This window comes from Nannobrachium achirus, assembly GCF_963921795.1.
Source record: "Nannobrachium achirus genome assembly, chromosome: 9".
NCBI classification, from domain to species: Eukaryota; Metazoa; Chordata; class Actinopteri; order Myctophiformes; family Myctophidae; genus Nannobrachium; species Nannobrachium achirus.
Window position 1 is genome coordinate 14,523,058 of NC_137818.1, and position 72,089 is coordinate 14,595,146.

Consider the following 72,089-nt stretch of genomic DNA (forward strand, 5'->3'; position numbering starts at 1 on the left):
TATGCTTCCTGTTTGGAGTGTTCTTTTGGAGAGGAGGATGCATTGCATGCCAACGGTTTCATGGTGGCACATCAAAGGGAATAATGGTAGTGTGGGATGGATGTAGGGGCTCTGGACTGCTGTGTGCTTCAGTCTGTCAGCTCCCCCAGCACCCACCAACAGGGGCGTCACAAGGGGGGGTACTGAGTTACTAGGGCCCAAGGTAGAGGGGCCTTAATTATTTTATACTTTAGATATTGAAAAATAACAGATATACAAGCTCACAGATATACAAGCTTGTAGATCTGCTATTTTTGAAAAGTCGTGAAAATGTGTGCAAATCTTTGAATAAGCGAACATTTGTAACTAAAATTTTGCTTCTGGGGAGGGATGGGGGTCCGTGGCCAAATACATATCATTTTGGGGGTCCTTCACATGAAAAGGTTTGAGCACCACTGACATAGAAACATAAAAAAAAACTTTAAAGGATTTGAAATATTGAAAGACTTGCACACATTTTCACGATTTTTTTCACGATTTTCAAAAATAGCAGATCTACAAGCTCGCAGCGCAGCACTCTGTGCTGCGCTGCGAGCTTGTAGATGTGAGTGGGTGCTGGGGGAGCTGACAGACTGAAGCACACAGCAGTCCAGAGCCCCTACATCCATTTTTCAATAGTTAAAGCACAAAATGTGAGTGAATCCTTGTACCCCCAGGGCCCAGAATTTGGTGCGACACCCCTGCCCACCCACCCCCCCAGGCCAACAGACAGACAATGCCTACTCTCTCTGCTGCTGCTACGGAAACGGAGAACCCTTAGACGTCTATGCATGCATTGGCCTGATGTGTGCTGCTAAATACGCTACAGTATACACTAGTAAGACGCCTCAGGGTGACAAGGGCGAGGTGGGTTGTGCCATTTATTGGCCATCTGGCCAGTGATGTATACCAGCAGCTTCCAGCCAGCAAATTGGTACTGTGGGAGCCAACACATGGGCACCGGTCGCGAGGACGTCCCACAAGAACATACGTGGACATACTCAAGGAAGACGTAGGGACACAGAACACCAATGAGCTGGCCAGATGTATGGAGAACCGAGATGACTGGAAACAACGATGGAGGGCTCGTCTGAGGACGACCTAGATAGATATACCGGACCAGTTATGGATTCTGCTAATAGCCATTCTGTTAGAGTGGTTCCCCTGACATCACAGTGACGTCAGAGCATGATGTTATTTTTTCATGAACACAACATACTTTTCAAAGGTATTTTGTAAGTCATTTCATGAACAAATTGCTAATAAATAAAATAAAAAATGTTTGAGAAGCAGTGAAAATCGACAAAGATCCATGCACAAGCTCATAACGCGTCTTGAAGCGACGCGTTGTGTGAGCCTGTCATCCTATCACACAAAGATCTGGCTGCATGGCGGGCCCCGCCCCCTGTAACTCTGAGGCCCCCTATAGGGGTCTCGGACCCCCTGTTGAAGACCCCTGATCTGGAGTGTACGCGTTCTGAGTTGATCTAACACTGAGACTGTTGCTGTGTACCCTTCCATCCTGCCTTCCTTATTCTCTTGACACGGAACACACAGAGAGTCATTCATTCCTTCACCATCTCTCCTGGAGACCCCACATACACCAAGCCATGCTCACAAAGCTTGGGAAAAGAGACGTGTGTGTGTGTGTGTGTGTGTGTGTGTGTGTGTGTGTGTGTGTGTACACCCTGTACACCATGTAAATATAACGTTGCAATGTGACTTTGCTCTGTTTAACTCAATGCTGTACCCCCTCCAACTGTACATAATTATACTTTCCCCATTTTCTTTTTTAAATTATGTTTTTGACACATTGCTTTGGCAGTGTAGGCCCAAACGTATTTCCTCATGCCAATTTGTGTCTGTTTGACTGTGTGTAGGCTATGTTTGTGCGTCTGTGTGTGTGTGTGTGTGTGTGTGTGTGTGTGTGTGTGTGTGTGTGTGAGAGAGAGAGAGAGAGAGAGAGAGATAGAGAGAGAGAGAGAGAGAGAGAGAGAGAGAGAGAGAGAGAGAGAGAGAGAGAGAGGGTGCTAATCAGGGTACTAGATATGTACTTGAAATAGGAAATGAATATTTTCATGGTCATTAACATTTACATGCATTGCTAATGATTCTTTTGTGAATAATGTGGTGGTTGACCTTGAGCCCCTCGTCCATGGTCCAGCTCTGCACATGAATAATCATACAAATCGGAAAAGATTATATACAAAATATCTAGGCTTTCTTTTAATCTTTTAAGCCGCTAGTGTAATAATGTCTACGGGCTACGGCATCATTGCCACTAACGAGTTGCTCAATTTGGCAAGCATTATGAGTATGGCTATTAAAAAAAGAAAAAGGAAAAAAGGAGATTTGGCTGAAATGAGGAAATTATCATTGAAATGATCACAGCCAGAGATGTAAAACAGTCCCTTGCTATTAACATGGGAGCTCAGCTGAGTGAATTCAGATCTGTCGGGTGGTTTGTGCCTATCATGCAGGGACGTGCAGAGAATGTTAGAGAGGCAGGGGCTGACATTTCTAAAAGGCCCTTTTGGTGGAAATATCGAAAATAGCAGACCTCCAAGCTCACAACGCGTCGCACAGCGTGATCCCACACTGGTCTAAGCATAATCAAGTCAATGCTGGAGATGTGGCGTAACGGCATGAATTTCTACACATGAGAGGGCAATTCTGTCAACATACGGTAAGATACTTTGTTCAAGAGAGTTTGGACGAGGCAGTTCTCTTGAATGCTGCCTTCAGTTATGACATGGAAAAGAGGCATTTGCATTTCTTTTACCATATCTTTGTTGTCGGGTGGAAACCTTGTATATCCAAAACCGTTCGTTTTGTATTTATCATTTTAAAAATGAACTTAACTAGCGAAAACAGCCGATCTACAAGCACACAGATCAGCTGTTTTCACTAGTTTTGTGCGACGGCCTTGTGTGATGAAGCAGTGCTTCACTTTGCAAAAGAATGTACAAATCTGAAACTTGGAGATACAAGGTTTCTGCCCGACAGTAAAAACTGCATTCATGGTCTGTAGAGGGCACTTTTTACAGACGGATAAAAGGGCAGGGGCTCAAGCCCCCTGTGATGTCTATGTGTGCACGTGCCTGCTCATGTATAAAATATCCCTTTGGCTGCAGAGAGAGAAAGAGAGCCATACATTCTCTAATGTGTCTGACAGATCATTTTCATCACAGCATCTTCTTCCATCCCAGGAGTGAAATAATGTCTGTTCGTTCCCCCTGCGGGCATCGCTAAATTAGGAGAAATGAAAAGGGCCCTGCCTGCCCCATCATCTCGCCCTGGCGTCAGCGGTGCACACGAGGGTGAGGTTAAACCTGATTGAAACTAATTGATGTATGGGTGGGTGGGCGCGATCCTCATCCCTGAGATGAAACCCAGAAATGTCATATTAGAATGTAATTACATTCATTAGCCACACTCTCTCCCCTGTCTCGCGTTTGAATGTGAAATGTCCGAAATGAACTCGTTTAATATATCTATATCTGGGACGGCTATTGCTCTTAACGAACAGTCTCTATGCTAGGCATATAAACCCGAGACGGGTTCATATTCATACGAATGTAATATTTTTTACCCAATTTAGACATGTGTGTTGTCACTGTTGTTGTATCCTACTGACTCACCTGCCAGTGAGGAGCCCCCAAGGGGAGGACGAATCCACCTGTTTCCGCGAGAAGTTACTGTAGCATTATGTGTGCGACACATAACAGCTGACATACAAGCTCACGTCGCAGATGCAACCTTTGTGAGCTTGTAGATCACACCGGAACTGCTGCAAACCTTCTGCGCAATGCACGATGGGACATTGGAAACTTGTGGATAGGGCCTTCGTTGTAACCTCGCCTCACCAGGCTTTCTGGGAGAAAGCCTATTTGTTTACTAAACAGGTTGGTTGATCCGGTCTAGACCGGATGACATCTTATGTCATTTTGTATTAAAAACGGACTAGACATTGGCCGGAACTACCGACAGGAATCAGTTTTAAGCCAGTTAGCGCATGCGCAAAACGGGGTTAAAACTGATTCCGGTTGGTTGTTCCGGCCAAAGTGTAGTCCGTTTTGAATACAGAATGACGTAGGATGTCATCCGCTCCCGACCGGATCAAAAGCCCGAAATTGGATGCGATCCCAGGCTACCTTCGTTGTAGCCTACTCCTCCCGCCCCAACACTCCCTGCTGACAGGTGCCAGCCTGGCCCGTAGGATTGCGTGCAATGACAATTATCATGACAAATTGTGTTGATGTAGATGCCCAACAAAGCCGGTTGCACCACAGTGGATTAGAACCCACAACCTCTGTCTGTGGTGGTGGGCAGCGACCCTACCACTGCAACACCCGAGCGCCACCACTTAAAGGGGGACACCACTCCCCTTTTCACCTTTGACCTATATGTCATTAATATACCTTGGAGATGAAGATGTATTTGGCTTGCAGAGTACAGCTTAATCATGTCACTGATCACATGACCCCACAATCAATCCTCCAGTTCTAGGCAACACAGAAGGGTTTTTCAGAAGGGACCCAAACTAAACAGCTGATCTACAAGCTTGCAACGCGTCGCGCCGCGTTGTGAGCTTGTAGATCAGCTATTTTCACTATTTAGACATTTATTTTCTTCAGAATTTCTTAGATTTTTCTTTTTCTTTTTATTACTGAAATTCCTTAGGGAAATCATTTCATTTATTTTTCTAATTCACTAAAATCTTCACTCTAAGAAAGAATTCTGTGACCGAGTAAATAGCACTATTAGAAAAAGTTATATTTACTCAATAAAATCACTGAATATCATGTATGTGATTGTTTGAGTAGGTCACACCAAACAAAATGAGTAAAAATCCAACTGTTCTTTTTGAGTTAGATGTACATATATTATTTGAGTTAATTTCATGAGAATAAATTAGTATTTGACCAACTGATTTTATTCATGAATTATACTCAATTTGTTTTGGTAATTTTCCTTCATAATATTTGAGTATGGAGTACTTATATGGATCAATTTAAAAAGACCCTTAATTATTATTCATTCCAACTTAATAATCTTTCATCTCTCACAACAACTTAAACAATTGAGTAGATATGCCTAAGATTCAAAATTGTACACAAGGGTTCATGGGAAAGTTCTACTGGAACATTCTGTCAACAAACAGCAGCAGCACACATCTTCTTCAACAAGAAACCTGGAGAGTGTTTGCAAATATTGGTAAGTAGATTTACTGTATCTTTGTGCATATAGGCTACACAAATGTATTGGGTATAACTTATGTTCTTTACAAAGGTTTGCAGCTAGTTAAGGTTACAGTGAGAGGAATGTGCAAGCCCTCTAGTCATTGTGACTTTTTGCATTTATTACAAGCTATGCACAGCTGCATACAATGGTGTGTACAATGAAGATAAAATGCACAGGTATAGGCCTACATTATTATCTACATGTCTTCTTTTTTACTCTCTTCCCCTCATCTCTGTCTTCCAGGTTAGTGCAAAGTTCAGGATGATCACCACACTGAATCTTGAGCCAAAATGTATGGCAATGTTGGACTTCTATACCCCCAAACTACTGTCCATGTTCCAGTCCAAGAAGGGCAGTTTGGGCACAAATGAGTATTGTACTTCAGGTATGAAACTTTCATTTACTCTAACTGCTTTAATTATATTTCACCTGGCTAATGACAATAATTACTATATTAATTTATGCTAAACTCATCTTTATCCCCTGCAACTCTCTCTCTCCTGATTATTCATTTCTAAATGTATGTCTTAATAGCTACTAAGGACAGTCTCCCAGCTTCCGTTGCTAAAACTGGGTTGTGGAAACAATTGTATTGCCAAAGTTTATGTTAGTTATGAAAGTGCAGTCATACTTTTTCTTTATTGTTCAAATAATTATTTTTCTATTCTGCAGAGAGGAATCCCCAATCAACGAACACGAGAGGTCATCATCCGATGTCTCATCGACCATCTGGAAGAAGATAGTGTCAAGATCAAGGACTTTCAAGTTAGTAAAATAAATGTTTTGACGTTTTAATGTCATCGTGGATGAGACCATCACATGCAAAGGAACAGCATAGTGATGTCCAGAGAATGAGGTTGTGACATTGGCTGAATGGCTGTTGCATCCGTTGCATGTCTGGTCCAACTGATTCAAGATTATGCCCAGGGCTGCATGTGTGGAGACAGCTAGGATTGCTCAATGTGTGTCTGTGTGTCTTGTAACATTTAGCCTGAAAGTGAGCTCTAAACAATTATCTTCACAATGTGTGCAGGAAGGAAGCTGCTGGTGCACCTGTCAGAGTAGAAGAGAAGTTGACAGAGGAGGTGATGATGAAGATGAAGATCTACCTGCTGCAGAACCAAGAGGACTCAATGAATGAACCTACTGATGTAGGTATTGTGATTAAGGGCATCACTGCCCTCAACAATCTTGGGGGTCTGCTGCTATCTGTTGGGACTGTTCTATGCCTTTAATCTGAGATACCCCAAGAACCTCAGATATGGTCTTGAGATGTTCCAAAAAGTACTAGTTGAGTTGGATCCTGGACACCTTTCAGCCAAAGTTCAGAGACTGAAAAAATGTCTGCTTGCCGACTACTGTTCAGCAAGATGCTCTCAGAAAGTGGGTATAACCTACTGAAAGTGGATTTATTGTCAAAACAGCATTTTTGCAATGGTATTTGTTGCTGATAGTAATTATTAGTTAATGTAAAGTGTTTGTTTCTGGTGCATTCGAGTCATAATGCAAACAGGTCAGTTTAGCATATAGACATTACACGTGTGCATAGTCAATATGTTTAAATGTTGAGTTACTGTAAATGCTTATTTATTATTTCATATTCCAAGTTGTGATTTTCTTTCATGCCAAATGGCCTCTGACTGTCTTTAATGTATTTTGTGGTTATGACTTACTGTTCATTTGATGGGCTCATTGTTCTTATGGTGCATAATGTTTGACAGACTGCTTACTTACAGTATGCACAGTTCAATTAGAGGTACTTATATACAGTATTGTGAACACACACTGCTCTTTAGTAAACATAATTTTAAAAGTGTCAGGGATACCCCTTTCCTGATCATTATCTTTAAACATATTGTTTTTGCAGGCATTGTTGCATGTCATTTACATACTAAAGTATGTTGAATGTTCATACTTGATGTGGTGTTACACTGGTCAAAATTAGTTGATTAAAAACATAATTATCTGCATAATTATTTCATGTGTATTCATTTGACATCATGTACTCCTGGAGTAAAAGGTAAAGTAAATGAAAGGGGTAAATGGTACTATATGAATTAAATCAATAAAAGTAAATGAATAAAGTAAATGTGACATATTTGTTTTGTTAAATCATACTCTAATATTCAATTAGATCTACTTAATATTTCAATGTATTTACTTGTAGTCTTTTGTGGCATTGACTGAATAATTTAATTATATCTACTCAATTTCTTTAGGTCATTGTACTCAATTTTAGTTGTTAATAAGTACGTAAAAGTTTTGGTTACTTTTACTCAAATTAATTGAGTATCATCTACCTGATTTCATAACAGTAATATTTACTCAATATTTTTGAGTGTAAAAATGTTTCACCAATAAAATTGAGTAGAGCCTAGTTTTTGTTTTTAGAGTGTTTTTGGGGGAATTTTTGAAAACATTTTGAAATAATAATAATTAAAAACAAAAGTAAGGGACCCATAAAAATGTGTCAGTGACCCACAAATGGGTCCCGACCCAGTGTTTGGGAACCAGTGCTCTAAGGTATGTTGAAAATGATTGGTGTTCCCCTTTAAGCAACTCATAAAGATGCCTCAAAGTCTCAAACTATTGGACCTCTTGGTTGTATTGCAAATATGCAGTGTAAAAAGTATATCCCTTGCAAATGATGTGAGGCATTTCAATGGCCTGAAATATGAAGAGGAGGAACTTTCATTAAAATGCAGTGGCAAGCTTTGGAATATGATTATGACTTTATAATGGGGGGAAGAAAATGCAAACCTTTTGAATTAGATGTCCTTAAATTCCTGTGGTGCTGGATATGAGATAGCTGTACATTTGAAATGCATGGGAAATTAGATGCACTGAAATGCCCTATTATCTTTGCTTAATTATGTCATTGAATGCAAATTTGCCATGCTTCTTTTTCAACGTGTCTACGAGCAATTAGTTTATGGTAATCTGGCGCCCTCGCGTGGTTACTGTGAAAGAAATTTGAATGGAAGATTGTAAATATGATTTTTGTTTAGAATAATTCTAATAAAACAGTTAATAGTAACAGTTCAGTCAACTCTTTACTGTACTGTCCTCATGGGGTACATGTTTGAAAATGAAAATGTATCTGTGGAAAAAAGGGTAAAATTTAAAAACTATTTTTGGAAATCATATTTAGCATAATAATCAGTTTAAATATCAAATAAAATACACAGGTACTTCATTTGAAATTACATTTAAATCCAGGAATTAGAATAAGTGTAATAGGGTACAGTATGTTTCAGTACTGTTCAGTTCTAGTTTAAAAACCAATAGAATCTTGATAGAGAATTGATTTAAGTTGATTTTGAAGAGGTACAAAATAGGGGTAGAACCAGATAAGCATATTCCTACTCCTTTTCGAACGGTTAATTTATTGCAATTATGATGATTATTATTGTGCAATAGTATTGTGAATTATTTTGCGCGTTGCTATTCGAAATGTTTTTTCATTGTTTTTTCTTTGTTTTATGTTCATTCATAGTGTAGTGCAATGACCAGCCTTTGGTGTCGCTGTTTGCAGAATCACGGACCCTTTTCTGCAAGACTACCTGGCTGCAGACACTAGGGTCCTGTTGATGTCCACGGGAGACAGGAACATCAACAAGTGGCAGGAAGTGACCTCACACCTCTTTCTTGCTCTACCTCATGGAGGTTCTGTTTAGGGTTAGGGGGTAGAGTTGGGTTGTCTAAAAGATAAAAGATAACATGTACACATAGCGACAATGCGGCTCAAAGGGACTGTAGTGCCTTGGACTGCAAGGCAGAGACGTCACATGACCTCCACAAGCGGCATGAAGTCACTTGACACTGTGAGGTCACTTCCTGCCACTTGTTGATGTTCCTGTCTCCCGTGGACATCAACAGGACCCTAGTGTCTGCAGCCAGGTGCTGCTCCTTTTCTGGTCCCTTGAAAGTAAGCGTGCCGTGTATCTATTCTGCATCTAGCTTGAGTCAGAGTGAAGATTTTTAACTCAAATCTTTGCTTCTGTTCTGAGGGTCCCTGGAACGGAAAATATCTTGAGATGGGGTCTGCGCCGCGGCCCGCGTGCCGTGCTGCGAGCTTGTAGATTTGCTATTTTTTGAAAAAATCGTGAATATTTGTGCAAATCTTTGTATATTTTTGACCCGAAATCCTTCGAAGGTTTCTGAAAAACTGTTTCTGTGACAGTGGTTCTCTCAAACTTTGTCATGTCAAGGACCCCAAAAATGACATGTATTTGTCCGCGCGGACCCCCATCTCAAAACATTCCAGGGACCCCCAGAAGCAAAATTTTAGTAAAAATACTTATATTCAAAAGATCTGCACGTACATGCACAGTGCACACGTATTTTCAGGAAATAGCAGATCTACAAGCTCACAGCGCGGCACTCGGTGCCACGCTGAGAGCTTGTATATCTGCTATTTTTCAAAAAAAGTTAAACATTATTCCAGGCCTAAATGTGTTAAATCCAGCTGCAAATGTATTAGCCGCGGACGGCGGACCCCATCTCAAAATATCTTGTTCCAGCCAGGGACCCCCATAGTTTGGGTACCACTTGCCTCAAGCTAGATGCAGAATAGACACACGCAGGAAAGAAAGAAGGGGGTCATATTAGTGTAACGGAACGGAAAGCGACACTGTGTTGTTCATCCGGTATTAAAAATGGTTGGAGTAACGAACATGTCCAACGGTCCGGGACAGAGCCGGGGCTCGAAGATCGTCTCCAGGTCGGCGGGGGGCCGCGGCGGCGGGGACCCCGCTCCTCCGGGACCCCCCGTGCTGCCGCTGGCCTCGCCGCTCATGGGGAAGAAGAAGAAGCCGTTCCTGGGCATGCCCGCCCCGCTGGGCTACGTTCCAGGACTGGGCAGAGGGTGAGAGATGCTATGCTAATCGTGCTGCAAAATAGCAGATCTACAAGCTCACAACGCGCAGCTGCGCGAAGCGTTGTGAGCTTGTAGATCTGCTATTTTCCGGTGTTTATGTGCTCAACATGATAACTAACGTGTTAGCTGAAGTGTCTGAATGAATGGAAACTTCCAAGAAGTACCATGTGCCAACAACTACTGAACTACAAGTGTTGTTTTATTGTGACTTTTGTGAATGCTAGAACAGGGGTCTTCAACGTTTTCAGGCCAAGGACCCCTTAGTTGAGAGAGAGATGAAGCAGGGACCCCCACAACCTGTTCATAGATTCCATATAGTTTCATTGTTTGACAGCACAATCATCAGTGTATTTTGGATTCATGTCGTTTTGTGTTTTCAGATATTTAACCACTTGAACCGTTAATACTTAATACATTTGACCTTTCAATCTGTACTTAGTCTGCTCTTAGTCCCCTCTATTTTTGCCGAAAATAGCAGATCTACAAGCTCACAGTGAGCTTGTAGATCTGGTATTTTTGGCTACATTTCTCAGAACATGGACACTGACTAGGGTTCAAGTGGTTAATATAAAAAAGGAGGGAAAAAAGTTTCTATCACACAAAGATTTGGAGGACCCCCTAGGGGTCCCGGACCCCCTGTTGAGGATATAACAATACCAAACATAAATAACCAAGAGTCAGGAATCACTTTATTTGTCACTTTCACATCAAGCCTGTCTAAGAAACAAAAGGTTCTAAAACTAAAAACAGCAAAAACAACATTTAAAAATCCCCAATACAGTATGTATGTGACTACAATTCATCTAAAACGTTATTCATCAAAAAGTTACACACACACACACACACACACACACACACACACACACACACACACACACTGTAAGTAAAATGCCATGGTCCAATCCTTTAAAAAAACGTTAGCAGCACTGTCCAGCAAGTTTAGATCAGCTATTATAACGCATATTGTATTAATTGTAATTATAAATATGTAATAAGCATCATTATGCCAACTTGCTATCTTCTTACTTGTTAGCTGAAGTAGTTGCATACACATGAGAAGCTTCCAACAAGTACAGTGTTTTGTGCAAGAATAAAGTGAATGTAAGTCAAAGGTGATGTGGGATATGTTTTTTAATGTTTTAAATCAGTGGTTCTCAAAGTGGGGTCCATTGTTCCTTGAGGGAGTTCCAGGGGGTCCCCAGCTAAATGATAGTTAGGAACCAAATGGACCCTTATGGGTCTGTAAATTAACATTGATTTTACATTGTAAATTGGAGTCCCAGAGATAGAAATGCCATTACATGGGGGTCTGTAGCCTAATGCATGACAAACTGGGGGTCCTTGAAATTACAATGTTTGAAAATCACTGCTAGAGCCTTAAAACGTTCTCTGTGGGGGTCCCTGGCATATCTTTTCAAATGGGGCTCCATGGGCTGATAAGTGCCAAATTGGTGGTCCTTGACATGAAATAGTTTGAGAACCACTGTATTAAAAAAATAGCTGTATTGCTTTTGCATGCGTTCAGTAACGGGTATCTCTCTCCATCTCTTTAGTAAACAGAAAATACAGAAAAGTCAAGATACCAATTTTATTCAACCATGAGAGAGAACTGTAGATACAGGATACAGCAGGATAAACAAGTGAAATTGGAAGTGATAAAACAAAAACTAAAATCTGAAAGTGTTCCAATTTCAGAAAATTTAAATGTAAGCTGATACACGTGTTCTCTCTCTTGATTGGATAAAACTGATGTCCCACCTGAAAATGTTTACTACTGAACAAACACAATTATTACTATGGGAATATAGAGCTTTACAAAGCACTGTTATAACAAAAAATAAAAACAATTGTAATATGATGTAATATTAGCTGAATGGATGCATTAGGTTTATAAGCGCCTATAGTCCAGGCGTTTCGGGCAGTATTTTGATGGAATCGTGCACTTTATGAAAGAAGCATGAAATTTGGCACACAGTTAGAACATTCCACATGGAACATTTTTGGCTATAGGGGCATCGCAGATTTGTCTTGGGAAACTTGTGGGAGCCAATTAAAGTTGGGCTCTCATAGACTTTACTATAGAGTAAAATAATACAAAAAATAAATATGCTTTAAGTAGCATGTGAGGGGTCAAACTAGGTGTTTTTCGGGATTCTGAATCCAATGCAAACATTTGTTTTGCAGGAAAAACATTCCTTGGGCTAAAAAAGGACCCCATAAAACTATGGTTTAGTGATGAGTCATCACTTTTCAAAGTTTTGTGGCGGCCGTTTCTCGGAAAGGAATGTTTTTCGTGCAAAACAAATGCTTGCATTGGATTCAGAATCCTGAAAAACACCTAGTTTGACCCCTCACATGCTACTTAAAGCATTTATTTTTTGTATTATTTTACTCTATAGTAAAGTCTATGAGAGCAACTTTGATTGGCTCCCACAAGTTTCCCAAGACAAATCTGCGATGCCCCTATAGCCAAAAATGTTCCATATGGCATGTTCTAACTGTGTGCCAAATTTCATGCTTCTTTCATAAAGTGCACGATTTTTGCCTGAAACGCTACTAGCCTTGCTTGGATTTACCAAAGGTAACTCAAACTCACTCACATGACAAGTTCACACCAGGTAAAACGGTGTCCAACAGTGCGTGACTCGTGCAAGCTTCCCACCGACTACAGTTACATCTTTAGATAAAGAATTAGAGTGAAAGTAAATGCAAGATCAAGTATCAAAACATATCAAATGTGTAAAGCTGGTAATTCAGTAAGTAGTTTAGTCAGGCAAATGCAAGCTTTCCACCTCTTGCTTTCAGTAAGCCTGGAAACTGAGACACTGCCGGATGTACTGAAAAGATAAACTATGTTGGACTGTATTGAAGTAGACATACTAAGGTTTTGTCAGTCAAACGAATAATTGTTTATATTAATATATCAAAGAATCAACGTGAAACAAACCAAATAGATTTCTTTATAATCTACTAAATCGATACTAAATCGATGCGTCCTATTTTATACTCTGTCGTACAATGTTGTCGCACAAAAATACTGAAAGAAAATTCCGCTCTACAAAATAACTGTTCATAGCATGTTGCATCGCTATCTGCACATTTTTTAGATAATTTTGTTTAAGTCAGGGGCGCCCGCTGGCCTGGTGGTCAAGGCGCATACCACATACTAGGCTGTGATGCCTGCTGGCGTCGCCGGTTCGATTCCCGATCCGGTCGACCTTTGCCACATGTCATTCCCCATCTCTCTCCCCATTTCCTGTCAGTCTACTGTCCTGTCAAATAAAGGCATAAAAAGCCCAAAAACAAATCTTTAAAAAAAAAAAATTGTTTAAGGCGGCATTCACACAGGCACGTTTTATTACGATTAAAACGAATCCTATAACGTATTGTTGGAAAATACACAACGGTTGGGCATGTGTGAAGACGCATCCGTATTCTTTTTCGAATAAAAGAAACGAATGCAAATCCACAAAAAAACGGTGGTTTCGATGCGCTACCGCAAACGCTTCCCTGTTGGTGTGAATCCATCCGTCTCAAATACAGGCAATATATAGAGCCATGTGCGGGTTAAATCCATAGTTATTTATAAAAGGTTAAATCCCCCTCCAGACCGTCCGTTCTCATTAGATTTCTGACCATTCTGGCCGCCTCCTCCCCTCATTGATTCAATTTCTGATCACCGCTCCCTCGATCGCACATGGTGTATTATTTGAGAGGAGTTGCTCACAGTTAGATAAAAGGAAAGTGCCACAGGAGTCACTTGTATATCATATATAGGCTATAGGCCTAATATAATATAGGCCGATGTGTGGGTCTCTCGCCCTTGCTCGCGCGCGCGGCTCTCCGTTGATGTACGTTGATGTCCTCCTCTTCGTAGATATTCATATCTGGCTATTAAAAGTATTTGCTGTCTGGTTTATTGCTGGTAGATTTTGCGAGTCCCTCCGGCCGCCGCTGGTTTTGATTTTTGATCGCCCGTTTACGATCGTCGAACGCAGATAAATAGGCTGACGCCTGCGCCTCAATTTTGCGGCGGTCCTGCGGTTACATTGTGAGTTGAACTTGAAGAATTAATAAACACAGGGAGATGGAGGGGGCATTATTATGCAGCTTGGATACATACATGTCACATGGACAGACGTGGACGATTCCTTGTTTCGGATGACAATGTGCAGTGTGAGGGCAAACGTATCAATTAAATATGCAAGAATGTAGCAACTTCACCCCTCCCATTCGCACGACTAAACCGAATTATATTATGAGAATGTGGCCTAAGTGAATTATTTTAGATATCGTATCTGTCGGGTCGAAACGGTTACCTTATGTGTCCAAAACAGGATTCAAATTCAAAAACAGCCGTAGCGGATCTACAAGCTCAAAACTAGTCTCTTTGCACTTCGTTTCGAGCTTGCGGATCTGCTACTTTGGATACTTTTGTGTGGTATGATCAAATATTAATTTATGAAAAAACAAAGACAAACACAAAAAGTTAGAATATGTAGATGCCCCGACAGCAACGACAATATTGAATTAAATCGATTAGTTTTATGAAAGTGTTTTTTAATAATTAGTGATATGTCATGGATATTGTGTCAGTGTTGAGTTGTCTCATCATCGTCACCATGTCATTCCCTGGCCCTCTGCAGTGCCACTGGCTTCACCACGCGCTCAGATATCGGTCCCGCTCGCGATGCCAACGACCCGGTGGACGACCGCCACGCTCCCCCGGGGAAGAGGACCGTCGGGGACCAGATGAAGAAGAACGAGGAAGATGAGGAAGATCTGAACGACACCAACTATGACGAGGTGTGTCTTCAAACCATTTAGACGCGTAAAGCCTATACATTGTAATCTGTGTTTTTAGATATTTTAGTATTTCAATTCAGCATGCTACAACTGGTCATATGATGCTTTGTAGCATGATATTGCATCATCTAATGCTTTGTAGCATGCTGAAATACTAAAATATCTAAAAACACAGATTGAACAAAAAAAATAACTCAGGATTGTGTTGATCGTGTCCCAAACAACAATAAAATAAGATCTGGTTGTCCCAGAGGTGAACCGGTCCTTTAATCGTGACAGCCCTGTTCTAGACACAATTTCCACGTGGCTTGATATTCAGACGGTCTTTTCTTGCAGTTCAACGGCTACGCGGGCAGCCTGTTCTCCAGCGGGCCATATGAGAAGGACGACGAAGAGGCAGACGCCATCTACGCTGCCCTGGACAAGAGGATGGACGAGAGGCGCAAGGAGAGGAGGTGAAAGAGAAACTGGTTGCACTGAAGAATGTTCTGTGATGATTGCACTCTCTTATTGCCCAGAGACCACAGTGTAAAAGTATTAATAATAAATAATAATAATGGATTTGATTTATGATGCACTTTACAATTGTATAAATCTCAAAATGCTACAATAAGCATTTGCATAAATTAAAAAAAGAAAAAAAAGAATCATCACACCACTATCCACAAGTTTCATCGTGCATTGCGCAGAAGGTGAGCGGCACTTCCGGCGTCGCAGCCGAGAGTGATCTACAAGCTCACAACGGTTGCATCTGCGACGCGACGTGAGCTTGTATGTCAGCTGTTCTCCGGATGTGTTCCTCACATAATGCTACAGTAAATTCTCCCGGAAACAGGTGGATACAATATCTAAGAAATTGAAACAGAATATTTAAAACACGAGGGCATAAATCCTAGAAGTAAACCAGTGTAACTGTGTGTGTGTTGTATTTCCACTAGTGTTTATGTTATATTATATGTTATTCATCAGTGTTGTGTGGTGTATTTCAGGGAGCTGAGAGAGAAGGATGAGATAGAGAAGTACCGTATGGAGCGACCAAAGATCCAGCAGCAGTTCTCTGATCTAAAGGTAAAAACGCTGCATTCTGAACAAACAATCTCATCATGGATGGATTTTCTTTTTTCATGAATTAAGAACAAAATTCAAAGATTTCTTCAGTAATTTCACAAAGAAATCAAAGGGGAAAAAAATCTAAAGACATTCCATAAATTAGAACACAAATGTCTAATTTCTCTTGGTTTGGGAACCACTGCTCTATAGAATACAGTACATGTTTCAGACACTTCTTCCATAAAACCCAAAATGGTCTTGGATATATTTCATTAAAGCAAAAAAGGTTAAAGCCTCAGTCTGTGATTGCTTCAACCGTTTGGCAAGCAAGAACATACAGTAAGTAAGAATCATAATACTTAAAAATAGGGGTGGGCGATATGGACAATTACAATATCACAATATCTTTCCAAGCTGTATCACAATACACAATCTTATCACGATTCTTCTTTCATGTTGGGTTTTTATGGTTATTTTTCAAGTCACTTTCAGGTCCAGGGATTCTCTGGTCTAGTCTAAATTTGACCCTTACAAGTATCTAACTCTGACAGTATACAAATGAAACCAAATAGACCCTTACGGGTCCATTTGGTTTCATTTGCATACAGTCAGAGTTAGGGGGAGACCTTGAGATTTTTAAGTTTTGAGAACTACTGATTTACACCAAAATGCAGGTCTAATGAATCTCTGTATTAACACTTCAACAGGATATTTTTTTATAAGGCGCCCTCATTGTATCACAATATATATACGCTTTCTGAAAAGGCAAAGGCGATACAATGTCTCCACGATATTTATCACCATTTCGCCCACCCCTACTTAAAAAAAATCACACCCGTGTGAAGTGGAGCGTGTGTGTGTGTGTGTGTGTGTGTGTGTGTGTGTGTGTGTGTGTGTGTGTGTGTGTGTGTGTGTGTGTGTGTGTGTGTGTGTGTGTGTGTGTGTGTGTGTGTGTGTGTGTGTGTGTGTGTGTGTGTGTGTGTGTGTGTGTGTGTGTGTGTGTGTGTGGATCATGTGTACCGATTTTTGTGACATTTGAAGAAAATATGTAGGAAAAGGAGCAAAAAGTGTGTTTTGGAGAAAATTCAAGATGGCGGAAAATCTATCATGGCGCAAATGGGCGTGGCCTATATGGGGAGATGCGTCATGACCCAAGGAATCCAGGGAAAAAATATTTTTAATTTTCCGACCTACGGTTCAAGAGTTACAGGCCAAAACGTAAAGTGGGGTGTTATGGCGCCACCATGCGGCCAAATGACACAATTATTTTTTATTTAATCCTTGAAATCATTATGAACCTCCTCTCCAAGTCTTGAAACTCTAGCCCCTATGGTTTGCGAGAGACAAATAATTGAATGTGAGTTTTTGCGATTCCCATTATAAGTCAATGGGGAAAATTAATTCACTAATAAATTAATATCAATTAAACTATAGAACCTTTCTCTTAGAAAAGTAATAGCCCACGATTCCCGAGTAAGCCGGTCGATTTGACATATGGCGCGAGTGTGTGGTGGCAAAACTGTGGGACTAGTGGCGTGCCGAAGTTTAGGAAGTTCAGGCTACATACAGACACACACACACACACAGACAGACAGACAGACACACAGACAGACCCACACGGCCACGTATAGGGAGCCTGTGCTTCACACAGCTCCAATAACCTAATTCTACCTTTTCATGCAGTATAATTTTATTGTGCTTTATGTCGTGTCCAGAGGAAGCTGTCGGAGGTGTCCGAGGAGGAGTGGCTGAGCATCCCGGAGGTGGGCGACGCCAGGAACAAGCGCCAGAGGAACCCCCGCTACGAGAAGCTGACCCCCGTCCCGGACAGCTTCTTCGCCAAGCACCTGCAGTCTGGCAAGCAGGACACCGCCGTGGACCCCCTCCAGGGGGTTAGTATGCATGTACACGCGCACACACACACACACGCGCACGAGCGTGCACGCACAAACAACCACACACACACACACACACACACACACACACACCTGTTACAATTATTACGTACATTGTCTAATCGCAATTATTTGACATAATCGCAAATTATTATGTCATAATCGCCACAATAGTTGAACATGTACATGTTGAACATTTTTCATATATTTCCAAACATTTTCAAAAATAGTGGAAATAGCAGATCTAGAAGCTCACAACGTGTGTTCTTTTTTAAGTATAAAGTTGTCAAATATGTCAGTAATTTCTTTGTATATTTAAGTTGTGTGTCATATCTGCTAAGCCATGTGCATCTTCAAAGCCTAAAAGCCAAACAGAAATGTAATTGTCAACGACAAAAACACAATTAAAGTGTTGATCTCAATTATTGAGTGACAATTAATCGTCATGTAAAATGTCATAATCGTGACAGCCCTACACACACATGCGCGCACGCACGCACGCACACACGAACGGATGCATCCCAAATAGACGGAGTAAAATTTCTCTTTTGAGTCGAGAGCAAAAAGGTTTGGGAACGAAGGTGTAATTTTAGTGTGTACCAGCAGGAGGCAGTCTCCACCACTGGAAGCAATGACTAAAATGTTTTTATTACTAAATTGTCACTGTTTCTCAACCAGCTATCCACGGACCATTTGGCATAATTGACGGGGAGAACTGTGATATCAGCTGGGGCAACGTGAACGGGACGTCAAGGCCACTGTGGCCTCAGGGAGGGCATGTGATTTTTTTTTTGAAGGGGAACAGCTGCTATTGTCTCCATGAAATCCCTGCGCTGCGAACATTTGGAGATAGTTCAGGGATCTCCATTGATGGGCATAAAAGGGACAAACTTTGTTAGTGCAACCAGACTATAGTATTGTACTTGTCCGACTTTATTCCATCCATCCATCTTTCCATCTTTCTTTACCTTCCTAGATAAACTTTACAGTTTTGGTGTCACGCTCCAAATATGTCAAATTTGCCATATGTCAAAGCAACCGGCTTCATTGGGAGTCGATTCACTTTGCTAAGATATAAGTTATATATATACATAGTTTAATTTATATTGTTTTTTTCATGAATTACTTTTCCCCATTGACTTGAATGGGGAAAATGTATTCAATGGTAAGACGCAATTCATTTGCAAGCGTGACTCGCTTCACAGCAACCACACTTGCAATTTCCAATTGCATCTTTCTACTTTATTTTTATATGCAATTCCACATTATATGCAAGTCAATGGGAGAGTCAAATAACTCCATATTTGGACATTGAATTTGACGTCACACTGTAGCTACCATAGCAACCGTGTCATCATACAAATACTATGTCCAATCAGCTTGGGGCTGTGACACGCCAGCATGACGAGTTAGGACCTATAAATGTACAAGAACAGTGTTGACAGGCATCGTTGTGTCGATAACATCTCCTGGTGAACCACCATGAAGTTCAAAGCCATGCTGTCAACCTCACAGAACATCATCCTTACTCTCCTGCTGCTTGCTGGGCTCAACTTGCTGTGTCCTGTCCAGGCAGACGTAGCTTCTTACTCAATGGACAACAACAACAGTAGCATCATAGATGCTTACGCCTTTGACAACAACGGTAGCATCTTTGTCTTGGACCACCTTCCCGTGCTTTTCGGCAACCTTTTGAGTCCAGAGATGGCCTGATGGGGGCTTCCTCCTTGGTGCACGGCCAGAGAATGAATACAAAACTTGAGCCCTTCCTTTTCCCCCGCCTCCCTCCAGCTGTGTCAAACATAGATTTAAAAAGCTTGATACCTCATCCGCCGCTGCGGTTCATTGGAGCGACGTGTAACAACTGGAGGCCGGACATCCGGGAAAAACCGAGGGGCCGCTGCCAGTCAAAGTGACTACAGCACGTATTTTCCGGTGCTCATCAATTCAATTTAACAGAGCTTTATTGGCATGTTTCCATCTAGTTCCTGATGTTGCGCGGCTCAGCTGTTCTTCGAGGCTGCGTACGAAAAGACCCGTCCCCACCTGCCTCTGATTGGCCTCTGATTGGCCTACTGATAGACTTGCGTTTCCGTGACGCACGTGGAAGTGATGCAGAATCCCTTGGTCCTGCGATGCGTATGACCCAGAGCTGAAGGAGGCGTCTACCTTTCTATGTCTCTGGTGTCAACGTCCTCTCATCAAGTGCTCTGACTGCAGCTTGGACCTCCAGGTTCACAACGAGAGCTGAACTCTACGACTGTGGTCTTCAACGTTTATCAGGCCAAGGACCCCTTAGTTGAGAGAGAGCTGAAGCAGGGACCCCCCCAATACATAATAAACTTGACCTATCACTCTGTATTTGGTCTCCTCTTTTTCACATCTACACGAAACCTATTTGCCAAAAATAGCCGATCTACAAGCTCGTAGAGCTTGTAGATCTGCTATTTTTGGCTTAAATTCTCAAAATATGGACACTAGGGTTCAAGTGGTACATATAGAATTGGAGAAAAAAAACTTCTATCACACAAAGATTTGGAGGACTCACTGTAGTAACTCTGAAGACCCCCTAGGGGTCCCAGATCCCCTGTTAAAGACCCCTGCTCTGCAACGTCCAGTGGCTTATTCAGAATGGGATGCACCTTCCTGGCATCAAACTAGCTGTTGTTCATGATTGTAACTCCTGCAATGCAGTGTGACGTGCTCGTTCTACTTTTCAAAGTGACCGTCAAGCCAGCGTTGTTCCCAGAGCCACAGATCCGACCTCTATGCCCATAAATGGCTATATCCAGTTCTCTACAGCTCCATACTGTATATGGGCATATACTGATGACATCAGGGATCTCCATATATGGATATAAAAGGGACAAGGACTGACTGTAAAAAGAGATCTCTGTATATGGGCATGAAAGGGACACATAGACAAACAAACAGACATCTCCATTATGTCTATGGGAGACGAGGCAGTGTGTGTTGGTGAGATGTGATCCAGGCTATGGGATGTTTACGCTGTTAAAGGTTTTAGCATTGGTCTTCCCTCCAGGTGATGGGAAGTAGCGTGTGTGTATTTATTTGTTTCAGTAAGGTCACACCTCAAACGCTACTGGCCTGACCGTGGCTAGCCTTTTTCTTGGCAAGCTAAAAGATCCAATTCAACTGTGTGTCTGATAGTCAACAGAAGTTATTGTTTAGTTTTTAGTTTTTAATTTACAGCCAAAGCCACTGAGACCACTGTAGTTTGTACAAGTGAAATGACGGTGAAATTGGAGAAGAAATGAAAAGTCTTGTTAATGGCTCCACTTTGAAAATAAACAAAGGGGTTTACTCCTAAACTGAAGGAGGGGGGGGGGGGGCAATGGAATATTTCATGAATTTAAAAAAAGAATCTTTAAATTAAATAATTTCATGAAGAAATCAAAGAAAAATCTAAAATTCCATACATTTGAACACAAATGTTTAAGAAGTTGTGATAGCAGATCTACAAGCTTGCAACGTGGCGTGAAGCGATGCATTGCAAGCTTGTAGATATGCTGTTTTCACTAGTTTGGGTCCCGAGCGAATGTCTAATTTATCTTGGTTAAACAGTTTGGGAACCACTGGTCTAAGCAGTTATTATAATATCTTTTTGAGCGGTGGTAGCCTTTTTCCTCAGCGTTTTGCCATAGCAAAATGTGTGTGTGTAGCATAGCCTGTACATCCTAGACTCAAATCCTAGTCTGAAGACGTTATGCAAGCACGACCGCCGCTCACTTCACATTGGGTGTGATTTTTTCTTTTGTTCTAGCTGGGTGGTTTGAACACTCCCTTCCCGGGGGGCATGACCCCTGGCCTGTCCACCCCTGGGGCAGGAGACCTGGACATGAGGAAGATCGGCCAGGCCAGGAACACTCTGATGGACATGAGACTGAGTCAGGTAACACACTCTGATGACATGAGACTGAGTCAGGTAATAGACCACATAACTGTCCGAGTTGATCTGGGCTTGACTAAGATCTAATGGGAAGGTCGCGGAAGACTGAGAACACGTTGTTTGTAGGGCTGTCACAATTATTACATAATAATCGTCTAATCGTGATTATTTGACATTATCGCAATTATTTTGTCATAATCGTCATAATCGTGAATGTTGAAAAATGTCAGAAATAGTGGAAATAGCAGATCTACAAGCTCACAACGCGTCGCATCGCGACGCGTTGTGAGCTTGTAGATCGACTATTTCCACTATCAATGTTATTTTTTAAGTAGTAAGTTGTCAAATATGTCAGTAATTTCTTTGTGTATTTAGGTTAAGTGTCATATCTGCCATATGCAACTTCAAAGCCTAAAAGCCAAACAGAAATGTAATTATCAACAACAAAAACACAATTAAATCGTTAATCGCCAATTATTTGAGTGACAATTAATCGTCATGTAAAATTTCATATTGTGACAGCCCTAGTTGTTTGTCCCTTCAGGTGTCCGACTCTGTGAGTGGACAGACGGTGGTGGACCCTAAAGGTTATCTGACTGACCTCAACTCCATGATCCCTACCCACGGAGGAGACATCAGGTATTGACCCCTGCACACAGTCATAACACACAGGCCATACACACACTGTGTAAAATATGGGAACCACTGCTCTAAACCAGTGGTTCTCAACCTGTGGGTCGGTTCATCCCCAGATGATACCCATTTAGAACGGGTACACGTTATTGTGTATCATTATTTTATGCTTTAACTATTGAAAAATAGCAGATCTACAAGCTCGCAGCGTGGCACTGACAAATCGTGAAAATTAGAATTTTGACCTGATTCTATAAGTGTCTTTTGAATCCTTCTAAGATTTTTTGAAAAACCTATGTTTCTATGTCAGTAATCTGGCTAGCCATATACAAGCTCGCAGCGCGCGCTGTGAGCTTGTATATCTGCTATTTTTCACTGGTTAAAGCATTCAATAATTCTAGGCCTAAATGGGTTAACTTAATGTGCAACACTGTATCCTCCCTCAACAGTAAACTAACCAACAAAGTTTTAAGTGTATAGCACATTTCTAAAGCGACAATTAAATTACTTTATTAATAGGCTACCTTTAAAAATGATAAATTAAACATTGGCTAAATTTGTCAAATAGAGTTGCGAGGCGTTGTGAGCATGTACATCGGCTATTCTCACAATTGTGAGCATGTAGATCTGCTATTCTCACAATAGAATGTGATGTTGGGGGAGGTCCCCCCAGTTAAAATGTGATTATTTTGGGGGTCGTGGCCTGAAAAGGTTGAGAACCACTGCTCTAAAGGAGTCTCTCCTGCTTGTTCTCTGTGAACACAGTGACATCAAGAAGGCTCGTCTGCTGCTGAAGTCGGTGAGGGAGACCAACCCCCACCACCCCCCCGCCTGGATCGCCTCTGCCAGGCTGGAGGAGGTGACTGGCAAGGTGCAGGTGGCCCGGAACCTCATCATGAAGGGCACCGAGATGTGTCCCAAGGTGAGGCCTTATATTAAGGCATGGGGGTGGGCAACCTTTTCAGGGCACATGATCACACGTAAATGAAAACCACCTTCCCCTGTTTATTATAGGCTGCTAATTAGAATAATAGCACTGATCAGCATAGAATAATTTTAGAAGTGCACCTGTGTACCATCGATGGCGGGGATTGGATCTGAGCATTTTATTCTATAATTATTCAAAAGTAATGAAAAACCTGGCAGAGAGAGTTAAATAAATAAATAAATCTGGCAGTAAATGAGTTGTTTAATTTTGTCCAATTCTGGTTTCTTCTCCGTCCTCCAGAGTGAAGACGTGTGGCTGGAGGCGGCCAGGCTCCAGCCGGGGGACACGGCCAAGGCGGTGGTGGCCCAGGCCGTGCGCCACCTGCCCGGCTCCGTCCGCATCTACATCAGAGCCGCCGAGCTGGAGACCGACATCCGCGCCAAGAAGCGGGTGCTCAGGAAGGGTACGTATACTGTACCATCAAAAACAAAATCCAAAATGTTTCGTAAAACATTCATAAAACTGTGAAACAAAAGGCAAAGAAGCGTTGCTTGGATCAAGTAGCTTTCTAGACGGGCGCTCTTCAACACAGTACAAGAGGTGCTGCTTGCTGCTTCAAGTCAAAAAATATAATTAAAGTTTTATCGAGCAAGGCTTAGTCGAGCAAGGCTTAGGTCTTTGACAGGGTCTGAAATTAGAGTAATTGGTCATACTTAACACATACAGTGCCACCTTTAAAATCTTGCGTGCAGGCTGACACACAAATCGTGCACAGAACATGCAGCACGCCTGTGCACGCTTTTCACAGCTTTAAAAAAGAAAAAGAAAAAAACGCTTGGAAATCCATTCAAGCATTCAGGAGATACTGTAGAGGCCATAATGTTTTATTCATATGTAAACAAACATGGCTGCCATGTTTGAAAGATGTATGGGGTTTTTCTGGGGCTAAAACGTGCATTTCGTGATCGCGATCATACCGGAAGTAGTAGAAGGATGTGGGAAAAAATAGATATAAGACAACCTGGCAGAGACTGAGTTAAATATCATCCATTCATAAAACTGTCTTCCAGTCTGGCTGTTGAAAAACTGGATCTGTGCATGTTTTATCTTCTCTTCTGGGAAAGCTACACAGAGATTTTGGGGGGATAACAATGAACACAGAGATGCTGCCCCCAATTCTCAGCCCTCCCATCCCACCCACCCACCCAACATTCGGTTCAACACCAAGTCTGAATCTGTCGATTGTCTCTTAAAACCACACACACACACACACACACACACACACACACACACACACACACACACACACACACACACACACACACACACACAAGTCACAAAGATGATTTCACAAGGGTTACATTTGGCAGCCGTGTTGTGCTGGCTTGGTTTCCTTTGACATCCCTGCTTGCACCATGGTGTCAGCGCCCTGAGAGACACGCAACACACACACACACACACACACACACACACACACACACACACACACACACACACACACACACACACACACACACACACACACACACACACACACACACACACACACGTTGCAGCCTCTTCCCAGCAGCATACCCCAGTGACAGAGATGGATGTTGCATTTCCTAGCCACTACATGTCTGCTATGATATGCCCCCCACAATACCATTCAGGTTAGATCTAACGTTTCGTGCGTAGGTTGGGCATATTGTAAAATCATTGTTCACGTTTTCTTTTCCCTCCAATGTTTTTTTTTCATGTTTTGTTTTCCCCATAACTTGTGAAAATGGTAGATCTACAAGCTTTTAGACTTCCTATTTTTGTTATATGACAAACTATGTCGTACAAAGTATACAGGGTTTAGAAACGCTATATTTTATACACAATATTTTTATTGTGATCTGTCCATTTCACACCCTGGCGCGGTGTCCAGCAGAATGCTTTCCCCTTGAGGTGTTATCTCAGTAGGATTGGGACGATGTGAAATCATGATTATTGTGACCAAAGAAATCACGATTTACGTTATTATCGCGATAATCAAAATATCCCCAACATCCATTATCCTGGGGCGGAACATTTGCCAAAAAAATAGCAGATCTACAAACTCACAACTCGCCGCGACGCGTTGTGAGCTTGTAGCTTGTAGTTCAAGAGATTTAGCAGAGATTGTATTACAAAGCCTAGGTGATAGCTAGAAAACGACACCGCGGTCATGACATATCACCGCATACGGTACTCTGATAGGGCCTTTAGAGTTCTCAACGGCCCTGAAAAATACTGCCCGGCCTTAACTGGGCCGGCCCGAGGCCCTACCCGGCCCCACTAGTTTTAGGCCCTACCCTACCCTAAATGTCGGGTCGGGTTCGGGTATGGTCAGGTTCGGGCAGAATTTGAGAACTCTAATCCCAGTGCCTGACTGAGGACGATATCACGAAAAATTAAATCTCCACAATACGATTATTTTGAGTGTTTTTTATCACGATAAACAATAATATCGCATATTGTCCCATCCCTAATATGGTGTTAATGCTCCCCTCCCCACGCGTAGCCCTGGAGAACGTGTCCAAGTCGGTGCGTCTGTGGAAGACCGCCGTGGAGCTGGAGGAGCCGGAGGATGCCAGGATCATGCTGAGCAGAGCGGTGGAGTGCTGTCCCACCAGCGTGGAGGTATGTGGAGGGCTGTTGTTCAACACTGGAACATTCTGTTGACAGGACTTTGTGCTCCGAACACCCTTCACTCACCCAAAGATGAAATAGTGTTTCTCCTAAGCATGAAGCAAAGATGGATTTCATTGCAAACCCAAAGGATCCATAATTCAATTTCTGGGTTTGTTTCGTCAAGACCAGTTCAGCCCAGTTTAGGCTTGGTAAACAACAGTTGCACAGGGCAGATGAGACAAATAATTTAACACAGTTGAAATGGCCAATGCGACATGTTTTGAGCTGCTATTTCCAAACTTTTCAACATATATTCGAACATTTCTACCATGGAAATGACTGGTGGTGGGGTCTCCTTGTGTGTGTGTGTGTGTGTGTGTGTGTGTGTGTGTGTGTGTGTGTGTGTGTGTGTGTGTGTGTGTGTGTGTGTGTGTGTGTGTGTGTGTGTGTGTGTGTGTGTGTGTGTGTGTGTGTGTGTGTGTGTGTGTGTGTGTGTGTGGACTGGTGGATGTTAAATGGCATAACGACTACATTGGGGAAAAGGAACTTGGAGTTGTAGCAGACCTGCAGTTTTATGGGAGTTTATTCCAGACATTTGGCGCATAAAAACTGAATTGTTTCTTCTTCTCGTATAGTTCTGACTGGGGACAGAAAGCAGAGCTGTCCCAGACAGTTCAAGATCAGAAATGTAATTTATTATTATTACGGGCGGCCACCATTAGATGTTTAGACTTTACATTGATTGTGACTGATAATCACGTTGTTCTGCCTTGAATTTACTAGGGCTGTCACAATAGGCCTAATCCATGATTTGATTCAACTTTCGATTCTAAGGTCACGATTCGATCCGATTTTTTGATCCAATATAGGACATACCTTTTTTCAGTACTGAGAGCTATATGCCTATAAAGTTAGGTTATTGTCTTGAAAAACACTTTCTCAATAAGTCACTTTTATTTGAATAATAACAAATGAGATTGAGAATAACAAAAGGTTTAACAAATATAAACTTTGGGTTGTATGCCCTAACAACTGACATTTTCATGCGCGGAAGTGAATCGCGATTCGGGTTGTGATTTCGATTCACTGAATCGAACGTCAATTTCGGTTTGATTCGCGATTTGATTCGAAATCGTGACATTTACCTCACTTTATTGCACTTTTCATTTCACTCGCTTCTTGCCTCCAAACGAAGCTCTGGCTGGCCCTGGCCCGCCTGGAGACCTACGAGAACGCCCGGCGCGTGCTGAACAAAGCCCGAGAGAACATCCCCACGGACCGCCACATCTGGATCACCGCCGCCAAGCTGGAGGAGGCCAACGGCAACACGCAGATGGTGGAGAAGATCATCGACAGGGCCATCTCCTCGCTGCGTGCCAACGGCGTGGAGATCAACAGGGAGCAGTGGATTCAGGTGAGCACTGTGATGACTGAGATGTTTTGAACATCTCTTGTAAGCCCATTTAGGCCTAGAATTATTTTGAGGTTGAAATAGCAGATCTGATAGCAGAAAATAGCAGATCTACAAGTTCACAGCGTGGCACTGAGTGCCGCGCTGCAATCTTGTAGATCAGCTATTTTTGAAAAGGCATGAAAATATGTGCCAATCTTTGTGAATATATGTATTTTTTTATTTGTAACTCAAATCTTGCTTCTGGAAGTCCCTGGAACTAAATATTTTGAGATGGGGGTCCGTGGCCAAATACATATCATTTTGGGGGTCCTTGACATAGAAACATATATATATATTTTTTTTACTCGCAGCACGGCACTCAGTGCAGACTGCATAGAAGGAAGCATGAGGTCAGTCCGCTGTCTCCCCAGGTTGGCAGAGGGAGAGTATCGCCCAGGATTACATTAGATAATTGACTAAATTAAATAAAAAAAATAAAAATACAAATCTAAACAATACATCAAACATATAAAAGGTATACATATTGAACATAAATATAAAATGTCTGACTTTCACCTTCTAATAGCAAAAAGGTGCACAGCACACCAGTCCTTGTGAGGTGCTGGCCAAGGGGACAAACACTATGAAAAAAGAGTAAAGCCGCACACTCGTAGCTACCGATGCACATTTATTAAAGGACTACACAGAATGAGAAACCAACGTTTCGGACAGACAAGCTGCCGCCTTCAGGGTCTGATTTTCACCTTCAACAACACTTTTAAAAGTGCTGCTGTTTGACTATCCTGTGTGTAATGAGGGAGGAGGGACCGTATCGGTTTTCAGCCTCGATTTTGTGTGCCAAGCGTTTTTCTGGCAAAGTGGCACCAGTCTTGTGTTTCATTTGGGCACAATGCAGCAAGCAAGCCAAGCTCTGCCAATTGGTTTAGTTTTCTAGTGTTGGTGCAGTAATCCTTTCCCCACTTACACGGTGTGTAATCACAATCTCTCTCTGCAGTCACAACGCTATTGTTGTTTCGCTCTGTTGTTCCTCGTCTCTTTAGTGCTTTTTTGGCACCGGTAGTGTGATTGGCAGCCACGGTCGGATAGGTTAATCAAAGGGCTAAAACGTCAGGTTTCCGGTTGTGTGCCAAAAAGTACATATTCTTTGTTGTGACGACCAAAAGGGATTCATTTGAGATTTATAGCCAGAGAGAGAGTAAAAATTGCAAAGAAAATTCCAGACAAACTGCTGTGAAGATGTATTTTGATTTGCCTTCCAGGCAGCATTCCTCCAGGTTCACTAGCCAAGTATTGAGGTCCATTAGTTCAGGGGTCTTCAACGTTATCAGGCCATGGACCCCTTAGTTGAGAGAGAGATGAAGCAGGGACCCCCACAACCTGTTCATAGATTCCATATAGTTTCATTGTTGGACAGCACAATCATCAGTGTATTTTGGATTCATGTCAATTTGTGTTTACAGATATTTAACCACTTGAACCGTCAATCTTAATAAACTTGACCTTTCACTCTGTATTTAGTCTGCTCTTTTTCCCCTCTACACCAAACCTCTTTGCTGTAAATAGCCGATCTACAAGCTCACAACGCTGTGAGGCGTTGTGAGCTTGTAGATCTGCTATTTTTGGCTAATATTCTCAGAATATGGACGATAGGGTTCAAGTTGTTAATATGAAAAAGGTGAAAAAAGGGTTTCTATCACACAAAGATTTGGAGGACCCCCTGTAGTAGCCCTGTTGAAGACCCTTGGTATATAGAGAACAGCAGCACAATAGGTTTACAGTGATATCTTGCTGATGATGTTATTTTTGCTTGCTTCCATGCAGGACTCAGAGGAGTGTGACAAGGCGGGCAGCGTGGCCACCTGCCAGGCGGTCATCAGGGCCGTCATTGGGATCGGCATAGAGGAGGAGGACTGCAAACACACCTGGATGGAGGACGCAGAGAGTGTACGTCATTCACTCATTCATTCATTCATTCAACCTTTATTTATTCTCGAAAAGACATTGAGGTTGTCTTCATGATTGGCAATGTTGTCGAGATACATCATAGTACAACATCAATATTCACAATTATATTATTCATTATTATGACCTGCACTTTGGCTCCCAGTCAAACAAAGAATATTATTCAAGAGATACTAGTCACTAGTTAAAAGTGTCCGGATAGCTCAGTCGGTAGAGCTCTCGCCTTAGGACCACAAGGTCATGTGTACAATCCCGAGCAGCGCCAACTCAGTGAATGAGAGACAAGTCATGAGGCAAGTACTGGGAGCTGATGGTAGGTGTGGCGCTCCACCTCAGCAATCCATCTCCCAGGGGTCTAGAACATTAACCGGGACAGATTTGTGTGTGTTACCGGCTGATACCGACAATAAGCCACTCCCGACCTACTTGTTTTAAAAGGCCCTCAACCACCAGAACCCGCCTCTTCAGATAGACAGAAACCCACTAAGAAAACTTTCATTTGACATCAAGACTCAAGAGTTTAACTCACCTTGCTGTGTTTGTGTTTCAGTGTGTGTCCCACGGTGCGTTGGAGTGTGCCAGGGCCATCTATGCCCACGCCCTGCAGGTGTTCCCCAGTAAGAAGAGTGTGTGGCTGAGAGCAGCCTACTTTGAGAAGAACCACGGCACCAGGTAACTTAGAACCAGGGTACCAGGTAACTTAGAACCAGGGTACCAGGTAACTTAGAACCAGTGTACCAGGTAACTTAGAACCAGGGTACCAGGTAACTTAGAACCAGTGTACCAGGTAACTTGATGTACTCTAGAACCAGTGTACCAGGTAACTTAGAACCAGGGTACCAGGTAACTTGATGTACTCTAGAACCAGTGTACCAGGTAACTTGATGTACTGTAGAACCAGGGTACCAGGTAACTTAGAACCAGTGTACCAGGTAACTTAGAACCAGGGTACCAGGTAACTTGATGTACTCTAGAACCAGGGCACCAGGTAACTTAGAACCAGTGTACCAGGTAACTTAGAACCAGGGTACCAGGTAACTTAGAACCAGTGTACCAGGTAACTTAGAACCAGGGTACCAGGTAACTTGATGTACTCTAGAACCAGGGTACCAGGTAACTTAGAACCAGTGTACCAGGTAACTTAGAACCAGTGTACCAGGTAACTTAGAACCAGTGTACCAGGTAACTTAGAACCAGGGTACCAGGTAACTTAGAACCAGTGTACCAGGTAACTTAGAACCAGGGTACCAGGTAACTTAGAACCAGTGTACCAGGTAACTTAGAACCAGGGTACCAGGTAACTTAGAACCAGTGTACCAGGTAACTTAGAACCAGGGTACCAGGTAACTTAGAACCAGGGTACCAGGTAATTTAGAACCAGGGTACCAGGTAACTTAGAACCAGGGTACCAGGTAACTTAGAACCAGGGTACCAGGTAACTTAGAACCAGGGTACCAGGTAACTTAGAACCAGGGTACCAGGTAACTTAGAACCAGGGTACCAGGTAACTTAGAACCAGTGTACCAGGTAACTTAGAACCAGGGTACCAGGTAACTTAGAACCAGTGTACCAGGTAACTTAGAACCAGGGTACCAGGTAACTTAGAACCAGTGTACCAGGTAACTTAGAACCAGGGTACCAGGTAACTTAGAACCAGTGTACCAGGTAACTTAGAACCAGGGTACCAGGTAACTTAGAACCAGGGTACCAGGTAACTTAGAACCAGTGTACCAGGTAACTTAGAACCAGGGTACCAGGTAACTTGATGTACTCTAGAACCAGGGTACCAGGTAACTTAGAACCAGTGTACCAGGTAACTTAGAACCAGGGTACCAGGTAACTTGATGTACTCTAGAACCAGGGTACCAGGTAACTTAGAACCAGGGTACCAGGTAACTTGATGTACTGTAGAACCAGGGTACCAGGTAACTTAGAACCAGTGTACCAGGTAACTTAGAACCAGGGTACCAGGTAACTTGATGTACTCTAGAACCAGGGTACCAGGTAACTTAGAACCAGTGTACCAGGTAACTTAGAACCAGGGTACCAGGTAACTTGATGTACTCTAGAACCAGGGTACCAGGTAACTTAGAACCAGGGTACCAGGTAACTTGATGTACTGTAGAACCAGGGTACCAGGTAACCAGGGGTCGGCAATATAATCGATATGGCAATACATCGCGATAGTTTATTTGCCAATTCTGTATCGATACTTCAGGCCGTAGTATCGCGATACTTTGAGGAAAATAAAATACGTTCCCATGCATAGGAACCGATGGTAGAAGTCCGGTCCTGACACTCCGCTGCCTCTAGATGTCGGTTTACTATAGTAGCTATTTCCCACGGTTCAGTGAGTGAGGTCTCGAGAAAATGGCTTCGAACGACGAAAACAACAACATTAGAGCAGCGTCTTCAGCTTTTAAAGCTGATATATCGCAATAGTATTGTATCGCAAAGATTCGCAATCTATCGTGATACTATTGCATTGTGACCCAAGTATCGTGATACGTATTGCATCGCGAGATTCTTGCCAATATCCACCCCTACAGGTAACGTGACGTACTGTAGAACCATGGTACCAGGTAACATGACCTACTGTAGGTCAGCCGGCAGTATTCTATACACCAGTATTCAAAGTTTTCAGGCCAAGGACCCCTTAGTTGAGAGAGAGATGAAGCAGGGACACTTTTCATAGATTCCATTTAGTTTCATTGTTTGACAGCACAATCACCAGTGTATTTTGGATTCATGTCAATTTGTGTTTTCAGATATTTAACCACTTGAGCCGTCATTACCTAATAAACTTGACCTTTTACTCTGTACTTAGTCTGCTCTTTTTCCCCTCTACACCAAACCTCTTTGCCGAAAATAGCCGATCTACAGTAGATCAGCTATTTTTGGCTAAAGTTCTCAGAATATGGAAGCTAGGGATCAAGTGCTTAAATAAAAAAAGGAGAAAAAAAATGTTCTATCACTCAAAGATTCGGAGGACCCCCTGTAGTAACTCTGATGACCCCCTGTTGAAGACCCATGCAGTATACACTATACTGTCTAACCTATAATGTCCACCAATGGACCATTGGTGATTTAAAGTGCATGTAAGTAGGGTTGGGTACCGAAATTCGGTACCGGGACAGAACCGATAAGAACATGAAGGTTCCTGGGTACCCAAAAAATATATGTAATTTCGGTACTGCCTATCGGTTCCTAGATGTGATGCGCAAAAAAAAAAGACAGCACAAATTGCACAATCCAAGCACCGCGATGCGTTGAAGCATAACGCTGGAGCGTCTCTGTGTTGAATGGAGGAGTACAGACACAGCGTGTGGTGTCGCGTCGCTCCAAGCTGCATTCCTCCCCTCCCCTCCTCCCTGTCCCTCGATCTGCTCTCCCGTCTCAAGATAAGTAGGAATTGGGAAGAAAAAGCCAACCAGCAACCAAGCTTTTCTTCTGGAATTAACCAAACTAGAATCCACTGTTCTACAGAGCGACAGAGGGTCTAACATTAGCGCTACTGTGCTAGCTAGCCGAGAGCCTGTATCTTAAAAGAAGTTTGCGGTCCTTCGGACCACTCACATCTAGAGTTCGGGCCGCTCAGCTCTAGAGTTCTAGAGATACTGTGTGTGTGTGTGTGTGTGTGTGTGTGTGTGTGTGTGTGTGTGTGTGTGTGTGTGTGTGTGTGTGTGTGTGTGTGTGTGTGTGTGTGTGTGTGTGTGTGTGTGTGTTGCTAAAATGAAACTGAAAGTGAATTCTCCCCAAACATTGGCAGGCCTATTATAGTAATAATAATAACACAATTAGGCCATAAATGTGCAATTATGCAACTGGAGACATATTACCTTTTATTACCCAATAAATAAAGAATGTTTAAAAATAATGTGTGTATATATAATTTAAAAAAAATCTCTATTCAGTTTCGGCTAAAAATATATATTTTTAACCATTTTGGAACCGAAATAAGAACCGTTAGGAATCGGAACCGATAAGCAGAACCGGAACCGGAACCGGAACCGGAATCGTAAAAATCCAAACGATACCCATCCCTACATGTAAGTGATATGTTTTTGTGGTTCGGGATACCAACCACACAAATTTCACTTGTCAGCTTACATTATACATGGTTTAGGTCAGTGTTTCTCAAACTTTCAAATGTCAAGGTCTCCCCTTAACTCTGACAGTGTTAAAATGGAACCAAATGAACCTGTGGAACCAATGGAACCAAATTAATGACCTAAACCACTGGTTTAGGTCAAGGGTCTTCAACAGGGGGTCCGGGACCCCTAGGGGGTCCTCAGAGTTACTACAGGGGGTCCTCCAAATCTTTGTGTGATAGAAACTTTTTTTTTCCTGAGAACTTTAGAAAAAAATAGCAGCTCTAGATTGGCTATTTTAGGCAAAGGCGTTTAGTGTAGCAGGGAAAAAGAGAGACTAAGTTCAGAGTGAAAGGTCATGTTTATCAAGTATTGATGGCTCAAGTGGTTAAATATCTGAAAACACCAATTGACATGAATCCAAAATACACTGACAATTGTGCTGTCAAACAATGAAACTATATGGAATCTTTGATAAGGTTGTGGGGGTCCCCGCTTGATCTTTATCTCAACTAAGGGGTCCTTAGCCTGAAAACGTTGAAGACCCTTGGCCTAAAGGAACCCACAAAGTCCCTGGAATCCACTTTAGAGAACCACTGGTTTAGGTGGTTATGACCTAAAGATGTGACCTGTGTCTAGGGATGTGCCGAAAGCAACATTCTTGGCCGAAACCGAATACCGAATATTGGAAACATTTGGCCGAAAACCGAATACCGAATAGCCGAATAATACATGTATATAATTTATTTTCGTATTACTAATTTTTGCACCATTGCTGTACCTTTGTTGTAAAGCTACCTGATTATGGCAAAAGACATGATTATGGAAAAACCTAACTTAAATAATAATCACCATATGGTTCCATAAAACATTTATTTCTCACTTTTGAATGCACACATAACATATTTATTTTTGTGTAGAATTATTTATTTACTATTGTGTAGTAAATTTGTAATAAAAGACAAATTATGTCTCAAAATATTAACATTCCATATAGTTGAATTATCTCATCATAAAGAAATATCAATGTAATTATTGTTATAAAAAAAATTATATATATATATATATATTGAATATCCTATACATTATTCGGTAGTATTCGGTATTCAGTATTCGGTAATATTCGGTATTTGGTATTCGGTACTATTCGGTAATAATTATTCGGCTGTAAAATCAAACCGAACCGAAACCGAATATGCGTTTTTTGGCACTATTCGGCCGAAAATATTCGGCGCCGAATATTCGGTCACATCTCTACCTGTGTCCCTCATCTTCTCTCTGCTAAAGTCCATTGTCATGTCCTCTCTTCCATGTCCTCTCTCAGGGAGTCCCTGGAGGCCCTGCTCCAGAGGGCCGTGGCTCACTGTCCCAAGGCAGAGGTCCTGTGGCTGATGGGGGCCAAGTCCAAGTGGCTGGCCGAGGACGTCCCCGCAGCCAGGAGCATCCTGGCACTGGCCTTCCAGGTTAGCAATACCACACATCACATTTTATCTAGGTCCGTGTTTCTCAACCTTTTTTCTGCATGGGCACACTTTTCATGTCCCAAGAATCCATGGGCACACATAATACGGGGGTGTAAATATCGTCACTGTCGGGAAAGAAACCTTGTATTTCAAAAATGTGTACGTTTCTTGGCAAAGTAAAGCCCTGCTTCATCATACAAGGCTGTCGCACAACAGTAGTGAAAACAGCAGATCTACAAGCACACAACGCCTCGCGGTGCGAGGCGTTGTGTGCTTGTAGATTGGCTGTTTTCGCTAGTTTAAATCATTTTTAAAATGATAAATACAATACTGGCTTTCAAGCAGTTTCAAGGGGCACAGGCACAGTCACAGTGGTTGAGAAACACTGATCTAGGTTACTTATCTAGTAAAAGAACGAATGCTCGTTATGGCGTGGAGGATAAAAGAACGAGCGTTCGTTCGGCGGCAAGAGAGTTAATGCGAAGCTCTCTCTGCCAGGATTAAATTCATTTTATAAGCCCCCTCAACCAGACTCTTACTGTATTTTTGATCATCTGGAGGTGCTATCGGGGCCACCGTGTGTTATTCGATCTCCAAAAAACTGTGATAGCGATAATCCATTCCATTGCTAGTAGTGATGTTCACGGTAGTTCATGTTCACGGTAATGACTCGCTCAAACGATTCGTTCACGTTCACCGTTCATAGTGCGACCGTCCTCCTGTGACAAAACACTATCGCGGGAGCGTTCCCGTCCTGTGTACCGGGGGCTATTAGGGGGAGGGGATGGGTGGGTATGAACAAAGCAAGAACGCAGGGGTTGAAGTTCTCCGTCCTGGGGACAGATTTCCGTCTTGAGGATTCCCTAGGGGCTATTTATGATCTTGGCCTCCTCGGCGTTATTTGCACCTTAGAGGATGACACAGAAGTGGATTTTCACTCCCGTCCCACTCCCGCAGAAAAAATCCTGTCCCATCCCAATCCTGGGCCAGAGTAAAAAAATAAATCCCGTCCTGTCCCACTCCTGTGCAATGACTCCTGGTCCCATCCCGCTCCTGGTCAAAATCACTCCCGTTCACTTCCCGCTCCCGCAAAAAAAGAAGGAAAATATATATATATATATCGCGCAGAAGTTTTTCAATTTTGAACCATATTATATTTGATATCATGTTTATTGCGACCGTCAGGGAGCAGTTTACTATGAAAACCTCCACCGGCCGGCCGTCCGTCCGTCCGTCACACGTCACACGTCACACCTTTGCCCTGCTCATATCTCCGCATCAGTATGACATCACACCACATGTGTACACAAACCTTTGTGTACGTTGCTGTGGCAACAGTCTGTTGTTGCTGGTCTGTTAGTGTACGTTAGCAACCACCTTAGCAACCATGGTTTTACCCTAGCAACCAACTGTTTACCCTAGCAACCAACTGTTTACCATAGCAACCATGTTTTTTTACCCTAGCAACCAACTGTTTACCATAGCAACCAGATACGCAGAGCAGGGATCTCCATATATGGGCATAAACAGGTGACATCACACTGATGTCAGATACTCAGAGCAGGGATTTCTCCATAATATATGGGCATAAAAGGGATTCTGTTAGGGATCTCCATATATGGGCATAAAAGGGATTCTGTTAGGGATCTCCATATATGGGCATACAAGGGATTCTGTTAGGGATCTCCATATATGGGCATAAAAGGGATTCTGTTAGGGATCTCCATATATGGGCATAAAAGGGATTCTGTTAGGGATCTCCATATATGGGCATAAAAGGGATTCTGTTAGGGATCTCCATATATGGGCATAAAAGGGATTCTGTTAGCTGTTAGTGATCTCCATATATGGGCATAAAAGGGATGCTGTTAGGGATCTCCATGTATGGGCATAAAAGGGATTCTGTTAGGGATCTCCATATATGGGCATGAAAGGGATTCTGTTAGGGATCTCCATGGGCATAAAAGGGATTGTATCCCAGATGATGCCCTGTTAGGAGATCCACACTGACAGAATCCATATATGGTCCTACCGACAGCTGCTATAAGCCAACCCTGGCGATAAGGTCTGAGTCGAAGAAATGCTTCTTTCCTGGCAAGAATTGCCCCTTTATACTGTAGGGCTCGTTTGTGTATTGTATGACATCACGCCACATCATCGGCTGAGGACTGTGTGATGTCATCATATCTCCATATATGGAGACATAAGTTGCTCATGCCCAAATATGGGCTGGTGAGGTCAGACTTAGTGTGATGCGTTGGTTATCTCCATATATGGAGATTCAACTTCAATGAGTAACCATGGCAAACTGTCAACTGCCCGTATGTCTTGATAATTGGTAAAACAAACTTTTGGCCTATTTGTGGAGATAAGCGACCAACGGTCGCTTATCTCCCGATTAGGGAGTCTTACTGGTTGCGACCGTCAGGGAGCAGTTTACTATGAAAACATCCACCGGCCGTCCGTCCGTCCGTCCGTCCGTCCGTCACACGTCACACCTTTGCCCTGCTCATATCTCCGCATCAGTATGACATCACACCACATGTGTACACAAACCTTTGTGTACGTTGCTGTGGCAACAGTCTGTTGTTGCTGGTTTGTTAGTGTACGTTAGCAACCACCTTAGCAACCATGGTTTTACCCTAGCAACCAACTGTTTACCCTAGCAACCAACTGTTTACCATAGCAACCATGTTTTTTTACCCTAGCAACCAACTGTTTACCATAGCAACCAGATACGCAGAGCAGGGATCTCCATATATGGGCATAAATAGGTGACATCACACTGATGTCAGATACTCAGAGCAGGGATTTCTCCATAATATATGGGCATAAAAGGGATTCTGTTAGGGATCTCCATATATGGGCATAAAAGGGATTCTGTTAGGGATCTCCATATATGGGCATACAAGGGATTCTGTTAGGGATCTCCATATACGGGCATAAAAGGGATTCTGTTAGGGATCTCCATATATGGGCATAAAAGGGATTCTGTTAGGGATCTCCATATACGGGCATAAAAGGGATTCTGTTAGGGATCTCCATATATGGGCATAAAAGGGATTCTGTTAGGGATCTCCATATATGGGCATAAAAGGGATTCTGTTAGGGATCTCCATATATGGGCATAAAAGGGATTCTGTTAGCTGTTAGTGATCTCCATATATGGGCATAAAAGGGATGCTGTTAGGGATCTCCATATATGGGCATAAAAGGGATTCTGTTAGGGATCTCCATATATGGGCATGAAAGGGATTCTGTTAGGGATCTCCATATATGGGCATAAAAGGGATGGTATCCCAGATGATGCCCTGTTAGGAGATCCACACTAACAGAATCCATATATGGTCCTACCGACAGCTGCTATAAGCCAACCCTGGCGATAAGGTCTGAGTCGAAGAAATGCTTCTTTCCTGGCAAGAATTGCCCCTTTATACTGTAGGGCTCGTTTGTGTATTGTATGACATCACGCCACATCATCGGCTGAGGACTGTGTGATGTCATCATATCTCCATATATGGAGACATAAGTTGCTCATGCCCAAATATGGGCTGGTGAGGTCAGACTTAGTGTGATGCGTAGGTTATCTCCATATATGGAGATTCAACTTCAATGAGTAACCATGGCAAACTGTCAACTGCCCGTATGTCTTGATAATTGGTAAAACAAACTTTTGGCCTATTTGTGGAGATAAGCGACCAACGGTCGCTTATCTCCCGATTAGGGAGTCTTACTGGTAAGTCAATGGGGAAAATTAATTCACTAATAAATTAATATCAATTAAACGATACAACTTTTCTCTTAGAAAAGTAATAGCACAACATTCCCGGCCGAGCCGCACGTTTTGATGTATATATTGCGGCGGTGGCGTAAATTGTGCGGCAGTTATTACGGCTCCAAATTTGCAAGAACGTTACTTAATGACTTAGGTATGGCGGATTACAATAAGTGTTTTGCCATTGCATGGCAGGCACACTTAATAAAAACTATGAAGAACCCTTCATTAATTAATTGATAGCGATTCATTGAAGTGATCATGTGAACAGTGTTCTGATTTACACCTTGTTTTAACTTTTTTTGGTCAAACAACCATTTGTAAGGGTTGTTGTGTGTGGAAAAGACTGACACGCACACATTTGCACACAATCAATGTCAGAACATTACACTGGTTCACTTCAGTCACAGATAATACTTCCTTGTAACAGTGCATGCTCTGCACGTAATGTCAGCATCCCATAATAATCACTGTCTCTTAAAGGCACCTTCGCCAATGTATAGCAACACACAGCACCCCAATGTATTACAGTGGGACCCATGTTGTTAGAACATAACAAGGGTAACTACCTACCATTTTCCACATCTAAGATACAACATCGCACAAAAGAAAATAAAAAATATAGGAGAAAAAAAACGGCTTGTTTCCATTGTGGTCTTTCCCTCAACATGCACGTTGTACACTTAGACATACAAACATACACAAACCTGGCAGGTGTTTTCCGCACAGATCATGGTGTCGTCCAGTAGGTCGCCATGTCCTGCAAACGTCCACACATTGTTGATATCATGTTTATTATTTTATAATGTATGATTTTATAATGTTTGCAGTTAGAAGACCTCACTTTCTGGCACTGTTTATTTCTGCGGTTTAATTAACTGGTCTGGAATGATTCCCACTCCTGCCCACTCCTGGTGATTTTCATTCCTGTCCTGTCCCGATCTTGGCATTAATACAAATTTGACTCCTGTCCTGCGGGAATCCCACGGGAATTCCTGTCAAATGTCATCCTCTTATGCATCAGCATAGAATAGGAGTCAATGGAGCATGGACGCTCCGTTTTGCTTCCGTGCGTGTTGCGTCATGGCGTAAGCAGTTTTTTCTTTCACCAGCACCCGTAGCAAGCGTCTGTTGCCTGGTTACCAAGTTAACCCTTAACTTGTCTGTGGACGAGATTGGCTACAGTGGCAACCGTTGTGTTAATGGGCAATTGGGCATCCTTATTAAACAAACAAACAAACTCTCTGTCTGTCTCTCTGTCTCAGGCTAACCCCAACAGTGAGGAGATCTGGCTGGCCGCTGTCAAGCTGGAGTCAGAGAACAACGAATACGAGAGAGCCCGCCGGCTGCTGGCCAAGGCCCGGAGCAGCGCACCCACTGCAAGGGTCAGTGAGTGTGCTTTGTGTGCTGTGTGTGTGCAGGGGTGTTGCACACATTTTCACGACTTTCCAAAAATAGCAGATCTAAAAGCTCGCAGCGCGGCACTCGGTGCTGCGCTGTGAGCTTGTATATCTGCTATTTGTCAATAGCTAAAGTATGTAAGCATAAAATAATTAAGGCCCCCTCCACCTTGGGCCTTAGTAACTCAGTCCCACTTTCCCCCCCTTGTGACGCCCCTGTGTGTGTGTGTGTGTGTGTGTGTGTGTGTTTATGTGTTTGTGTGTGTCTGTGCTTGACAACATTCCACACTTCATACTGGTTGAGACTTCTCTTAAGGGCAAACATTAGTGCTATCGGGCTGCTTAGCTTAACATCAAATAATTACAAAACGTAATCTCTAAGGCGTGTATCAAAAAAGATAAGCAAGGAGGCAATAAGCTGATGCAACTATGAAAGGTTCTTGATATCAATGTAATGTTTTCAGAAGTGATTCAAAAGATGACACGGACATTGCTAGCCTTAGGGTCCACAGGGCGTTTCAATGGTCGCCCCCAGTTAACACATGGGAAGCCAAGGTTTCTAACATTTCTAGCTGTTGCTGCTGCCGCCGTTCACTCACGCTTTATTTTGAAGAGCCTCGGAAGCTTCGTGCGTGTGCACGTGAGTGTCCACTGACGATTGAGGGCCGACCATCGCGGTAAAGTGTCGCTGTGAAAACAATCAGATCTCTGCTTCCCTGGCGTTCTTTGCACCTCATTCATAGATAAAGCCCTTTTTATGTTTCAGCCTAGAATGGAAATCAATGCAGCCTAGTCGCGCCATCTTCTCTCTCTGCGAGCCACGGTGTGACGTATGGACTAGGGTCATTCACAGGGAACACAACATGCGCGCAGCACGCTGCACAGTTAACACTTTGAGTGCCAGGGCGTCATATGACGTCAGACACGCACTTGGCAATGATGCCAGAAAATAATATTGGCGTCATATGACGCCAGATGCTTTTTTTTCATATTACAGTAGTACAGTGTTGGATCTATGCGGTAACCAAGATACAGCCCTTTTGGACGATGGGACGGTCGTCATGCATGACAATTCAGTGGCGTCAGTTCAGAACAAGCTAAGGTATGGCAACATGACTGGTGTCTGGTGAAGACACCAGTCATGTTGCCATACCTTAGCAACAGGCACGATGAAAAGTACATTTTTATTATTTCCCCCTGTCAAGGTATGGCAGCTGCATACCCCTGCCATACCCAATTGACGCCCCTGCATGACATCACACGCTTATGTGACCAAATTCAAGCATGCTGATTGGCCGGTTCCCCCCAGAAACAAGGGTCTCAAAGTGTTCAGTGACTTTTACCGTCCGGACACACAGCAATCAGAGGGAGAGAGAGATATATTGAGAGAATGAGCTAGAATTAGTTATAAAATCATTAGATGTAGTATTATTTAGAGAGATAGAGATAGAGAGAGAGATCGGAAGGTAGAGGTTTTACCTAGGAGGAGTGGGGGAAGGGAAGGGCTAGTTTCTTTGTAGGTTGGGGCCGTCCATTTTGTAAAAAAAGAAAAAGAAAACGCCGTCCCAGTTACCGGACCGTTGCTCCGCTGATCAGAGAGCAAGTCATGGCCGCACATGGAGACCAAGCAGGCAGCCGAACCATGCCCCGTGGCCGTGGAACCAAGCCCGCAGCCTGCTGCTGCCCAGCGCCGCCACCGACCATAATCAAAACCCGAAGCACCAGTTGGACTTTCGTTTGTTGCTGCGCGGCTGCGTTTGGGACTTGACTGAGGCGACGCGTGAGGATGAACGGTGATGCCGTTGAACGCTGATGCCGGCGATTTGAAGAGAATTCTGTGTTTTTGCTGCTGTGTCGGGGGAGCCAAGGAACGTCGCCAGCCATCCACAGTGGACGGAGGAGCTACGGCGGTGATCCGGACCGGAGGCAGGCTGTTTGGAGCAGTGTATCATCTTACGGCGCCCACCGGCTGCACCGATAGGTATGGCCCCGGAGAGCGGAGTTGCAGCGGGCGCTAATACACCCAAATGAGGCCGTGCGTGGACTTAGCCAAGGAGGACGACCCGGTCGCTGCGGTGCTCTGTCTCCCCCTGCCCTGAAGGAAGCACTGCTGAGGTGTGCTGCGATCAGCGAACCGGGTAAGCATTATAAAGCTATGCTTTTTACGTTTCAATATGTTCTATACGTCTGTCTGTCTTTCAATGTTATATGAGATCAGTGCTGTGTTCTGGGGACTCACCGGGGACTACCCTCCACACCTCGCCCGACTTGGGACACCCTCGCAGGCACGGCGCCGCCAGGCGCCGGCCTCTATACCTCCGTGATGGAGGAACAATAAAATATGAACGGCGTCTGCCCTCGTGAACCTTTCAAAGTAGCGTATTTGATAGGGATTATGTACTATAGCGTCTGCCCTGGCCAAACGAATAGTAGCTGATCGTATGCCCTCAAAAAAAGTCTAGAACACACCACTGTATGATATGCATAAAGTGTGTTCCTGTGGAAATGAGCCATGAATCTGTAGGTCTACTCTAATGCAAGCTTGTAATACATTCTTCAATCAATCAATAACCGATGTCAATAAGCCTGACCTGCTATTGTTTTTTTTCCACGTAGGGTGCATTTGGTAATATACAATTCAATTCAAAGGAGCGTTATTGGCATGAGAAAACATACGTTTACATTGCCAAAGCAAGTATCACACATACAATAAAAAAAACAGTTGAAAATATACAGTTGGAGGGGGTACAGCATTGTTCAAACAGAGCTATGTCGCATTGTCATTTTATATATATACAGGGTACAAATAGCAGCATTATTTTCCTCATAGTACATAAAGGTATCAGCTCTGTTTCATACTGTATGTGCAGTAGGTCTAGATGTCAATCCATGGTTTGTAGTAGGTGTATGAAGTTCCTCCAACTTCTTCCAGTAAGAATACATTTCTTTATAGTTTAGTTTTTTATTGTGTGTGTATACCTAGATAGATAGTTTAGTAATACAATCAGTGTGTGTGTGTGTGTGTGTGTGTGTGTGTGTGTGTGTGTGTGTGTGTGTGTGTGTGTGTGTGTGTGACATAATAATCTATCAAATCGATCTCAAATCTGTATCAAATTTGTATCAAAGCAGAGCCTATAGAATTCAGTGGCCACGTATATATACATATATACATTTGAAATTATTTAGACTAGTGAAAACAGCCGATCTACAAGCACACAACGCCTCGCTTGTAGATCTGCTGTTTTCACTACTTTTGTGCGACAGCCTTTGCTAAAGAACATACAAATTATACAGAAGCACGTTCATTTAGTATTTTGTATTTATTTCTATCATATACAGGGCCCGTGGAGTCTGACTGGATGGAGGAAGGATGGGAGCCCGATCTGCAACCAGACCAATGACAACGCAGAGGACAGTATGATGGCGGAGATAGCGAGAGCGGAGGAGTCAGGCATAGGTCATACACACTGTAGGTTCGCTGCCTGGACCAATGTCACTCTAGGGGAGCTGAAGAACTTTCTGGGACTTCTCTTCCTCACAGCTATCGTTCACAAGCCGGAGATTGCCATGCAGTGGTCAAAAAAACATTGCCATGCCGTACTTTCCCAGAACAATGGCAAGGAACAGGTACCAGGCCATTTTGAGGCACCTGAGGTACACGCACGCGCACACACACACACACACACACACACACACACACACACACACACACACACACACACACACACACACACACACACACACACACACACACACACGGTGAACAGTACCATCTTTGACCTTGATTTGTGGTGCCTTTGACTCCTGAATGTTGGCTTGTTGAATGCCTTTTTTTGACTTTTATATTATTTTATTTATTCTTTACTTGCTGCACATTTATTTTATTTTACTTTTATCCAGTTATATTTTATTTTTGTGAAGTCATATTTGTGATTTTTTTTTGGGAAATATTTGTAAATATTGTTGAACATAAATATGTTCATGCTGGATGTGTGAGGTACTCACCAGGGTTAGGGTTCGATGTTGCCATAAAATAAAAGGTTGACATCGCTTTTCTGACTTTTTGTCTTCCTGACCTTCTAGACCAGGTAAAAACACAGTGAATTCACAGTGCATAGTTCTATCAAAATGTAAGGCAATTTCCACCTTCTGAGTAATTTCATACTTTTTCACTTTGCCCCCTTGAAACTAGACGATGGTACAATATTTTTTTCACTTTTTTTGCAGAAAATAAAGTAGGCATGCTATTCTTTCTGTCAAGGGTACTTGTGTTCCGTTACCATTTACCAATTTGTCGCTATGGCTTCCTAAAGTTTTTTTTCTTTGAACTCAAATATCTCAGAATCTAGATTTCTGAGGTTATTGACTGGTTTGCGCAGTGCGCACTCTCGAGCACCTATCTCCAAAACCGCTCACCGAAATCACTCCAAAATTTTTTTGGTAAAAAAAAAAATCCTCTTTTACCAAACCTCCCATTTTTGTTCCGATGTGAATATCGGATCATTTTCAATATATTCCCTGGAATCGGGGCAGAATGAATGGGACCTAATGGTGGCACTGGTAAGGGACGGGGGCCAGGGGGGGCTGGCATTCAAAGTGTTAAGTTGTTGTCTCGTTGTCTCGTTGAGGAACGAGAGGAACGAGACAACTCCTTTTGGCAGAGCGACCTCTAGTGGCCTTATCTCGTTACTGAACGAGTTTGGCCCCTTGGGTGTTAATGAGGTGATTTTAGGAATACAGTATATCGTCTCTGTCGGTTAGAAAAAACTGTTACTTTTCAGGATTCAAATTCAAAAATGGCAAAAGTAGCAGTTACTGCCTGACAGCAACGATATGCATAGGGCAGGGGTCTTCAATGTTTTCAGGCCAAGGACCTTGTCATAGGTTCCATATCGTTTCATTGTTTGACAGCACAATCGTTGGTATATTTTGGATTCATGTCAATTTGTGTTTTCAGATATTTAACCACTTGACTGTCAATACTTCTCCCATTTACACCAAACCTCTTTGCCGAAAATAGCAGATCTATAAGCTCGAGCCGTTGTGAGCTTGTAGATCTGCTATTTTCGGCTAAAGTTCTCAGTCTGTTTAAGAATCTGACTATAAAGCAGATTTTTTTTTTTTTTTCTATCACACAAAGATTTGTAGGACCCCCTGTAGTAACTCTGAGGACCCCCTAAGGGTCCCGGACCCCTTGTTGAAGACCTCTGGCATATTGAGGGCGGGTCCAAAATCTGACCCCAGGTTTTTTACATGGACACAAACTACCCCCACCCGTGCACAGGGGTGCTGACAGAACCCTCGCTAAAAACCCCAGGGCAAAAATCCACTCGTCCGAGACAGTTTGCCCTCCTGCCGGCCCCCAAGCTGTGGAATAAACTCCCTGTCGCACTTAGAACAACGGACTCACTCGCTAGCTTTCGCCGTGGACTGAAGACTCACCTTTTCAGACTCCACCTAAACCCTTAGCACTACTGGAAAAGTCAATGACCATACATGAAGCTAGTTAGCATTTGTTTTTAGGTTTTTTTAGAAACCTTTTTTTCTTTTACGGATTACATTGTTTTTTTTCTAGATAGATATTCATTTGCATTTGTTATATTGCTGTTGTTGATGTACTGACATTTAACCTTGTTTATTATCGTGATGTTTTATCTGCTTACTGCAAGTCGCTTTGGATTAAAAGCGTCTGCTAAATGCCTAAACTGTAGACTGTAAACGATCCCATCCTCCTCCAGTCAGGTTGACCCGGGGTGACCCTGTGTCTTTCACACAGTTTGCTGTGTGAGTGGAGGGTGTTAAATGGTGCTTTGAACGGGGGCGGGTTCGGTTCCGGGTGGCTTGGCGGTCACGTAGAACAAGCAGCCTTCATAATGAGGCGCCGCTCTCTGGAGCAAAGTGTCTTCTTGGGAGTTAACCCATTTAGAATGGGTACACATTTTGTGTATCATTATGTTATGCTTTAACTATTGAAAAATAGCAGATATACAAGCTCACAGTGCGGCCACCGAGTGCCGCGCTGCGAGCTTGTAGATCTGCTATTTTAGAAAAATCGTGAAAATTAGAATTTTGACCCGATTCTGTAAGTGTCTTTTGAATCCTTCTAAGATCTTTTTGAAAAACCTGTGTTTCTATGTCAGCAATCTGGCCAGCCATCGTCAAAGAAAGGGTCCTTTTCACTTAACTGGATCTCAGTTAGTCTGTTCTTGAGAGACTACTATGTCAGTGGTTCTCAAACCTTTTCATGTGAAGGACCCCCAAACTGATATTTATTTGACCACGGACCCGCATCTCAAAATATTTAGTTCCAGGGACCACCCAGAAGCAAAATTTGAGTTACAAACGTTCGCTCTAAAAATACATATATTCAAAGATTTGCACACATTTTCACGACTTTTTCAAAAATAGCAGATCTACAAGCTCGCAGCGCGCGCTGTGAGCTTGTATATCTGCTATTTTTCAATAGTTAAAGCAGTCAATAATTTTAGGCCTAAAAGAGTTAATGGTGCATAATAGTTGGAGTGTCTTCCACAAAGCTCTCTGTCTTTCTCAGGCCCAGGCTTGCCAGACTGTTTTAACAGCCAACACGTCTCTTTTTAAAAAGGCGCTCGGTGCCAGCACCTGTCAACCAAATCATCAACCGGTTGTTTTTAGCCCATGATTAGTTTGTGTAATGTTTGTTTGCCAGGCCTAATAGGCAAACAGACATTCATTTTTTTTTTTACTTTACAATGCTCGCTCAATGCCAAAAAAACAGTTAAATCTTTCATTGCAGTTATTTCGCTTGACAATTTAATGGTGACAACTAGTCCCGTCACGATTATTACATAAGCACTGAATCGCAATTATTTGAGGTAAACGCATTTTGTTGCATAATTGTAAGAATTGTTTCATTCATCTTTAACCTTTTCAGGCCATGACCCCCAAAATAATCATATTTTAACTGGGCAATAAGCCCCCCACCCTACTAGCACTAGAGTTGAGGCATAACATTATGCACAACAAGGTTCTATTGTGAAAATAGCAGATCTACATGCTCACAATGCCTCACGTTGTGAGCATGTAGATTTTCACAATTTCTGCCTCTAATATTTGACGATTTGGCCAATGTTTAACTCTTATACCGCTTTGGACGTTCCTGTTCGCCCCAATTCTCAAGAGACCTCCGCGCCAATACGGCGCTCGTTCGCGTTCGTTCGTTCGTTTACCTTGTTGAAGCTGATGAGGGGTCGCGCCGCCGTGTACTGTAAACACATTTTCCGCGGTGATGGTGTAAAAAATCCATTATGCGTTAACATCAACGGAGACCAATTCACTTCCTTGTTGATTTCTCTGGCTGTGAGGCTCTGTGGCCAGTGACTGGTCTGAATCACATAACAGGCAAATTCACATTCATTCTCGCATGACGCCGCCCTCTGCTGCCTGGCAGACCAAAGTGCACTATTGCACAATAAAAAAAAAATCAAAAAAAAAAATGTCTATCTATCTACTATAACGTCGCAAAGGTAAGCCGCTTTTTGATGGCACCAGACCCAATAAATAAATAAATAATCTGGCAGTAGGAGAGTTAATCTGAGATTTTAGAGGTATTAAAAAGTCCTTAAATTGTCACTTTAGAAATGTGCAGATACCCTTTGTACACTTAAACCTTATGTTTGTTTACTGTTGAGTGAGAAAACAATGTTGGACATTAACTCATTGTGTGCCAGGCCCGATAATCCCGAGATTATTTCAATGTCTTTCCCTGCCAGGCTTGATAATCCCAAAAAAACATTTTTTTCAAAAAAAGATTTTGACCCCAAAAAATGTAGTAGGCATGATAGCAATCGCGAAATTGCATGTTTAACCCCCATAGCAACCCCATCTTTCAAACATGGCAGCCATCTTTGTTTACATTTTAGGAAAACATAATGGCTGCATCTCATGAATGCCTGAACGGATTTCCATTCGGATTTTTTTGTTTGAAAGCTGTGAGCAATGTGGACACACGTGGTGCATTATCTAGGCATGGTTGTGCATGATCCGTGCACTATGAATTACATGGAAGTCTATGGAGACTGGAGGCATATGAGAGCACGAAGGTATTGTTAAATGGCAGGGAATGTGTTAAGTTATTCATTTGGGGACCCCCAAAATAATTTGGGGACCCACCTGGGGAACCACTGTCCTACATCGGGATAGTGTTTTCTTTGTTTCAGTCCGAGTGTATCAAAGGGTGCGTTCGGAAATGCGCACCGGGTGTGTGCTCAGTGTAGTGCCTAAACCTAACCCTAATCCTAACCCTAACCTCAGTAAAACTATGCCTAAACCTATACCTAACCTTAACCTCAGTAAAACTATGCCTAAACCTAACCCTAACCTTAACCTCAGTAAAACTATGCCTAAACCTAACCCTAACCCCTAACCCTAACCACACCCGGTGCGCATTTCCGAACGCACCCTTTGATACACTCGGACTGAATCACCTGCAGAAAACACTCTCCCGTCTTACATCGTGGGCTGTGTGGTGCAGGTGTTCATGAGGTCTCTTCCATCGTGTGCTGTGTGGTGCAGGTGTTCATGAGGTCTCTAACATCGTGTGCTGTGTGGTGCAGGTGTTCATGAGGTCTCTTCCATCGTGTGCTGTGTGGTGCAGGTGTTCATGAGGTCTCTAACATCGTGTGCTGTGTGGTGCAGGTGTTCATGAGGTCTCTAGCATCGTGTGCTGTGTGGTGCAGGTGTTCATGAGGTCTCTTCCATCATGTGCTGTGTGGTGCAGGTGTTCATGAAGTCGGTGAAGCTGGAGTGGGTGCTGGGGAACATCGAGGCGGCCCAGGGCCTGTGCACGGAGGCCTTGGAGCACTACGAGGACTTCCCCAAGCTGTGGATGATGAGGGGGCAGATAGAGGAGCAGGGCGAGCACATGGACAAGGCCCGGGAGGCCTACAACCAGGGGGTGAGTTGAGCACCGCACGGAGAGAGAGAGAGAGGGAGGTTGTCGATGATAGTCCATGGGCCATACGAGATGTCGCTCTCCAAAAGGTGGCAAAGGTTACGCATTTTTGAAAAGCTCTATATCTGTAGGTTATATTTTTGTATGATAACTGCCCCACAAAACTATGGTTTAGTGATAAAAAGTGATGAATCGTCACTTTTCACAGATTTGTGGGGGACGTTTTTAGCCCAAGGAATGTTTTTCGTGCAAAACACATGCTTCCAATGGATTCAGAATCATGAAAAACCTCTAGTTTGACCCCTCATATGCTACTTAAAGCAGATTAAATTTCTTTTCCTGTATAATAAAGTTAATGGAACACCAACTTTAGCAGCTGATAACACCAATTATCATACCAAAATAATATCTACAGATAAAGAGCTTTTCAAAAATGCATAGTAACCTTAATTTGCCACCTTTCGGAGAGCGACCTCTCGTATGGCCCATGGACTATGATAAGTCACACAGATAATAAGAAACTGTGGTTCTCAACCAGTGACATAGACTAGAGTTGACTAGACAGACCTTTTTCCGCATGGGTTTTCAGATCAAAAGGGCCCGCAGGGTCCCACTGGGCCAGATAACAGATAAAGAAATCTCTTTCTCCAGATATTTTTCCATTCAAAGTGGATGGTAGATACTGATACAAAAAAAAAATCTGCCACAGATAAAAGAAATATCTGTGATATTTCTTTTATCTGTGGCAGATTCTTTTTTGTTCATCTGTATCTACCATCCACTTTGAATGGAAAAATATTTGGAGAAAGAGATTTTTTGGAGCGGTGTGCAGAGCACGAGCTCCCAGTGCACAGCTTTCAGCTTTTGTCCCGTCTAGTGGGAAAAGATTGTTTCGTTCAGTTCGAACAGGATCTACGCATGCGCGCACGCACGCACGCACGCGCGCACACACACACACACACACACACACACCACGTCGCGATAAAAACAAAGGTTAACGGCAGCGAGAGGGAGACGGGGGGAGAGGAGGGAGAGAGAGAGAGAGAGAGAGAGAGAGAGAGAGAGAGAGAGAGAGAATCGTATTTCAGAGAGAGAGAGAGAGAGCTGCAAGCTCACAACGCCTCGCACAAGACGCACATCGAGGTGTTGTCTGCGTGAAGATCAGCTGTTGTGTGTGTGTGTGTAGTCCGTTAATAACAACTAACAAGCATGGTATGTTGGCGTATCTCGAGTCGACCCCCTCTGCTGTCTGCGTCTGCCCGTGATAGCCGCTAGAGTGGAGGCTCACGAAGCATGCAGCCACCGTAGCGAGCCACGGGCAATCAAGAATTGACACATGTCAATATATAAAATAGGTGAAAAAAGTCAGGGACTTTGAACAGTCTATCCAAAATATCTCTGTTCCATCTATTCAGCATGCAGCCACCGTAGCAAGCCACGGGCAATCAAGAATTGACACATGTCAATATATAAATAGGTGAATATATTTATATATTTTATATATTTACCTGGAACTGCTCAAATTCACCGCTCCACTTCGAACCGAGGTTTGATTTTTTATCTGTTATCTGGCCCAGTGGGAATGGGCCTTGTCACTGACATAATATATATGAATTTATATGTAGGTAATATGGGCCAAAAAGAAAGAAAAAAAGGAATCCTGTGGGGACCCACGGGTTGAGAACCACTGATCTAAAACAGTGATTCTCAAACGTGAGGATATTCCAAGTGGGCACAGCGTGATGCAACACCTTGTGCGCTTGTAGATCGGCTATTTTCAAACATTTTCTACATTTTCTTTTGGTACTTTTAAGTACATTTTGATGCACAAAAACACTTTCACACTTTTCCTCAAGTACATTTTGAATACTGGACTTTAACTCTGTAACAGAGTATTTCTATATTGCAGTGTTGATGCTTTTACATTATGTCAAATATGTGAGTACTTTTTCCAACCACTGACATCTTGTGTTGTGGTGTTCCAGCTGAAGAAGTGTCCCCACTCCATGCCACTGTGGCTGCTGCTGTCTCGTCTGGAGGAGAGGATCGGCCAGCTGACCAGAGCCAGGGCCATCCTGGAGAAGGCCCGCCTCAAGAACCCCCAGAGCCCAGAGCTGTGGTGAGAGAAGGCACACAAACGTACCCTAACCCTAAACCCCAAGAGCCCAGAGCTGTGGTGAGAGAGGACACACGAACACACACACACACAAGAACCCTCAGAGCCCCCTGAGCCCAGAGCTGTGGTGAGAGAGGACACACGAACACACACACACAAGAACCCTCAGAGCCCCCTGAGCCGAGAGCTGTGGTGAGAGAGGACACACGAACACACACACACAAGAACCCTCAGAGCCCCCTGAGCCCAGAGCTGTGGTGAGAGAGGACACACGAACACACACACACAAGAACCCCCAGAGCCCCCTGAGCCCAGAGCTGTGGTGGGAGAAACACACAAACTCCAGAACCCCCAGAGCTGTGGTGAGAGAGAGAGGGCACACTAACAAACACAATGGAACGTTTCTCCCATTTGAGTTCAGCAGCATAGAGACAAGTACAGGGGTCGGGGGGGGGGGGGGGGGGGGGGGGAATCATTTTGTTGAAATTTTTGTTCTAACATGACAATTTCCAGATCTCTCCGTAAAAGTCAAGCAAGCAGAGGGATTAGCAACTTAAACCGTATAATCTGTTTATATTAACGCGAGTCCCCCTGGGCTCTATGGGCCCTGTTTTTGTCTGTTATCCCTAAACTTCTTTGCCTTTTATTGCTGTTTTGAAAACTAATTTAAAAGAAAAAACAGCGACTTTTGAAACAAGTTCTGGCCATGACCCCCATGTGCTACTTGCATCCTCCCTTCATCATTCCTACATTCCTCCTCTCTCTCCTCTCTCAGCTGTGACACATCAGATTAGAGGCAACACTGTCGCTGACGTGCAGTTTGGATGTGTGTGTGTGTGTGTGTGTGTGTGTGTGTGTGTGTGTGTGTGTGTGTGTGTGTGTGTGTGTGTGTGTGTGTGTGTGTGTGTGTGTGTGTGTGTGTGTGTGTGTGTGTGTGTGTGGTGTTTTCCAGGTTGGAGTCGGTCAGGCTGGAGTTCCGTGCGGGGTTGAAGAATATCGCCAGCACGTTGATGGCCAAGGCCCTCCAGGAGTGTCCCAACTCAGGTCAGAATCACGGGCGTCATGGATTGAAAGTTCTCAGTCAGTCACCACAACAACTCCTTTCAGCCATTTGGATTCCCTAGAAGTCAGCTATAGTCTTCTGTGGAAGCATGTTGCGTAGCGAGATATAGGCTGTTTCGGTTATTCTTTTAACCCATTTAGGCCTGGAATTATTGAATGCTTTAACAGTTGAAAAATAGCAGATATACAAGCTCACAGCAAGCTTGTAGATCTGCTATTTTTGAAAAATAGTGAAAATGTGTTTTTTTTCTATATATATTTTTCAAAGCAAACTTTTGTAACTCAAATCTCTGCTTCTGGGGGGTCCCTGGAACAACATATTTTGAGAAGGGGGTTTGCGGCCAAATAAAATGTAATTTTGGGGGTGCTTGACATGAAAAAGTTTGAGAACCACTGATTTAGAGGAAGGATTTAGAAGTCGGGTCAAAGATCGGGTCAAGACTTGCACACATTTTCAACATTTTTCAAAAATAGCAGATCTACAAGCTTGCAGTGCGGCACTCGGTGCCGCGCTGTGAGCTTGTATATCTGCTATTTTTCAATAGTTAAAGCACAAAATAATGGTTAAAGTGGTTAAAATCTTAGGGTATTTGAGGTTTAAACATCTGTAGCAGTATGTTCAGAAGTATCTTCCATAAAATCGTAATAGTCTCGGACATTTCATGCTTTTGTGTAAAAGCAAAGCTTAAAGCCTCGATCTGTGATTACTTCACCTGGTCGCCAGTAATATGTAGAGCAGCAGGAACAATGTTACTAGAACATTGTAATGTTACATGATCAAATTATCATGAGCACGGTTGTGGGGATAGGATTAAAGAAAAACATCATCAGGTACGGTATAAAAACACATCAAATAGCAGCAGGTATTAAATCACAGTTTCATGTGCATGGTTGAAGAGAAACTTGGCAATAGTGGGTCTTATTTGAGTCACCATCTCTTATAGTGTAGTGCGATGATAGATAGGGGAGATCATGTAATTGAGATGCAAGGTTTCCGCTCGACAGCAAAGGTACCGTGAACATGGCACAGAGAAAGCACTTCACTTTGTGTTCCTTATTATTCAAGCCTTCAGGAGCCGGAGGGACCCTCCTCCCCAGAGAAGTATTTTTCACCAGAACGGTGCCAAAGAAAATTTGTGGTGTTGTTTATAGACGGCAGCGCCATAAACAACATTCTCCGTAACCACTCTTCCGACCTGTTGAGGGCTCACAGATGTGACACTGTAAACACGAGTAGAAACTTGCATGTGAAGTCGGATCTCGATCTCGATCGCGACCTCTCTCTCTCTCTCTCTCTCTCTCTCTCTCTCTCTCTCTCTCTCTCTCTCTTTTCTTCTAAAAGGTAACCTGTGGGCTGAATCTGTGTTTCTGTGACTCAGGGAAAATCCTTGTTTACATGAGTCACAGGAACCTGTTAATTCAACTGAAAGTTTTGCACGCGCAGAGTTGGACTCGACTGTGGGAAAATGAGGAACAACTGTTAATTTAAAGGGATATTTCTGTTAAAAGACCTAATCATGTCTAAACAATGCTCTAGGCGTGTTTGTTCAGTAGCAGCAATCTCCCCGTCTCTCTGGTTGGGATACCAATTGTATCCAATCAAAATTAAATAAATGAAATTGGAAGTGAGGACAAAGAAATTAACAGACAGAATTGGGGCTTTGGAACACTATCCACAACTTTCCAACATCCCATCGTGCATTGCGCAGAAGTTGCACGGAGCTTCCGGCGCCGCAGCCGAGTGTGATCTACAAGCTCACAACGGCTGCATCTGCGACGCGACGTGAGCTTGTATGTCTGCTGTTAACCGGAAGTGTGGTGCAAAAAATTCTCCAGTAAATTCCCGCGGAAAGAGGTGGATAAACTTGAAGCAGCCAAGCAGGTGCTCTCTCCTGATTGGATGAAATTGACAACCCACCAGAAAATATATGTTCTGTTTAATTAAGAGCTGGAGAGACGGGGAACACTCTATAGCAATGAGTACTTTTAGTTACTGAATATAGAGCTTCAACATTTGAACCAAAAACTAAATTTTTTTTTTTAGCTCAAATGTAACCAGATGGACCCTTATGGGTTCATTTGGTCACATTTGTACACTCAAGAGTTAAGCCAGACTTAGTTGCGTGCTAGTGTTGCTTACCGTAAATAGCAGATCTACAAGCTCGCAACACGTCACATTCGTGACGCGCCGTGATCTTGTAGATCTGCCATTTACTGAGTACGACACCGGCGCGCCACTAAAGTATAACCAAGGCTTTAGACATGATGACTCAGGGAACGACAATGGAACAAACAGATATAAAGTGGGTGTGTGGAATGTGTTTGTGTTTGTCTTTCCCTCCATGAAGGCATCCTGTGGGCGGAGGCGGTGTTTCTGGAGGCCAGGCCTCAGAGGAAGACCAAGAGCGTGGACGCTCTGAAGAAGTGTGAACACGACCCCCACGTGCTGCTGGCCGTGGCCAAGTACGTACTGATCCATGACCCCCATGTCCCCACTGACCCTTCTATCTACTTCTCAACCCTCCTCATACTCGCATCCTCCCTTCCTTCCTGAATTTTTCACTCCTCTCTCTTTTGTTGGCAGCTGTGTTAAGCTGTGCACAACCTTCGTTGTTCAGCCTCCCAACAAAGTCTGGTGTGATGGGTAGCCTCTTACTCAGTCATCCATTGTTTCCTCCATGAAAAATTGACTTGGTTGAAGTCTAGACGATTTACGTCCTCCTGTGTATATATTATAGGCTGTTATTATTTATTAGAGTATAATTAGTTTAAGCGCTACGTAAAATGACAGTTCAATACTGAGTCCCACCCCTGTCAGAAAAAAAAAACCCAGGGCACTCCTACTAAACAAGTACCCGGATTGTGTATTCGATTACATTCCTCGCATCCCTAACTGTCGACTCATTATTTGTGATCAGTCTCTCTCTGCAGTGTTAAACGTCCTCCGGTGGGGTGGTGTAGCTTGCAGCATTTACATTGTGCCTCTCTTTGCTTTCTGTTCTGTGCCAACCACGTGTGTCAGGTTGTTCTGGAGCGAACGTAAGATCACCAAGGCCAGGGAGTGGTTCCTGAGGACGGTGAAGATCGAGCCAGACCTGGGAGACGCCTGGGCCCTCTTCTACAAGTTTGAACTGCAGCATGGCACAGAGGTATGGAAGGAACTGGTCGTTTTTGGCATTCTTCGTCTTCGGCAAGATACATTTGACACCCCACACGGGTGTCAAATGTATCTTGCCTTGTGCATGTGTGTCACCAATGACTCACCATACTGAATAGTACACCAGCAGTTCTCGGATATAGTGCAGGCGGCAGTGGCTCAGAAGGTAGAGCGGCCGCTTGGGAACCGAAAGGTTCCCAGTTCTATCCTCGACACTGAAACCTTAACACAACGGCTGCCACCATTTACTTACGCTTTATTTTGAAGAGCCCCTGGAAGCTTCGTGCGTGTGTACACTGACGATCCAGGAAGCGAGATCTGTTTGTTTACAAACGGTCGCGAAACTAAAATGCTAACCGGGGCCGACCATCACGGCATAGTGTCGCCGTGAAAACAAGCGGATCTCTGCCTCCGCTGCGTTATTTGCACCTTATTCAGAGATAAAGCCATTTTTATGTTTCAGCATAGAATAGGAGTCAGTGGATAATGGCCGCTCTCCGTTGCTTCTGGCTGCGTTGCATCATGGTGTATGCAGTTTTTTCTTTCTCCAGCACCCGTAGCAAGCATCTAAGATACGGGTTACCATGGAAACCTACCATGGAAACTCGTCTGTGAACGAGTTTGGCTCAGGGGCAGCCGTTGTGTTAATTGCTCCCGATGAGCAATTGTGCTCATTGCAAGCACAATTTTGTTGGTGCCTTGCATGGTTTCCTCCGCCGTCGGCATGTGAATGACTGAATGAAATGCACGTTGTAAAGCGCCTTGGGTAGAATTAATTTAACGTCCATCCTTTGTGTTTGCCTTCAGGAGCAGCAGGAGGAGGTGCGTAAGCGCTGTGAGAACGCAGAGCCGCGCCACGGAGAGCTGTGGTGCGCCGAGTCCAAGCACGTCCTCTACTGGCAGAAGAAGATCGGCGAGATCCTGACGCAAGTGGCCAGCAAGATAAAGAACACCTTCTGATGAGAGTTTGTTACAGTATGCCCCCAGAACTGACCCGTTTCCCCACCGGCAACTTCGTTGTACTGCAAAGAATAATTTAGGTTTTAGACTGAGAGCACCAGCACCACTGCTATGACAGGGGAACAGAGATTGGCATACAGTATACCTTCATGTCAAGGAACCCTAAATTAATGTGTATTTGGCTAAAAGGAAGAGGAAAAATCTGAAAAGATTTTGCCAAAATAGCTGTTTTTTATCCTGATCCATCTAAAAATATTGAATATTGTGTTAAGAAATTAATAGACAGCAAATGCCATAGCATCCCAAATCATCACTGTCTGTGGAAACTTCACACTGCACTTCAAGCAACTCGTTGACATTTATGTATTATAAATCCTTGTTTTGAGTGGCCTCATGTAAAATTGTAATATTTTGAGAGATGTATTTTTGATTTTCATGAGCTGTATGCCATAAAAACTCAAAATTAAAACAAAACATGTTTTTAATATTTCACTGCATGTATCTAGACTGTATCAAAGTTTCAATTTTTGCATTATATTCCAGAAGAAACTGTGCTTTTACACAATATTCAGTTTATTTTTAGATGGATCTGAATACAGGGCCCTGGGGGTCCCCGCCCCGGACTCTACTTTGATAACCCCTGCATTTGACCACGGACCACCATAACTTATTGGTTTCCATTTGTACTCTCTGAGTTACAGCCACATAAGGGTCCATTTGGTTCCCATCAATCATCTGGGGACCCCCTCAAGGACCCCTGGGCCGATTTGACCAACAGAAACGATATGCAGAGGTCCTTGTGCAGCGCGTTTGTTCAAGGTGACATTTCAGCCTGTTAAGACACATGCAAATTGGTCAAACCCTGCCATATGTAACTGTTATCAGCACCCTTTTCTTTTTTTCTTTCTTTTTTTCTCCCACCCGTGATACCCAAGCATCTGTGTTTGTGTTAATGTACAGTAGAGACATTTTATACACGGAGCAGAACCAATCAATGTTTCCTTTGATTAAGCTTTAATTGTGTGATCCATCCATGCATTTAATTGAGATTTGTGCCGTAGAAAATATGGCAAAAACAATTTCCAGAATTCAAGTTTGTTTTCTGTTTTTCTTTTATTATGGATGTGTTGCTGTTTGTCGTCTTCACTTGGAAATGGAATATCAGACTGTTATTTTGTTTTTAGCCATGTCTTTGCAGCATGAGTCTTGGCGGTGTGTATATAGACAACAGTCTGTAAGAACTATTCTTTATTCTGATGTGATGATTCTAGTGATGTTCTGCCTTTTCTAACCGGCTTGATTTGGTGTATCAAAACATCTGTGATGGTATCCAATAAACTACAGGGATTCCAACTTGGAACTTTTTTTTTTCTTTCTTTTTTTTTTAAGCCAAGGTACCTTGCCATACCCAATTGAGGCCTCTGACTGTAAACTAAACAGCATACAGTATAAGTGTATGTATGTACAGTATACACTATACAACAAGAAGATATCTACACATTTCTAAAGTGAAAATTTAACTTTCAAGACCATTTTAATACTAAATTGGGTAAAACCTATTATGTAAGAAAGAGGAAAACGTGAAAATAGACACAAGATCGGCTATTTTCACAATATTTTCTGTGGAACCGAGTCAATCAATCTAGTTTCCCAACTCCTACAATTCTTGTGCTTGTCCGGATGGGATGGGGTGTCACAAATATGATTATTTTGGAGGGTCACAGTCTCGGTCTGAAATGTTTGGGAACACTTGATGTAATAGAGTTGCATTGAGTTGACTTGTTATTGTCCTTGGCATTTCTGGATCTTCCCTCCAGTGAATTTCCATGCATGATTACTTCAGAATGCAGTAAAAGAAGAAAGAAGGATTCCATTCAGCATTATTTTGATTTGGCAAGGACTGAGGCTTATAAAAGCAACAACCATAATGAAGGCTGCATGTCACTGTGCTAGTTGCTCCCAATTCCCACTGGTGTAAAGTAACTAAGTACATTTACTTAAGTACAGTTTTGAGGTATTTGTACTTTACTTGAGCATTTCCAATTTCCAATACTTTTACTTCTACTCCACTACATCTCGGATCCAAATATTGTACTTTTACTTCACTAAATGTTTTTGAAAACTTTAGTTACTAGTTACTTTGCAGATAATAAATTATAAAACATACATAAACCACTTTAGCCCTATTTTATACCTTGGCTATTTGAAAATAGCAATTTTCAAACATTTTATTACTTTTGGTAGCCTACTTCAACATTTTGATGCCAACACTTTCATACTTTTAATCAAGTACATTTTGAATTCTGTACTTTTACTAGAGTATTTCTACATTGCAGTATTGATACTTTTACGCAAGTAAAAAATGTGAGTACTTTCCACCACTGCCAATTCCTGCAGAGATTTGATAGGCACTGCCTAGATATTGTTTGACAAGCGTCCAAAACCGGTAGCAAATGCACATGACTTATATCATCACGCCGTTGCCAGATTGCAAAATAACATTATTTTATAGACAACTCCTCGGCCTTATTCAGACAGAGAGACAGCACACAGCAGGTGCTCGATTCCTGCCTGGTGGTCTGCACGCATTTCCCATGCACAAAGCAAGAGGGCAAGAAAGTGATTGATTGCAGGATAGAGTTTGTCTTGGAACTTGAACGGACTGGAAGTTTTTGGTGAGATGAAATCCTAAGCCCGTCGTCATCACCCATGAAGGGGAAGGAAACCAGAGCCCGCAGCCTCGTCGGCGATCATGTTGGAAACAACCACCTAGTGCCATATCGGCAGTCTATAGACCAAGGTGATTATTATTATAGGTGGTTTTATTTATTTGTTTTTCATTTTGATTTCGATTTTTATTTGTTTCTCTTAGGTTCACGATTGGGTTTAGTTTCAGTAGCCTGGCTATAGTCTATGTTATTGTCTATAGCTGTAGCCTGTTTGGTATAATTTCAGTATTAGTTGTTTTTTTTTTAATTATTGGCTTAATTTGCCAGATGCAATATTATCGTTTAGCCTATGAACTACTATTTGTGAAGGCAGTTGACAAACAGTTCTCGTGTAAATCACTATCAGTGCCTCATTGCTGTTCAACATTTGATCAAATTAACACAGATTAAATGACCTTTCTATAGGAAGCTATAGCCTAGGCTATTTTAGTTTTTTTTTTAGTATTGTAATAGTCTTTTTTTTTTTTTTTTTTTTTGCTTGTTTTTCAGCAACACATTTGTCTTCACAACTAGTTTTTAGTTATATGCTTATGATATGCTATATGAGTTCTAGTTCAACACTAAGCTATAACCTCGGTCCGCAGGTTGAATAACGCTCTTTCAGCAGCAGCAGAGGAGGATCGACGCACCACGATCACGGTGAGTTGTGAGCCCCACTCCGCTTCATTATAAACGCTCATAGCCTAATATACTGTAGGCTACAGGCAGCTATATCTCTATGTAGGTATCCTGAGTAGGCTTCTGGCTGCTGCAGATATCACAGTCTTGCATTATGTTTTAGGCTACTTTGAAATAGGACTTTTTTTAAAACATAAATCTGCTCTGCGATCGGAGCGCTTCGCTTTCTGCGTCATTAGTCCTGATAGTCGTTTCTCACGACCGTCATGGATCGACCTCAACATGTGGTGAGCAGTTCAGCCAATTTAGCACGTGTGTTCACACAAACGTTCAGATTTAAAGAATATCATGCTTACTGAAGGCTCTTGGATGTAACAATATGGTACGCTGAAGCAGAATTACTCTTATCTTCCGTATTGTTTAATAAAAAGCATTTTAATCCGATCGACGGCCATTTCCTCCTCGAGTTATAATGTATCAGAGTGCAATACACCTCCCAACCGATAGGGTCGCTTAGTTGAAAGCGTAGGAGTAAATTGCCACTGGTCGGAATAAAATGCTTTTTATTTAACAATGCGGAACTTACGGGTACTTTTGGGGGTCCGTAAATAATTCTAACATCCGTAGTCATGGGGAAAGCACGTTACATTTAAAAGTTTAACGTTTATCTAGATGTACGGACTAAAGAGGGAGAAAAGGCAAACGTTATTTTGAAGAGCATCCAAGACTTGTATCAAGGCTATCTAGTCACAAAATAGTCGCTGATCAATTTTTCACTGATTGAATGCAAAAGATATTTCATATATAAACTTAAAGGAGTAGTTCAACCCCAAAATGACGTTTTTGCTATTGTTTACTCACGCCATGGAGACTTGAGTTCAATAATACTTTTAGATTTTTGTCGCATTCCCAAGATAATTACTATTTGATTACAATAAATGTACCCGCATTGTTTTTCGATGGGGACCCAAATGCACTTGGGGACACAAATGCATTTGGGTCCCCATCCGGAATCAATAGAGGTAAATTTACTATAATTACATTTTTGTCTTTAATACAAAAAAATATATAGGCCTATATATTGAACTCAAGTCTCCATGGTGAGTAGGCCTAATCTATGGGGAAAAAGTCATTTTGGGGGTGAACTGCTCCTTTAAACAACTGTTTTTTTCTTTTTCTTTTTTAACCTTTACCTTTTTGTTTACATGCTCTCCATTGCAAAAGCTCCCCTTTTTCTTTTTTGTTACTACATGCTGCAGGCTATGTTACCATGTGGGGAATAATAGAGTCATTTATCACTATCTTATTGCACCCATGCTGCCTGGGAAGGCAATAAGCTCAGCCCCTGGTGCTATTTATGAAAATAATCTCTTTATAGCTTGCGTTTTGGATACAATGAAGACAAGTGGATCATGATCGGAACTCATGTGGTTCTATGGTGTCTCACAGAAGGGTCATCTGCGGATACTAGAATAGGCTATGATAAATGGTAAGTCCTCCTATAGTAGCCTACATATAGGCCTGTCTGTGTCTGTGTTCTCATTTTACTTAAGTAAACTAAAGACCCCAAATCTTGATCCGTCATTCATTGTAGCTAAAACGTGTGTAAATCAGTGGTTCCCAAATTGGGGCCCGGGGGACCCCCAGGGGTCCTTGAAGGGGGTTCAAGGGGGTCCCCAGCTAAATTATTGATAGTGCTTTATTGATTGATTGAATACTTTATTAGTCAGAAATAAAACAAAAACCTCCTGGCAACTTGTTTCCATTTTGGTCCTATGTATTCAATTCATCAACTTTTGACTATATCTTAAATACCAATCCTATTTTTGCTTAACCTTTTCGTCGACCCTGAGTCGGTACCATTTGGACTATTATGCAAGTCTATAACTCTGACAGGGTGCAAATGGAACCTTGTCAGGTTAGACCACATTATGTGCCGCTTTAACTTAATTGTCACATTTTGCTAGCAGACTAATACAAGGTTCAATCCATCCACTCTCCACAGTGGGTGGCCGGGTCTGGGTCTGTACTGCGCCAAGCCGTGTTGGTCCTCCTGTTGGTCTCCTGCTGCAAATGCTGTGATTATGAGAACATACTGAGTGTCTACAGAACCATCATTCTGGTTGATCTCCAGAATTTGGTATGTATGCCATGCTGCACGCACACACGCACGCACGGACGCACGCACGCACGCTCGCTCACACACACACACACACACACACACACACACACACACACACACACACACACACACACACACACACACACACACACACACACACACACACACACACACGCACACACACATTGTTGACTCTCTGCGTCATCAAATTATTAGCATACTTCATACTTTGCCAGGTGTAATTAGTGTTGAAATCAGAATGCAATATGCGTGTGTGTGTGTGTGTGTGTGTGTGTGTGTGTGTGTGTGTGTGTGTGTGTGTGCGTGTGTGTGTGTGTGTGTGTGTGTGTGTGTGTGTGTGTGTGTGTGTGTGTGTGTGTGTGTGTGTGTGTGTGTGTGAGAGAGAGTGTGTGAGAGAGTGTGTGAGTGTGCCTGCGTGCACGTTGATAGATGTTTATCACTGAGATTGTCACTCATTCCAAAGTTGTGACGTTTGTTTCTTTTTATCATCATGGTATGAAGTCCAACATACGGTAATTGATTGTTCCATTGCAGAGCTTGCCAGACTCAGGTGATAACTCCAGAGAGAGAGACCCCTGTACTTCAGGAAAGGTAAACAACACTAGTATTATTTTCTAAACCTTTACATTTTTAAAATATCTTTCTTTAAAAAAAAAAATTGCACAAATAACAGATTTGACAGTACCGGTATAAGCAATCACAGTGCGACATGGAAGGTTGTACATCAGCAATTTTATTATTATTATTATTTTATCATGCTATTCATATTCCAACGTCATAGACTATCTATACAGGGATAAAGTGGTTATTATCATAGACTGTGTCATATTCAGCTACAGCCGTGGTTCTCAACCTTTGGGTCGGGACCCCCAAATAATTTTGGGGGGGTCACCAGATAATTAACTTAATGTGCAACATTGTTTTCTCTCTCAACAGTAAACAAATCAACATAAAGTTTAAGTGTATAGAGGGTATCTGCACATTTCTAAAGTGACAATTTAAGGAGTTTTTAATACCTCTAAAATGACAAATTAAACATTGGCCAAATTGCCAAATATTAGAAGCAGAAATTGTGAAAATAGCCGATCTACATGCTCACAACGCCTCGCAACGCGAGGCGTTGTGAGCATGTAGATCTGCTATTTTCACAATAGAACCATGTTATACATAATGTAATGCCTCAACTCTTAGTGCTCGTCAGGATGGGAGGTCCCCAGTTAAAATATTATTATTTGGGGGGTCGCAGCCTGAAAAGGTTGAGAACCACGAGGCTACAATATAGGCCATTTGCATCTAAATGTTAATTATTTGTTTGTACCATTAGGTTTTCATTTGTGTTGTCATAATCAGGCCTCCCACATCAGCATCGTGAGGTCCATCTACGGTCTGACCCAGCAGAGCAAGTGCATCATGCCAGAGGAGCTGCTGCCTGGAAGCGTGGAACACCAGCTGATGAAACCAGTGCAGGATATGGAGCAGCTCCTCAAGGAGAGAAGTCACTGCAGGTTACCATCCAAGGTGAGGAGGAGGAGGAGGACAGCCATACGACATTTGTCCATATGATACAAGCCCTAAGGGCTAAATACGTCACATTTAAGAAGCAGGAGTTAAACTATTTATTCTGGCAACTTACAAACACACACACACACACACACACACACACACACACACACACACACACACACACACACACACACACACACACACACACACCCTGCTTGTAACCTAGAAATAACCTAGCTCTGGCAGGCCGCTTAAACTCACACTGTGCTGTGCCAGCTGACGGCAACCCCAAAATAGCAAGTCCTGCAAGCTCACAGATCCTACAAGCTCACAGATCAGTCTCTCTCTAGTGCATTGTACATTTGACCTGTTTCTTTCTGTGCGTGCTGGACTTCATCTATTGTTTTATGAAATCCTTGCTTTGTTACATTTCATCAGGGAAGATGGTTAGAGCCATCATTTGTGGTCAAAGTGAAATAGTAAGGGCCGATCGAAATGTTGATTCCAGTTTGCGCTCCATCGTTCATAGTTTTGATCTTTTTGTGTGAAATAGTAACCTGACTTTCGCCAGATAGTTGCAGCAGTGCGTAACGCTCTGCCTTACATCTGGGCTCTCTCGGGCAGACTCGATGTAAGGGGCGGGCCATTTTTTGAATTTCTGTAGCAGGTGATTGGATGTGGCCGTTTCTATCACAGTCTGGGAGTGCCAACTCCAACCACTCATATTGGCCTCATGCATGACGTTGCACCCAGAATCCGCCTCCTGGGTTTCCACGTGGTCTGCAATCAGACTCTATTGGCTCAGAGCCGCTCAGAGCCCGCCCATAGCTGCCGCTGATTGGTCCGGCCCGGGACTTTACGAGTGTTATCAACTCTGGCCGAGCAAGCCCAGATGGTAAAAGCAGAGCGTTATATACGCAATGCTGCCACCATCTGGCGAAAGTCAGGTTAGTGAAATAGGCCACTCCTGCAAACCTTGGAAGCCAATTTTGGCCAATCGGTATAGATATCAAAGATCTGCACGAGTCATGCATGTATGCCACATGATTCCACAGATTATGTGTATCAATTTTTGTGAGTTTTGGAGAGAATCTGCATGAGTAGCCAAAAGTGTCTTTAGAAGAAAATGCAAAATGGCCAATCTACTGTAGTTAGGTGGAAATGGTTGTATGACTTAAGGTTCAAGAGTTCTAGGCCAAAATGTAAAGAGGACTGGTACTTTACAGCGCCACCATGGGGTTGATTTGAGCAGAGGGACTTCCTTAGCCTGGCTGCGTGCACAAGAAACTACAGTCTACAGTGAAAATATTAATAAATGAATATACAGTGCATTATATATTGACAGTGAATAATATGAGAATGAATATAATAAATAACTGAAAGTAGAGTTTTTATGAATGGCCAAAGTTGAGAATGTTTCTGAAATGCTACAATAAAATCCCTTTAGTTTTAGTCATAGTTTGAGAGTGTGTCAAACACTCCATATTCACGTGTTTGTTTACAGTAGATGAAGACATTTTGTCCCTCAGGGCCTCTTGAAGAACAACAACAATAATATTATATTAGGACACAGTAGGTATGTGTGATGATGTTGCGGTATGCATGATTAATCACCGTTAGATGTGTTACTACCTGCATGCTGTTTGCTTGTGCTGATAAATATACCTGTTGTTTTACGCGGTGTTGGTAGTTCTACTGAACAGTGCACTCATCCAGAATGGACCTTTATTTCTCATTGTGTAACATTTTAGTGAGCTCCTTTAATATCAGACACTTGTCTTCAGAGGAATTAGCTCCTAAGTTTATGTACAATTTGAGCTCTGAAAGGAATGCATTTGATATAATTTTGAATCACCTGCTCTTTTTGAGTGGGATAGCCAGCCATTGCAACATTCACACCATGCTGTGGTTGTGTGAGTCACAGTCAGACAGTTCAGTCTTATGATCTTATCCCATCTCTTATCTCTGTCTGGCTGGCTCTCTTGTATGCCCATACTGTATACTTTATGGTGTTCCTTGTCCAGGCCAGTCTCTGATGTCATCTCTAAATTTGGGCACTGTAGTGACGTCTTAGAGTTCTGCTATTTTCAATATTTCCACAAAAAGGCCCTTTTAGAAGTTTTAGCCCCTGCCTCTCTAAGATTCTCAGCATGTCCCTGGTGCCATTCTTTTTTAATTCTGTGTTGTTAATGCCCCGCTGCTTGTATGTGTTTTGTGGTGAAGGCAGCCGGCTGCAAGAGGGCACCAGGGAAGAAGAGGCGAGGGAAGAAGAGGAGGCTCCAGCAACTCAGACGGACCCTCAGACAACTCACCACCTGCTGGCAGAAGCTGCAGAGTGCATACGCTCTCTCACACTAAAGACTGTCCAAAGAAGCACACTAAAGACTTATGCAGAATGTACTGCAGGGCTGGTCAACTCTCACTTCAAAGACTGTCCTTTGTAGAATGGGATACCAGTATGTTCGCCTCGGGCGTCTATCCGACGTAACGGTACACGGTCTCTGAAACCTACGTTTTCCAATAATTATTGTGGAGTAAAAGTACAATATTTGGATCCGAGATTTAGTGGAGTAGAAGTAAAAGTATTAACTAAAGTAAAAAATATATATACATAAAATAAATACCTATGTTCTTCTAGTCTCAGTAAATGTAGCCTACTTAGTTACTTTACACCACTCTTCATGTCATATTAGCTATTGTATACCGAGTTTAGGTCCTGCAGTGGCTGGCTGGCTTGGCTGGTAGCTAAACTGTCTAACCCTAAATGTATTTCTCATCTTATCCTCAGTAAAACAACTAGCCTACAAGTAGACAAAAACCGCCCACCGAGCGGTCAGCGCGGTGAGCGTGAGGAAGAAATTAGGGCGTACGGCCAGGGCGAACAGATTGGTTACCGTAGAATGTAGGGCTGGTCAATTCACACACTAGAGACTGTCCTATAGACGGGTTTCTTGTTTACAAACATTGAGACTAAATGCACAGGTGACTGTATCATGTAATCAGTCCGTCCAATCCCCAAACCTGTTGTTTTGGGGAGCGCTGGTTCATAGAGTATATGCGCTGGTTTCATTGGCTAATTTTGGTACCGAATCAAACGTGACGTGGACCAGAAACCCGTCTATGTTTGTAGGCCTGGCCAATTCTCACACTAAAGTCCATCCTATGTAGTGTACAAATGGAACCAAAGGTGTCCATTTGGTTCCATTTGCACACTCTCAGAGTTACAGACCTGTTATGGCCATTCAGGGCTATCTCTTTTCGTGTTTCTGGTAACATCATTGTCCGGTCATTGTGTACAGTATGTCCGTGGCAAAAATGGCCACCACGAGCCAACATGGCAATGACCCCTGCCAATGTAGGACTTTATGGTCATATGGTCAATTCAGACACTGCTGTCCTATTTAGAATCTATTCTAGAATCATTTGTACTTTTGCTGTAAAGCACTTGTGCTTCGTTTTTGCTCTTTAAAGCACTTTGAGCTGTATTCCATGTCATGAAAGGTGCTAGAGAAATAAAGTGTATTATTATGTAGAATTTAGGGCTGGTCAGTACATCAACATTATATTGATATGATATGATGGTGTGACACTAGATATTGTCTGGGTCCTGGGATGTTGGATATGGTAATGTTGTGAATGATATGGCACGAGTGTTGTATTTTCCTAGTTTTGATAAGCCTTGTTATACTATATATTTATTTTTTAGACCATATACAAATATTTTTATAAGAATAGTGAAAATAGTCAATCTACAAGCTCACAGCGCGTCACTATGTGATGCTTGTAGATCTTGAGCTTGGACATTTACAATACAATACAATACAATACAATACAATACAATGTCACAATATTGATTTTGAGGTATTTGGTGAAATATATCATGTGATATGTGATTTTGTCTATAGTCTACTCTAGACCCTATAGTGTAGGTAGGCTAATGCACATAATATGAAGCTTATGAAAACAAAGACTGGATTTTAATAAATATCAGTGCATATGGCAGCACTTACATATAGGACTAGCCTAATGTTATGCTTGATGTTATTATAAAAGCCTGATTTGTATGTAGCCTATGTATGTTTGTTTTATTTTGTACTTGTATTCTCGTTATTTTTGTGGAATAGTAGTACCCATCATTTCATGTATTCACACACGGACCATGCTTTACAGGTTACTTTTTGAGAACCACAGATAAGCTAAAACATTTCAACCAAAATTAGTATAAACTGTACATTTTTTAAAACCACAACTTTATGGAAAGGAAATAACGTACAATTCAAAACTTTGCTACGGAATAAAAAAATATTTTTCTCAAACATGTTCTCCATTTAATTCCATATGTTTCAGCTTTTATGTATTATTATTATTTTTTTTTTTATGCATGTAATATCACAGCCATTCTTGGGCTGTGTTCCGGAAGCGAGTGGAACTGTCTTACAGAGTAGTGTTCCCGTACGGAATATTAATGATGGTGCACAATCTCACATGAACGCTTTTTCAACGTCTTGAACAACAACAACACCACATTTAGGTAAAACACTCGCTTTATCTACTTTTCTGTTTATCTAACAACACTATAATGAGCCTGCTGACTGTTTTAGTAATGCTATTTGTTAAGCTGTGTGTGTTTTATTGATGTAGAAGATACTTCTTTATTTTCCAATTTCCACACACTTCAATTCGTTATTCATCAACCATGAAGCTTGTTCTCTTAAGCTAATGGCTAATATTGGTAAACTGACACACATTGCTAATAGTCTACTCGTATTACCTATAGTATAACAATTAACGAAGCTGGAAATCAGGCAAATTGATAGACTGAAAACTGGCAACGCTCTGTGTGTGTGTGTGTGTGTGTGTGTGTGTGTGAGAGAGAGACTCCGAGAGAGAGAGAGAGAGTCAGAGAGAGAGAGAGAGAGAGAGAGAGAGAGAGAGAGAGAGATTTACAGGTGGTGTTAACTTATTAGTGATAATGTTTTGTTAAAATAGGTGTTAAATAGCTCTATATTTCCATAGTATAGAGAGTGTTCAGTAACAGGAGTCTCATAGTCTCTCCACTCCAGTTATAGACTATAAATGCACCACTGACCATTTTAATGTATTAAGGCATATAAGGCTTATCAGCCTGGGATCCTTTTAACAAAAAAATGTCACGTGGCAGTGGCTCAGGAGGTAGAGCGGCCGGTTCCCAGTTTGATCTTTGTAAAGCTCCTTGGGTAGGCCTGTCACAATTATTTCATAATAATAGTCTAATCGCAATTATTTTGCCATGTTGAAAAATGTTCACATTATAACATTTTCAAAAATAGTGGAAAATAGCTTGTAGATCGGCTATTTCCACTATCAAAGTATAAAGTTGTCAAATAAGTCAGTCATTTCTTTGTGTATTTAGGTTATTCTGCCATGTGCAACTTCAAAGCCTACAAGCCAAGCAGAAATGTAATTGTCAACGACAAAAACACAATGAAATCGTTAATCGCAATTAATTTGAGTGACAATGAATCGTCATGTAAAATGTCATAATCGTGGGGCACCCGCTGGCCTAGTGGTCCAGGCGCATGGCGTCGCTGGTTCGATTGCCGATCCGGACGACCTTTGCCACATGTCATTCCCCATCTCTCTCCCCATTTTCCTGTCAGTCTAGTCTACTGTCCTGTCAAATAAAGGCATAAAAAGCCCAAAAAACACATCTTTAAAATGTCATAATCGTGACAGCCCTACTCCTTGGATAAAGGTGCTGTATAAATGCAGTTTATATAGCACCATTGTACTTAAACTACTACTTAATCCAGTCCTTTAGAAAGAGACGTCTCCTGAGCCGTCCAGTCCTTGCAGACATGGCCAGCAGCGGCAGCAGTGTGGTGGACATGGACCCCGACGTGGCCCGCAGGCTGTTTGAGGAGGGGGCCACCCTGGTGCTGCTGGGGGTCCCTGAGGGCACAGAGCTGGGCATCGACTACAAGAGCTGGCAGGTGGGCAGACTGGGCACTGGTGGAAACTGGAAAGCAAGGGGTTGACTCTATAAAGGTCTCAGAGGCACTTGCCCGTCGGTTAGGGTTAGGGTACATGTTCCACTTTCCCAAAAGGTCTTGCATAATTTCCCGAAAAGTAAATCTTCCATTACAAAATGATAGGTAAAATGTGTGCTTGTTGTAGCATTGTTCTTCATAAATAGCCTATAATATTTTTAATGAAGACAGAATGGCACCAAATGAATGCCAAATTAATCTGCTGGCCGATGCCAAATTCCACCTGCCCGAACATTTTATTTACTTGCCATGGGCAGTCAGGCAACCGTTAGTGTCATCACCTGGAAAGGAACTAAGAACATTTTGCTCAAGTTCTGTCCAATGGATCACAATATAATGGAAACAAAAATCCCCCACGGGACTTGTGTGCTGATCTGCCTCTGTGACATGTTGTTGTGCGCTTGGAGATGTGCTGTTTCAAAGGTTTTGAAAAACATTTTGTGGAAAAAACATTTTTTTTTAAATAGGACATTCTGCATGATGAGTCCTTTCACTTTTGGTACTCTTCGATGCTAATATTTGCTTACGTCTACTCTCGTAACATTTTGAATGCACTTGTCTTGACCTTTACTGAGTATTCCTACAATGTGGTATTGCTACTTTTACTGAAGTAAAACAACATGTTTGAAATAGGACATTCTGCATAATGAGTCCTTTTACTTTTGGCACTTTAAGTCTATTTTGATGCCAATATTTGCTTACGTTTACTCACATAACATTTTTAATGCACTTGTTTGTCTTGCTTTTTACTGAGTATTCCTACAATGTGGTATTGCTACTTTTACTGAAGTAAAACAAATTGGACTACTTCTTCCACCAACTGCAGGTCGGTCCCCGCTTCCGAGGTGTGAAGATGATCCCCCCGGGCTTGCACTTCCTCCACTACTGCTCCGCCAACCCGCCTCACTGCGGCAGCGAGATCGGCCCGAAGACGGGCCGCTTCCTCATGCTGAAGCCCAGAGAGATCCTCCTGGCCAACTGGGACCCCAAAGAGGAGGACCTGGACTTCTCGGCCTCCCGGCACGAGGAGGAGGTGGCCCGGGTGCGGGCCAAGCTCCAGGAGCTGGACCCTTTCCTGGGACCCTACCCGTACGAGGTGATGCGGAAGTGGGTCTCCCTGACCGACCGGCTGACCCAGGAGGTGGCCGACGGACTGCAGCCGCTCTCGGGCAGGGTGTGCGCCTTCTGCGACGTGGTCCCCGAGCTCCAGCTCAAGCACACCAAGGACCGAGCGGAGCAGAACCTCCCCAAGAACGACACGGCCTGTCAGAGCATGAAGGAGGGCCTGGAGAGGCTGCCCAGGTAATGGGGGCTGTCGTTAGTGTTGTTTTCCGATTAGAGATGGGACGATAAATCACTGTTATCGTTTATCGTAATAAAAATCACTCACAATAATCAACGTATCGCCACTTTTAATCAACTCTTTCATCAATTCACCTTTTCTGAGCTGCATCTCCATTTAAACCCTCTATGATTGGTGCAGCGGACCTGTAGAGAATGTACTTGAAACTCTACCAACTCTCGTTGCCAAAAATAGACGATCTACAAGCTCATGTGAGCTTGTAGATCTGCTATTTTTGGCAAACATTCCGCCCCAGAATATGGATGCTGGAGTTCAAGTGGCCGTTTGATCCGGTCTAGGAGTGGCCTAATCTGGAAACCAGCAGAAAAAGCGGCGTCGCTTTGTTTTGGTCCCCCCTTTTTGGTTCCCCCAATCCCTATCCCTATTTAAAGGGTCCATTTGGAACCCCCTCAAGGAACCCTGAGGGTCCCTGGACCCCACATTGAGAACCACTGTCCTATTTAATTTAAATTACACAATGGTATCGCATTGTGAGCTTGTAGATTATGACGATGCCAAATAACTGCGATGATGTACTATCTGTGCCATGCCTGTGATCCCCAGGATGAAGCAGAGGGAGGGCACAGAGCTGCGCTTCTCCCACATCCCCAAGCAGACGTACCCTGAGGGGGCCACGCCGGCCCAGATCACCCAGTGCAGCATGGACACCAGCTACGCCCTGGAGACCCTGCTGAACAAGCACTACCACACACACCCTCTCCACGTGTTGGGTGAGTGTCCACAAGCACTACCACACACACCCTCTTAATGTGCTGGGTGAGTGTCACTACCACACGCACCCTCTCAACGTGCTTTCTGCCTCTATTATTTGTCAATTTGTTTAAATGCTGTTTTAGTCAGCCGAACAGGAGCAGTCCAGACACCTGTGGACTGCCACAGGCTGACTAAAAAAGTGATTTAAGCGATTGTTTCAACCCGTTGCTTACATTTTCTTGACAGCTAAAATATTAATCATCTGAGCAGAGAAGGGGGGACCCTACGTAGAGGAACCTCATCTCGGAGCTGTATTGCGGAGGGAGAGGTTCCGATCCAAGCTAATGTTAGACCTGGTCAATCGATATGCTTAAAATCCCCTTAGCTGTCCTGAGATCACTGTAAACCACAAAATGGTTACTACAGTACATATACCTGGCAAAACGCACAGCAATGAAAAATGTAATACATTATTGATTGCAAGCAGTTCTTTTGACATTTAGCAGAATGGTTGCCACGCAACACAGAACACACACATACACAGACACCCCGGATGTGGCATAAAAGTGATGGATAGGCTGGTTTAGCTCCATCTTGGTGGTGGTTTTATAAAATCAATAGGTAGATATTTTCTCTGCACAGCAAGCAGGTCTGTAAACGGCCAACGGAACAGACCACA

The 72,089-nt window shown here is 42.7% G+C and overlaps 2 protein-coding genes across 2 annotated transcripts in view; both read left to right on the forward strand.

Annotated features, from left to right (window-relative positions):
- The first annotated feature begins 9,915 nt into the window (after nucleotides 1–9,915).
- On the forward strand, nucleotides 9,916–57,621 carry prpf6 (PRP6 pre-mRNA processing factor 6 homolog). Its single transcript, XM_080734243.1, has 21 exons — nucleotides 9,916–10,129; nucleotides 14,788–14,947; nucleotides 15,284–15,402; nucleotides 15,937–16,015; nucleotides 17,713–17,889; nucleotides 21,677–21,805; nucleotides 22,347–22,441; nucleotides 23,201–23,357; nucleotides 23,664–23,826; nucleotides 25,891–26,009; nucleotides 27,196–27,414; nucleotides 29,236–29,358; nucleotides 29,927–30,048; nucleotides 34,792–34,930; nucleotides 39,971–40,090; nucleotides 48,864–49,040; nucleotides 51,023–51,156; nucleotides 52,106–52,197; nucleotides 54,564–54,678; nucleotides 55,238–55,364; nucleotides 56,180–57,621. Exons 1-21 carry the CDS (start codon nucleotides 9,921–9,923, stop codon nucleotides 56,330–56,332), a joined length of 2,928 nt encoding a protein of 975 aa, XP_080590369.1. The 5' UTR covers nucleotides 9,916–9,920; the 3' UTR covers nucleotides 56,333–57,621.
- Nucleotides 57,622–67,798: 10,177 nt separating this feature from the next.
- Nucleotides 67,799–72,089, forward strand: part of aar2 (AAR2 splicing factor) — a 7,528-nt gene continuing 3,237 nt past the window's right edge. The window contains exons 1-4 of the mRNA XM_080733303.1: nucleotides 67,799–67,856; nucleotides 69,118–69,297; nucleotides 70,181–70,656; nucleotides 71,261–71,427. Coding sequence (XP_080589429.1) covers nucleotides 69,163–69,297; nucleotides 70,181–70,656; nucleotides 71,261–71,427 — 778 coding nt within the window. The 5' untranslated portion in view covers nucleotides 67,799–67,856; nucleotides 69,118–69,162. The remainder of the gene's footprint in view (nucleotides 67,857–69,117; nucleotides 69,298–70,180; nucleotides 70,657–71,260; nucleotides 71,428–72,089) is intronic.

What these genes read in the sequence shown, in the direction of transcription:
- prpf6 (XM_080734243.1), top strand. Translation starts at nt 9,921, where the DNA reads ATGGTTGGAGTAACGAACATGTCCAACGGTCCGGGACAGAGCCGGGGC. An exon ending in GGATGGAGGACGCAGAGAGT is followed by an intron (nt 29,359 to 29,926) that starts GTACGTCATTCA and finishes TTTGTGTTTCAG; the next exon opens with TGTGTGTCCCACGGTGCGTT. An exon ending in GAGAAGAACCACGGCACCAG is followed by an intron (nt 30,049 to 34,791) that starts GTAACTTAGAAC and finishes GTCCTCTCTCAG; the next exon opens with GGAGTCCCTGGAGGCCCTGC.